The sequence below is a fragment of the Cygnus olor genome, chromosome 5 (assembly GCF_009769625.2).
Source record: "Cygnus olor isolate bCygOlo1 chromosome 5, bCygOlo1.pri.v2, whole genome shotgun sequence".
NCBI classification, from domain to species: domain Eukaryota; kingdom Metazoa; phylum Chordata; class Aves; order Anseriformes; family Anatidae; genus Cygnus; species Cygnus olor.
The window spans coordinates 20,027,865-20,099,953 of NC_049173.1; the positions used below are offsets into that span (position 1 = coordinate 20,027,865).

General features: G+C 35.7%; 1 long non-coding RNA gene across 2 annotated transcripts; it reads right to left on the reverse strand.

Moving 5' to 3' along the window:
- Positions 1–38,311: 38,311 nt before the first annotated feature.
- Positions 38,312–60,216, reverse strand: LOC121070892. Of its 2 annotated transcripts, XR_005820278.1 has the most exons (5): positions 60,136–60,216; positions 59,799–59,898; positions 56,484–56,524; positions 53,685–53,765; positions 38,312–41,221 (listed from the first exon to the last, which is right to left on the reverse strand). It is a non-coding gene; the product is annotated as an uncharacterized LOC121070892 (long non-coding RNA). The 2 variants fall into 2 exon arrangements; XR_005820279.1 differs by lacking the exon at positions 53,685–53,765 and having other exon boundaries at positions 39,064–41,221.
- Positions 60,217–72,089: the final 11,873 nt, after the last annotated feature.

Genomic DNA, 72,089 nt, shown 5'->3' on the forward strand with positions numbered 1-72,089 from the left:
GTAAGTCTGCTAAGCCTTTTCTTTTTCCTTCAAATAGCACAGTGAAAGGAAAATCTCTAGTGGTTCTCAGGCAAGTACAGTACTATGTGAAATCTTGTTTAGAAGAGGGTGATCAGGATAAGGAGTTACATATTTCTGAGTAGCTTATGATGACTGTACTTCATTGCTTTTAAGGGAATATTTCTTGAAATGCCAAAGCAGGTGCCTTAAAATGCCTTGTATTTTGGGCAGTAAACCTCACTCATAAAAACCCTGCTATGCACGTTAAAACTTAATAGCTGGAATATATCATATTAACGCACCGAGATCTATGTTGAAGAAACATTGTGAGACTGAAACTTACACACAGAAAAAGTCAGGAAATTTAGTGTCAGTGATTTCATTTGAGCCTTACATCTTTTTGCACTGTGTCTGGGTGACACGAAAGTGTGAAATCAATTTATGATGTTGAATATTTGAAACCTGAAACCACAATGTAAAACAAATGCAGGCAAAGAAAGCATATATATCACAAACTGATTTTTAACTAGAAGAAATGCAGAGCAATTAAAATACATTCTTCTGTCTGTTATGTTACATTTATGGATGAGTATAAACTGAATGTGTTAAAGGGTTAAGGCTGCCAGGAGCAGAGAACACACAGAATAATAGTCCTCCTGTTCTATACTTTTGATAGCTTCCTGTAAGCCAGAAAGTATAGTTGCCCAGAAGGAAAGGGTTTACTTATTTTGTTGGCATTAGCTTTGTTCAAAATGTTAATATCCTGGAAAAAAAATATTAAAAAGAACCCAGTCTTTAATTGTTGGGAATATGAGTGCTTCAGGGCACAAAGGGAAGCTTTATCACTGACTATAAGAACAATTAAGGCAAATACAGCTATAGTGATTTAATTCATTGTGTGAAATTAGTGAGACATAAGGCTTCAGATCATTTATTTATTTATTTATTTATTTTACCCCAGGACTTCCTCCTTACCTCATCCTTCTTAACTTTTTTACTTAGGCAGAGTAAATTTCAATATTATTCCATATACTTTATTGTTATGGTCCACTTGTGAGTTATTCGACAAAGACATATGCATCCAAAATGCACAGGTCTTAAGTAGGATCACAATAATCACTTACATATATTACAAAAGTTTGTAACAGTGAGATGCAGAAATTATATGTTCTGAACTTGGGCAGTAGCAGGGGGAGGCACAGACAAGAATAGGAAGATGCAGAGCAGCCAAATACATTGTAGTCTCAGTATCAGGCACCATTTCCTACTGGTGAGATTTAGGGAGTTTCAAGTAACCTCCATACAAAAACAGCAGAAACTCCACCTGCTGAGTAATATTTAAAGAGATTTGTCAAAGCTTTAGAGAATGATTAGTTGAGAACTTTGTAGTAATACGGGCAGTAATTTCCTGATTGGAAGATCTCATTGACTCTTATTTAGTATATCCTATATTTTAACAGAGCACAGCTACATGCTATTTTATCAGATTTATCAGATAACAACTTATCTTGGAAAGAAGGGAATAAAAAAAGATTGAGATCCTCAAGAGGAAAGGAAGACTGTACACCAGCTGAAGGTTACAAAGAGACTTAGATCCTATTTGAACTCAAGGGAAAGAAATGGGGAATACAAATACCAGCAAAAGACTCATCAGATGACATTAATAAAACTATGCAATGTGTTTGTATTAATGCAGGCAATATGTTATATTATGAACTACTTTTGTTGCTGTTGTTTTCCTTTCTCCAAAGTGTTTCCCAGTCTTCCTTTAAGGTGAGATTAGTTGAACTCATTAGCTGAATCAAGATCTGCTTCTTGGAGTGATCCCTGTTTCAACACCATATGATTATTTTTACAACAAAATTATTGCCCCTGTTGGAAATAGCGTAAGTTTTTACAATGAAAACAGTGACATGAAGACCATTAGCTACTGTAATATCAGTAGTGAGACTGTGCAAATGCAAAGACATTACTGGAGTTCCTGAGGGAATTGCAGTTATGTAATATATATACTATCCTGACGAAAACCTGCCATTGATGTTTTAATGAGGAAGCCCAGAAACAGATAAATCCTTTTGCCCACAGACCTATAAACAGTCTGGATTATTGGGACCAATTTTGCCGTTCACAACCAAAAAGGCTGCAGGTGTAAACATAAGTAGGGTCTTCAGAGTAATGTACTACTCATGATAAAAAAAAATAATAAAAAAATAAAAATAAAAAATAAAAAAATAAAAAAAAAATAAAAAAATAAATGGAATTCACTCTGTTCTGGGGCCACGAAAGGAAAGATATATAAAAGTTTAAAATCTATGGATTCAGTTTGTTGTCATTTAATTTCATTATCAACATGTCAGCAGCTCCTGAAAGAATCATCGAAATAGTGGGAAGAAATTTCTCTTTCTTTTCTTCTCTGTCAAAAAGGAGGCTTCCAAGAATCTCAAGAGAAAGTCTATTCCTGTCAGAAAAATACCAAACTAATGATGCAGAATAAAGAAGCTCAGAGAGTTTTTAATTAAAACATATATATATGTATATTACTTATTACCCACAATGACCCTGACTTCTGAAATATCCATGAGTTATTTGAATTCATGTCAATGGGTACTTTTCTGTACAAAGTCCCAGGAGGCTCAGAAATATTTCTTGTACGCAGAAGAAGCTACTTTTTTTTTTTTTTTTTTTTTCCCAAATCTGTATAAAACTTAAAGAGACAATAAAATGCAAACACTGGAACATTACATTAATCTTAGTTCATGTATGGGACAATTGGAAAAATTGTGTCACGTTATTTTCTGTGTATGACGGAGAAAGTCAAATGGCCTGGACACCCACAGGCGATATCTTAGGCAAACCCACGTCCAGCCCTGATTCCAGCTTGTCCAGCCTTGTGGATCAACCTCACTCTTGTTCTTTGCTGACAGCAATTTTCACTTTATTTCTTCCTCCCCTCTCCCTCTTCCTTTTCTTCATATTGGTATGGCTACTCCAGCTTGAAGCTGAGCACTTAATTCGTTCTTGTTTTTAATGATGTGAAGTCTTCAGACTACAGTTTAATTGGAGGCCAAAGAGATGCTAATAATACTTGAAGTTTGAAGTTCAGAAGTCAAGTGTTTTTAGAATGCCATCTGGGTTCCAGAGAGAAAGAAAATTCAAGGAATCCTTCCTACTTTCTCCCTTCACCTTTGCAGGTCAGCCTGCAATGTTATAATAATAGTACTACTTATGTTTAACCTCAGCTGCTTCAACTGACTTCATGTCTCTAGAGAGGTTCAGATTTGAAGGTGATTTGCTTAAAGTCATAGATCAACAGAACTGAAAATGCATCTGTTACGCTCAGTATAGCCCACGTTTTGTAACTCTCAGTTTGTGCGCAAGCTTCCAACACATCTTTGTGTTATATGCTCAGAGTTCAATGAAAATATCTAGCTTGAAATCCTTCCCAGCCTCCATCTGCACTTGGTGGAAAAAGGAAAGCTCACTCAGAGGGCAGTTCTGTAGGATCTGGTTTCTGTCTTTTGGCAAAATATAAAACACAGACTCTGATCCAGGACATAATAGAGGTTTAATTCTAGAACATAAGCAAGAATCTCAGACATGCGTTGCCCACTTTTTCATGTAGCAGGAAAGAAATTGCCTTTGTCATGAAGCTCTCCTCCTATAGAAGGGAATGCTTAGTGTTCAGAGGATGTACTTGAGCCCTTATCATTAATGCTTATGTTACCCTGGGAGGAAAAGCTGCAAAGGCAGAGATTACGAACTCTGTCTGACAAAGGGGTCATCTGAAGGGAAAAATTAGGTGGACCCAGGCAAGGAACAGGCAAAGTGAAATAACACTTCCTGCTTCTTCCTCATTCTACTGGGAGATCTCAATGGCAAGATGAAGACAATTCATTTCAGATTCTATTAAATATTAAAACCTTGAACTAATTTCAGTAAATTTTGAGATGCTTTTTTGCTCATCTCAAACAGTAGGTAATTTTAGTTAATTTCTGTGTGATTCACTGGTATCAAACATGGTGCTCAGCACTTAGCTCAAATACGGATTGATTGGTCTATTGATCCATCTAACTACCTGAAGTCTAGAATCAGGTGATATAAGAGGAATTAATAAGAAGATAGAGTAATCTATTATTAAGAGGAATCACACAGGGCTTGTGTTACTACTGCATCTTAATCTACCAAAAGTATAAGTTCAAATAAAGCATCAAAATAAAAACCAAGTATCCTGAAGTAAATTAATATCCAACATATGAATGTCAAAATTGGAAAGAGGGAAAGATAACATAGGGAAAGGTCTCTTTATTATTTTAATGTTAACAAGATGAGCTTGAAATATTCCTTTATAGCTTTAAGACCTGCTTTACATGTTATAAAAAAAAAAAGTAGCTGAAGAGATTGTTACCTAGGGAAATTTGCATATGTAAATTAACCTACAGTGGGCATGTCATTCCTGTCATTCCTGGATTTTTCTGTTTCATTGATAGGTATTCTGTGTAAGATTTATCTGTGTACAAATTAACACAATTTTCTGTACAGTTCTCATTTTGTCAAGGTTTATTAATTTAATAACTAATCATTCTTAGTCCCATGGTACTATAGTTATTTGGAGCTGGCCAGCTCCCATAAACTATTAGGCCTATAATTTTAATTTTAAGTAAAGTTTATATTCAACATAACTGCAGAATAAATTAAATGTCAAGTCGATATTTGCTGTTTGGGGAGGATTGCATAGCTATGATATATAAAGCAGAAAATGTTTCCAAAAATTTAGCACAGAAATTAGACTAATTGAAATTGGTTTGCATTTCATTTTATTACTTGTTTCACTAATACATAAATCAGTTTCACAGTAGTATTATGCACCTGTGTTTTATACTAGTGATCACATATATTTATATATATAACATATACATATATATATATAAATATATATTTTTTTCTTTTCACTGACTAATATAAGAATGGCAATTCCTGTGCAGTCTTACTGGAATTAAAACCAAAGACACTATAGACCATTGGAAAAACCAAATGGCTATTCTTCAGTAGAAAGCTGATCTAACTAGGGAATTCTTTCTTTTCTAAGGTATAAATAAATCCTGCCTTCCTATGTCTGTTTTTCTATTCCCGGGGAGTGTGAATCATTCTCAGTCAGGGGTTTTCTCATCCCTGTAAAACCACCTGAGGAGATATGAGAGAGGAACAACAATATTAGTAGTATATATATATAATAACTAGTTTTTGGGATAAGACCATGGAAAAAAGAATTGGTAACTGTGGTATAAATTTTAGAGTCTGAATTGAGCAAACTATAAAAGAAATTGCTCATTGGCCAAGTGGTGTCTGGATGGAAAGGAAAGCAACAGTGGGAGTGCAGTTTGCAGTAGGCAAACTTTAATTGTTTAATGCTTGGTTCAGGAACCAACCATGACTTGACCAAGCAATTCTAATTAATTTATCTCACTGGTCATTACAACAGCCTCTACAGTAAGCTCATTAGCAGAGTCAACATTCTCATACATGAACTTCATAGTTGGGAAAGAATCAGGAGGTATCCCACAGTGACCTTATATAAAGCAAATGTTTGTATGCTGAAGCAAGAGACATTCTCAAAGGGCTTGCGGTGTTGCTGTATGCCACATGCAATTCCCTCAAAAATTAACTTTCTTAGGGTGTAATTTCTTCCTGAGAACAATGAATTCAGTGTGCATGCAGGGCAGATTCAAATCATCACCCAATGAATTGCATGAAATTGCCAGCTGAATATATAGCATTTGTTACCATGTGCATATATATTGCTAAATGATTCTGTGGTCAAGGTCCTTCAGTTTCACAATGTTTTTGTATGGGAATGCTCTAGGAATGATACGAAAAATGTGATATAATTGAGTTAACTTCTGCCCTTTCACTGAAAGAAAAACAAAGTTTTGAAAATGAGATAACTGGTCTTAAAGAGCTAGGGAAGAGGATTGCAGGGAAGGAGAAGACTTCCTTCCAGATCCTGTGTCACTGAAAGGCTACATTAGTTTCACATTGAAGCCATTTGGGTCAATTGCTTTTCCAGATTTTAACATCCCATGGAATTGCCTTGTCAGTGTGACAACCAAGAGAAAATGGGATAGGAAAAGGGAGGAAATTGCAAAGTTGAGAGGAAATTAGATCAACTTAGCTTGTCAGAACTATAAATTGTTGCACCCTGGATCAATTACCAACATTAGCTGAGGTTGTTCCTCAACAGTATAAGCCAGATTTTTGTAGGTGAAGCAGGAGTTGGAAACCAGGGGTACAGTGATTGATCTAAACCCCAGAATTCCAGACCTTTCTTATTCCCTTTGTCTCTATCTTGTTTAGTTTAAACTGGGTACAAAATATAATATCTTTTAGGAGGGGAATAAAGAGAATTATGACTCAGGATAATAATCAGGGGATCAGCTCACAGCTCTCAGAGATGGGAGATACATTCAATAGAAATGCTAGTTTAATTTAGTTAAATGTTCTATCAACTTGACTACTAGTTATAAAAAAAACTTATTTCTGCCTGAGATGTTTGGGTCAATCAGTGAAAGCCTGTCGTATGTATCTTCAAAGCTAAGCTTCCTAGAAGTGCTTGTTAGAGGAAAACAACCCAGTAATCATAAATATGTCTTTATTGAAAAAGTCTTTTCCCAAATAACTTATTAAGTCTGGTGCGAAATTGTTTAGGCTTATGAAGACTTAGGTAATTAAAGCATAGTAATCACTGGAAATGTAGACTCCTAGGAAGGAATCTCAAAAGGTTATATGACAACTGAGTGGGAGACTGTAGGAATTATGTTTACCTAAATATGGACTTAGTTGCTTAAAAATGCAGTAGGACCGCTTTGTAAATCTAATCTTTCTAGTAGCTGCACTGACATCAATAAGACACAGAAGAGTTACCTAATAAAAGTATACATAATTGCAGCAGATGTGTAACCAAGGAATTTAGAAGCTTTATTATTTTTTTTTTTCTATTGGAAAAATATTCTCAGGTGTTATTATGAAATTTTCAAATGCTGTATCTATTACAAAATATTTTGTAAACAATTAAGGAGTTTTTTAGTTTAGTTTTTTTTTTTTTTTTTTTTTTGATTGAATTAAATTCTTTTGCTATTCAGCATGAACTGTTCTGTCAAGAAAGTCATATTTTGTGTTTTTTCTTTAATTTTTATGATTTTTTCAGACTTCATTGTGTATGTGATCTAACAAACACACTGGAAAAGTGATATTTTCAAAAAATTTGTGCATAATTTAAAATGGAATTTATTGCTGTCATGCTTCTTAACCTTTTATATTTTGTTTACACAGACTTTTGTGAAATCAAGTTGTAGTTATTTTAATGATGAGGAAAATGGATTCTAGTATTTCATGTACGAATATTGAAGAAAATGATTTTGTATTCAAATGTACAAATAGTCCTTTTGGAAGGGTATACCCTATTATTTAATCAGACATGAAAAATAATGACGTGATTTATACATGTCATGCAGATTAGCTAACAAAGATTGAATTTCAGATATTTCAATAATTAAACATAATGTAAGCAGACAAAATAGTTAAATAATCACAACTGTAAAAATGTCCAAGAACTTTCTATATGCTTCTCTTATTCTTTAATAAAACAAGCAAAACTCCTTAGGTAATTGATGCTTTTCTTATTATTTATGCTATCCTGCTACATATTTTTGTCTCTGAACAGACTTACCAAGCAAGCAGATGCAATTTTGATATTTCTGAAATAGGTGAAGTCATCTGTAATCTTAGTCTAAGCTTTCACTGGCTACCACAGAATTTAGGAAAAGCTCTTGTTGTTTTGCTTTATATCTCAGTTTCTATTTAGTGCTTTCCAAAGTTCTAGAAAAAGGTTTAGTCTAGTTCCTCTTAAACTATGTCAGCCCAAATTAAGAACAACAGAAAGATTAGATTTAGATATTTCCTTCTTTGTTGTCACCCTGTTGCTTTCTAGAGAGCAAGGTCAAAAGTTATTCTGTAGGAGTCTCTTTCAATCAGATATTTGTTCCATTACAGAAAAATAAAAAGTATAAAAATAAAGGAATGGCATTAGATGTCAGAGAAAAGGAATGACAGATTACAGTTGAGAATTTTTAATCTGATGAAATAGATGGGAAGAAAATTATGGACCTTCTGTTTATTTTAAATCAGGAAATAGTGTTCTACTGGCATCAGTCATATGCAAACTTGCTACTGTGAATCATTGAGTAGATTTCATTTGTGGCCACTGAAAATTTCAGATGGTTTGATTTAGGCAGGGTCTGGATAATACAGACAAAGAAAAAGAAAACACTATATACATAGTAGGTGTTAAAAGCAACAGTTGAAACAAAATTTCTTTTATTAGAAATAAGGAGCTGGAGTCTCTTAAATCCAGAGACAGGTAACTTCAGGACTTCTATTTGGTTTTGTTTGAGCCTTCAGCTGTATTCAGGTTTGCTTTCTTTGGATTCAAACCAAAATATTCTTTAAGTTGCTATATTCAATAACACTTGCTATTTTACCAGCAGGCTGTTGAGGCTCAGGTCCTCCCATTGACAAGGTAAGAGAACCCTTTATCTTAAAAATAACTTTTCCCTTAATTTCTGCTACACTCCTTTCTTTTTCTTCTTATTTTTAATTGTAACCCTCGCATTCACTGTGGAACTTCCTAAAGCAACCTACAAACAAAAAATGTAGAGAGATATTGCAAACACATAAAAATAAGAAAAAAGTAACAACAAAAATTACTAAAGTTTTATATATTTATAAAAAGGACAGATCTACTATTGAGGGAACAGAAGACCAAAATGTTTACCAATGAACATTTAAATTCCCTTTGGAGATTAAAAATTTTAAAATTAAAATTAAAAACAATAATAATAATAATAAATGGATAAGTAGGTAAAGAATATTAAACATGGCCCGAAAAGCTTAGCTATAAAAGATAAAAGCAGCTGTTACTCAAGCTGCCTGAGATAATTGCTTGCATATAGCAATAGCAACACTCCCCCAAATGTCTTAGACTTGAGACCTGGCACATTCTGATAAGGTTCATGACTGAGTTTTTCACATGTTTGGGTTTTCTTCCAAACTCTTTGACATTCCCCTTCCCTGACATTTACAGCTGTTTTGAAGAACTTTGTTATCAGCTGCTCAATTGGGAGACAAACTAGTTTGGATATTTAAATTCCTCTCAGCTCTAATCATTTCACCTTCTCAGGAAATAGGGCAGAACTAACAACAACAAAATAATAATAATAATAATAATAATAATAATAATAATAATAATAATAATAATAATAATAATAATAATAATAAATAATGTTGCTGCTTTAGACTGAGCCAGTTCAACTCTAAATTGCATCATCTACTTTTTTGTTTGTTTGTTTGTTTTTCTCCCTCTTCTTTTCCATATTGATTGCACTGAAGAAGAATTAAACTCATAACTTTAATGGTATTCTTCTGCCTCTGTCCAGGTGTTCACACACCCGTTATATACAGATCAGTACATGTTCTTCCTTGTTGTCTTAAAGTAATAGCAGTAATAATGACATTGAAACACTGAGGCATATGATATCAGTTTTTGATGGCTGATATATTCCATGTGATCATCCAGAGGCCTTACTCACTTATTTCAATTAGCACATCAAGCATAAATTTTAAATATTGCCAAGACAGAGACAGTGAAAATGCAAAACCAAAGTTTTCTTTCTTAGGTGAGATTATATTGAGACTGTAATGAAGCTGCCAAAGTAATCTGAATGTTGTAGTGAGAAGTGGTGATGTCCTTCCTGGATGACTGATTTTCTTGGTGGCCTGTCATAATTTATAAAACATAATCCATAGAACAGTGTGAACAAATGAATATCTGGAGGGGCCACTGTTTATCAGAGAACCCAAAGAAGACATCTGCTAAGTATAAATAATGCTGTAGGGTCATTGAACACCACTGGGTTTTAGATGTTCTGTCTCAAATTCCTTCATAATTTAACCACACCTGATCTCTTTGGGGAAGAAATGGGACTTAGTGGGGTTGCATTAGCAACAATAATGGTTTAGAATTGTTAATAATCCTGGGAATGTCATCTTCTATGCATCCATAAAAAAAACTAGAATTCTTTTTTGCAAAAATAAGAATGTACACAGGAGTCTGTTTCAGATTTTTCTTTGTATTAGTGCATTAGCACTATTTTGTTTGGGGGATTTTGTGACTCTAAGGAGAAGTGGCTGAAGTAGAGTGGGGTTGTCTCTTATTTTGTTTTTCAGTTGCACATATGATAGAGCTTAAAATAATTGCTGCGACAGAAGACTTTTTTTACATTAATGATTCATGTTTGTTTTTTTTTTTTAATGGGTAGTAAAAGTACTGTAGACAAAAAATAAATAGCTTATTGCTTAAATACACTTCAAATTTTCTCCAACATTAAAGTTTTTCTTTGTGCTATCAGCTGAATCAGTGAGGCTGAAAGCCAATCTCTGATGTGCTCAGCTACTCCTATGGTATTGTTAACCTGGCCAGCTGAAGTTACACATCTTGTCCTTCTCTGACTCATATTTTCTATGGGTATACATAACTTTTTTTTTTTTTTTAATCTGTTTGGTAGAGAAACACATTGCCTTTTAGATAACAATTAACTAATAACATGGCTGATTTTTCTCCCAAAATTCCTGTTTGGGAGAAATCAACTTGTGGAAAGAGAGGTGGTCAGGATTTGTTATCATCTTTTGGTTGTTAATTTTATATATTCTAACAACTTTCCTCTTCACAGGGGTTATTGAAAAAACCTGTAAAACTGATGTTTCTGCGATTTTTTTCTATGGTCTTAGATTCGTGTCTCATTGCCTGTGTATTTATGGTCAAATTCACATCATTTAAAACAGCAAGGTGTTGAAAGATGATATAATGTGCAATGGTCTTAAGGTTAGAACTATATTAAAAACATAACTTACAGGTACTGGCAAAAATCTGCTCAGTTAAAATTTTTAAGGTAAGACACTGGGACCTTTTACTTCAGATGATCTAACTTCATCTTTTTTATGTTTATATACATGAAGATCTCGACCTTTAGAAATATGTCAAATAATTCTCAGTCTGAGAATTATTACAAATGCTAGTAACATATATATGTGTATTATATATTTATATTATTATATAAATAATATATAATTATATTATTATATAAATTATATAAAATTATATATTATAATATTATATATATGTATTATATACTTATCTGAGAAATTGTCATTTATCACCTACTGAATTCAGAATAAAATATTGGTTTTCTTTCTCTGATATTAACCGACTATGGCATCTTATACAAATCACTTCACTTTTTGTGCCTTGTTTCCATAGCAAACCTTTGTCTATGGTCTCTAATTAGAGAAGCTTTCTGGGGCCAGTAATGGTCAAATACAACTTTTGTACAGGACCTGTATGAAAAAACAGAAGCTATAACAAAAAATAATTAAGACTCAGTTTACTTTTGAAAGCATATCAGTAGAGCTCAGAAGAGGTAACTTCAGGTCATATTTAGGCTACGGTATACTTTTTATCTTGATAGTTCTAAAAAGTTTTTTTTATTTTCAGTTTTACAGAGAAGTAAATAGCTAAATCTAGTGTTTTGAACATTGCTAGACAATACGGGAGTACTTGTGTATTACTGAAGGGTTCAAACATTTTCTTAGCTGATTGTTTACTAGGACTTTCATCTAGTTATTAAAAAACTTTTAGGGCAAACGCCTGATATCTGGAGATGGAAAGAACCAGCTTCATGTTCTATAGAAGCATATGGGGAAAAAAAAAAATCACTGTAGGCTTATATAAGGTTAGTACCTCCATTACCTTTCAATTCAATATCTTTTACAGCTTTGAGGAGTTCCAGGATGTTTGTGTGATCACATGGAAATTTCTAACAGGAATCTTTCAGCTGTGGAAAAACTATGAAATATCCACAGAGGTCAGCTTTAGTTTTCAGTACCAAACAAAATAAAAGCTAAGCTTTCCTGTCCAATGGATAGAGAAATTTTCTTCTGCCTTTCTTAGAAATTCAAGCTCACAGTTAACCTTAAAAACAGCAGAAGGAAAAGCAACCCAACTAGTTTACTGAAGAAGTAAAACTTAAATATATATTCAGAAAACAAGTGAGGACTAGGCCACAGATTTTCTTCTGTGATGAAGAGCTCAAAGGAAAGATGCTAACAGTGAGACTACTTTTGCTCATTGATTTGTGACTGTGTTCTAGAAAATAATGGGGGAATATAACAGATTTAATTTTGGGGATGCGTATGCTCTTTTTCCATAGCATTTTAGAAATCTTTTCATGAGAGGAACTGTTGACTCATTATCTTTCCATGGCACACATGATTCTTCTTTGCATACCAACACATATTGTGGATAATCCTGTTTGCATCCTTTCTCTTTATCTTATCTGTTCAGTTCAACCACAAGAAACAAAAAGGGTTTCAGAATTCTCTGTCATAAGGAAATGCTTAACTTTTTGTTTTTTTCCACAACTTTCTTTGTAAGACTGGTACTATGAGCAGAGATGTTGGTCTTACCAGAGCAACAGCCAATTCAGTCATAATGTTCTTTTTCTATATTAAAATCATTTCTTGTGTTGTCAAGGTAAGATTTTATGAGAGGTTTTTTACTCCATCATTTATCTTTTCTATGGAGCAAAACAGTTGAGTGACAGCACTATTAAGACGTGACAAGATGGCATGTGGTATTATTACCAGTGTCTTACTAACAGAAGTCCATGGTGTCTTGTAATTTCTTGAAGAAAAAGGAAAACGAAGTTTAATTTTGCTCCAAAGGGACAATTCACGGGGGAAAATAAGTAAATAAATAAATAAAATGAGAGAGAAGTACTCGCAACAAGAGCACAGCCAAAGTTGTGATAGTAGATACAGGTTCATGTTTTTTTTTTACTGGCAGTATAAACTAATCAATCTGCTTATGCCCTCACAAATGTATATAACATGTACATATTGTTGTATGAGCAAGAATACACTTTTTGTCTTTTTATTTCTATGTGTATACCACCTTCCTACCTTCCTTTCAGGGTGGACTGGCATTGCAGAAATTTTCTCTATGAAATGTTAATGATGGTAGAAATCATCCCTATAAGCTAGTTCCAAGATCATTACAATATTTGCAGATTTTAATTGCACTGTTTTCTTTTTCATTATATTGAGCTGTTACTCAATACTTATCCTTCAAGTTTCACCTGTGTTCCAATTAAAGGTATGCATGTCAGCACATTTCAGTTTCTGAAATTTTTTTTCAGCTGAAATTTTCCTTCTTTGCATTTTAAATTTTTAAGTTACTATTTGGTTAACTCATATGTACTTTGGTTAATTTTCTACAAATCCTACTGTGTGATAGTCCATTCCTTTTTTGCCATGTGGGGTGTTTCTAAGTCTGAATTACAAGATATTTTCCTTCTGTAAGCTTTGATTAGCAGGCCTGTTAAGTTCTCACTGTTTATCTTAAAAGCTCAGGAAGGAACATATGCATCTCATTTGCAATAGCATACAGGTCTAAGAGGATGCTCATTTCTGCAATGGAAAAAAAAGAAAAAGAAAAAAAAGAGTAATTCAAAATTGTGACACTAAGAATTCAGATAAATTTAAGAGGTTTTCTGAATCAGAGAGGGGAAAAGATGCAACAGGAGATTTAGAATTGATTCTATTGATTAGAAATAAGACAATCATGATTCTGCTACTTAAGAAATGTTGACTTGTTAATCTCTCTTGCTATCAGAATGCTGAGGAGACTGAGGAAAGCCTAGGTGTTCTTTAATTCCCAGCCTCTTCAGGGAAATGCTTTCAATGTGTTTATTAAGCTGTGTTGGTGATAAACTATTTTCAAACACTAAGATGTTTGCTCAGCTGATAGTGAAAAAGGGAGAGACAAGTAGAAACTGCTCCGCTTTTGACGGCGTTATGAAGGAAATTGCTTGTGAGAGGGGCTGGAATTGTGAATTGTGCCACTGCTCACCAAACTGGGGTGTGCCAGATGCAGTTACTGCCTTCTCACAGTCCTGAAGGGCTGTTGGAATAGTCAGAAACAAATTTTATTTCACAGGGAGCACAGGAAGGGGTAACCTGGCTATGCTTTTTTTGCTCCAAACACATGTCCCTGTGGTAGGGGGTTCCAATAAGGTGCTACTTATGCTGTTTTTGTTGTGCATTTTTTGTATGATATATGCACTGGCCTGGAAGTTGAGATCAGCAACTGAGACATCCATTTATTTCATATAAACAAAGAACTACGTGTTAATAACAACTTCTAGTTGACACTGTCTGGGCTGGCTTTAGATCAGTGCCATGAAGAAGGTAACTTATTCTATAGTGACTTTTTCAACTGTTTCAGGATAAGAAAAGACCAGGACAGGAAAGTAAAAATACAGTAAAATAAAATTAAAATAAAATTAATAAAATAAAAAAATCCAGATGTTTTGCAATAAGAAGATAGTAACAACACCATTCATTTGTGATAATGACATTAATATGAGGATTCTATGCTTGAAATGAGTCTTAGTCTTATGTGTGAACAAAATTTGCCACTGGAATAGCTGGTCACATCTGCACTGACACCAATGGAGCTTTAGAAGTTGGCAGCAAAAGCAAATCCACTTCTCTCCTTTGGTGATTTTGGTCTTAAGTCATGACATTTGCTTTGTAACACCAGTAATATGTGTCATACTAAGCATACTAATGCCCACAGTTTTGGTGCAGTTTCTGCGCATACAATTGGCTAATTAGTCACCCAGCTGCTACATAGAGATATGGAAACACAACAGGCACATCAGGACTAACCAAGGTTTGCAGAACCGCATGACCTAATATTTGCATAAGGTCCCAAAATGTTCACTTGCACATAATGTTCTGAGATAGGAGATGTGGTGGAAGAGACAAGCTTATGTGCACAGCTGATTTTACATACATTACTTGAAGAAACAAGTATCCTGTTTCCTCCCTGAGCTGTAGAGAAAAGTTTTCTAAACAGTTTAAAATAGTTTCAGGAGAAGAATCAGATTTTGTAATTATTATTTTTTCTTTAATACCCTTTCATTTGACAGATTGTATCAGACTATTTGATAAAGGCAAGTGGCATACCTATTTCTTTCACAATTAATTTATATTTTGCAAGTGCCATCTCAAACGCATTTCCCTGCTGGACAGATAGTGTTTGACATGAATATGATCTGCCAGTTTGAAATAATTACAGAAAAGTTTGTAAGCCCAAGTTGGCCATATGTTATATGTTAGATACTGTACTGCAAACCCAGACCTTATACTGGAGTGTGCCATGGGCACTGGTGCTGCCACTGCACTGGTGAGGATGGCTCCAGGGAAATGTGTGAAAGTAGAATCACAGAATCATCTAGGTTGGAAGAGACCTCCAAGATCACCTAGTCCAACCTCTGACCTACCACTAACAAGTCCTTCACTAAACCATACCACTAAGCTCTACATCTAAACATCTTTTAAAGACCTCCAGGGATGGTGACTCAACCACTTCCCTGGGCAGCCTATTCCAATGCCTAACAACCCTTTCAGTAATGAAGTTCTTCCTAATATCCAACCTAAACCTCCCCTGGTGCAACTTTAGCCCATTCCCCCTCATCCTGTCACCAAGCACGTGGGAGAATAGACCAACCCCTACCTCGCTACAGCCTCCTTTAAGGTACCTATAGAGTACGATAAGGTTGCCCCTGAGCCTCCTCTTTTCCAGACTGAACAATCCCCGCTCCCTCAGCCGCTCCTCGTAAGACTTGTTCTCCAAACCCCTCACCAGCTTCGTTGCCCTTCTCTGGACTCGCTCCAGCACCTCCATGTCCTTCTTGTAGCAAGGGGTCCAAAAATGAACACAGTACTCGAGGTGCAGCCTTACCAGAGCCGAGTACAGGGGGACAATCACTTCCCTATTTGTGCTGGCCACACTGTTTCTTATGCAAGCCAGGATGCTGTTGGCCTTCTTGGCCACCTGAGCACACTGCTGGCTCATATTCAGCTGACTATCAACCAGTATTCCCAGGTCCTTCTCTGCCAGGCAGCTTTCCAACCTCTCATCTCCCAGCTTGTAGCGCTGCTTGGGGTTGTTGTGCCCCAAGTGCAGGACCCAGCACTTGGCCTTGTAGAACCTCATACAGTTGGCCTCAGCCCATTGGTCCAGCATAAACTGTGCTTGACACAGACACAGGGAGAAGATTCATGCTCTTGGGAATGGCTAGTGAGATTTTGTAATGTGAAAAGTCAGAGCAGGGTTTTCATGAATGCAAGAACAGCCTGGGCTTCTTTTCACCTGTATTACGGTGATATTATATTAGTATTATATTATGTATTATGGACATTTTATGAGTTTTGCCAGTCCCAGTTAGAACTTTTTATGGAGTCCTATGCTTATTACCGCTCAGCTGTCAGTACCAGCTTTATGGATATTTAAGAAATCTCTAATCATTTTAAAATTCTTAAAACTTATTGTAACTGGACATGGGACAGAAAATGTTTTAGTTCTGGTATATCTCTAGTTTATTGATAGGAACCAGTATGTCATAATTATATTAAGTAGTTGCATTGTAATATTAAACTGAATAGTTGTCTAAATATCTTTCTGCATATGGATAGATGTATAATCAGATTTAACAATTCTCCTTAGTTTTTCCTTTTTTTTCCCTCTTTCAATTTTTGTCCTGAGTTTGGAAAATATTTTTTTTCCTCCTTGACAATAGCTAGAACATAAGGAAGAGTAGTTGGAAAAGGTAGTCATAAATACTAAAGAACAGGAAGCTCAAAATAGAATGGAGAAATAAGATACAAAGTGGAAATTATGGATAATAAGTTTTGAAAGTGATTGCTTTCTAAAATAAACAGTTCTGATTCTCATGAATGAGAACTGTCAACATTTTTTTTTCCAAATAATTATTTCTCTTCTGAAGTGCAAAGCTCTTTTTTTTTTTTTTTTTTTTTTGAGTTTTTATGAAGACTTTCAATTTCATGGTCTATTTTGGAAGGTCAAGTCTTGAAAAGCAGACTGGCAGTTCATTATACAGTGAGTCAGTTCAGTGGACTGATGCTTATATTGCGACTTAGCAGAGGTGGCAGCGTTCAGGTTGAAGTCTTGTGTTGAACCTGAGATCTCTGAGGAATTCATCCAGATACAGGGCTACTTACCTGGGCTAATGGAGAAAGAAGATACTTGACAGAGGTGTCTCTTGGCAACAACTAGATCAAGAACTTGAAAGTATGAATCTGTAAAATTTTAAAATAACAAAACAATGTGATATATTAATAATGTTATAAATTAATTATAAAGTAAGGTTGGATGAGGCCCTGGGCAACTTGATCCAGTGGCTGGCATCCCTGCCCATGGAGGGTGTTGGAACTAGGTGATCTTTAATGTTGCTTCCAACCCAAGCGGTTCTGTCATTCTATGATTCTATGAAAACTGATGATCTATCACTTCAAGGACTTCAAGTAACCTCACGTGAAGTACAATCCGTAAGGGCAAAAAAGAGAGTTTTTCCTTTCGCCTTTTTTTTTTTTCCCCCATTCCTTTCTAGTCCCTCCACTGGAAAATATTAAATTTACAAAGCTCAATGTTTATTTGATACTGCAACATGCACTATTGTATCAATAAATATTTAATGGTGCTGGAGTTCAGTGGATATAACCTCATATGTTTCCTTTAAAAGCGTGCTTTATTACCTGGTGAGTGCACTGTGGCCAATCAAGCAAGAAAAAAAATAAACCCAACACAAAAACTTTCCACCAAAAGATGACACAGTGTTCAGTTTCAGTTTAAACAGAGTATGGAGGAAACAAGTAACCATATATTTTTCTAAGGCTCTCAGTCTTGGCACTACACAGACAGTTCCATTTGGGATATACAACAGGGGCATTACATAGATTATAAAAGCATTTGAGATGACAAAGACAAGTGCTAGAAAAGATAAAGTACTAAAAAGAAGCTCTCAAAAACAGTCCACAAAAATAAAACAAAACAAAACAGAGGCAAATTTAATTTTTGTTGAACCTATGCACCTTCTGTGATAGTTTTGCTGTGAGACAATTATGCTCAGACTATAACACTTGTTTAAATGCTCAAAGTGATTTCAAGACTTTCTAGACCTACATCAGTTGAAATGCAATTTTAGATATGATGCTAAAGTATTTAAGCAAATTTTAAAAATTGTTAACATGCCTTTTACCTAATGTTGTACTTGAAACTACCTAGAACAGCTTTGACAAATGAAGATCAAACTGTGACAAAAGAAGAAATCCTACCAACACACAACAGAAAATACAAGGTTCTTCATATTGTCTTTCTAACATTTTAATCTTACTTAAAACATCTCCACATCCACTAACTAAGTAAACAGGTTTGGAAGCCTCAATTTCACCTCATCTAATTTTGTGTTCACTTAGAATATCTGAATAAATAATTTCTAGCTAGGATGTTAATGATTTCTTAACTAGTTATGTAGTCTAGAATTCAGCTGTAAGCCATACTCACATGCAATTTGAGAAATCTGAAAGTCATTCATGTTTCTTAAGAAATCTCATATGAGTTAGTAAGCCAACACCATTCTAACAGGTGACAAGGACAAAAGGACAAAACTCAAGAACTTGTAATTTAGAAGTCTCCAGAAAATGTGATGATCAAGATTAGTCAATGATACCTTACAGGCAATTGTTTTTTATTGCCTTACAGCCAATACTGATAGATTGTTTTCACTTCTACAAGTCTATGAAAAGCTAGAAAGGAACATAATTATTTACCACATGACTAAATAAAGAAAGCCTTTAGCCATTAGGGCAGTTCAGATTCATAATAGTGGGAATTTGATTAATTTGAATTCTCAACTCCATTCAAAAAGTACATTTAGGACCATTACTTTCATGCATGTCACCTATTGACTTCAAAGGAAAAGGAACAAAGAGACCTAGATGTGCAATAGTATTTAAATTTTGTTCATTTCTACTCTGTTCACAGATATTTTAATACATGGTTCTATCTACTTTTAAGTTTTTATCCGACAGTCCATTTATTCATCTATAATATGACTTAGTAAATGTCTTGTATCCAACATGTCATTTTACATGTACAAGCACTAAAGTTTGAAAACACATCCTATACAGAATATAGTTGCATATTTTGAGTTTTTTTTTTTTTTTTTTCAGGTGTTTGGGACATTCTGAAAGGTTATAAAAGCCTTACAATAGCATTTACCAATGGAGTGCCTCAAATAACACGCCACTAAGCCAGGCAGATGTCCAGAGTTTGAGAGACTAATTATCATTGAAAACTTTGAGGTAGTTCAGACAAAAAAACTACTCTACAGGAGTTATTTAGGTACTGCCTGTCTTACATGTGCTCAACACCTTCAAGGAGAGGGGAGTTCCCCCCAGTTGAAAGCCACTGAATTATACAGACGATGAGCTAACACGGGACTTTTAGGGAAGTTCAACAGCTGAGTCTAGTTATGCCTAGAGCCGCTGAAACCAGATTCATTTAAAACTAAAATGAACAAAGGTCTGTTGAGTAGGAGCCAAAATGAGGAACAAGGAACAGAGATGAGAGCACAAAATGAAAATAAAATTTTGTTTCCTGTTGCTTGTTGTTTACAGATTTAAAAGCTTTATAAATGGGAACATAGCCAGAAATAACAGTGATTTGGATTGTTTTAGTTGAACCAGAAAACTAACAAATAGCTCCTGAAATGTTGATCCTGCAAAGGGATTTATATTCTTCTATATTCTATACTTACATCCAGAGGCATGTTTAGTCTAGCCTCGAAAAGGGCAATATCATAAATCTAAATTGGGCATAAGAATCTATGTAGGGTTGTAAAAATCCAAAGCATTTGGATAGGTACATGCAAATAAAAACACACAAAATACTCAAGCAAGACCAAGAAAAATGTAAACCAGTAAATAAGACTGAAAAGAGAAGTAAATTGGAAATATTGTGGTGCCTTTCATCCAGAGAAGCTGATGAATAAGATATCCAGAGTAGTTCAGCAGGAAGAATATTCAATTTCAAGAATATTTGCAAGGAGGTGTGTTTAATTATAAAGTGGCTGTTTAAAGGAAGAAACATAGAAGATTTCAGTTTGCTTAAAGATTATTTTTTGAAAACATGTTTCTGTTTCTATTTTCAGCCCCTCCCATATTCCTCCCCTTCCTACACTTCTGACAACTAGCAGGTGTGTGTAAGTTTTTACTATTATTATTATTAACACTATTTGTATTACTATAATTATTACTGAAATGTTTGTTTATACACAATGACTCTGCCTGGGCCTGTTTTTTTTTTTTCTGTTAATGATAGCACACTATTTTTAGTAATAGTTTTGAAAGAGTTGAGACATTGCTCTTATTAAGTTCACACACTAAGATCTTTGCATCCCAAAGAAACTCTTTTCATAGCGTAGTAACTACTTATAGTAACTACTTAGCCAATCTATACACGCCTTTCAAGAAGTGTTCAGGTAACTGCTTAATTCCTCATAGCAGCGCTTTGTGCTATGTACTATGCACTATAAAAAGATTTTCCCATTCAAGAACTTTGATCAACACTAAGGTTAACCAACTTTACCTCACCAGTTGCAAAGGTGTTTTTTGACAGAGATGGTATACATACCTGTACCTGAAATATATATATATAATTTTTTTCCATAGAAGACTGTATCTTTGAAAAGCAGGAAAAAAAAAAACAGAACTTATGTATGAATTTCCTTTTTTTTTTTTTTTAACCAATTCCTTTGAAATAAGCTATTATTAATAGTCTGTACAGATGGCCACAGCTTTTAAAATATTGCTTCCCTGAAAGATCAGTGAATATCAAACATAGGCTGGAAGCAAACAAAAACATGATATACCAGCTTCAGTGGAATCAGAGAAGTAGTTTAAACTCAAAGTATAAAGGAAGAAAAGAGATAATAAGAACTATATTATTATCATCATCATCGTCATTATTGTTATTAATATGATCACCAGACTGCTAATCTTGACTCTCACAGACTTTAAAGCACTCAGCCTTTCACTGAATGATAGACAGAATTTAACAGAATAAATTAAAATGTAGTTGATACTGTATTACTGCAGGACTTAATAAGGTTATACCTTAATAAAAAATTTAAAAAACTCAGCAGATGGTGAGATTCTGGAACAAATTTGTTTTCTCTTACAGAAGTTTTTAGTTTCTTTATTCAGGGAAGGTGTACTTTACTGATATTTCTATTAATTGATCAATATAAACTAGTTTGCTGTACTAGTTCATTGCTCCCAGAGCTACAGGCTTGGTGGGGGGAAGTAGATGTCATAACTTACTCTTTTCAGAAAATGGAATAAAAAAAAAAAAAAAAACTTAATAATTGCTACTTTTCTTTGACATATTTATGCAATTACCTAAGCATTGAAATATCATTTAAATAAGAATATTTGCTAATTTAACATGCCTATAGTTTTAAAATGTGAGCAATTTCTATGGAACTGGATGCCAGAACTGGAAATAGAAAAGTCTAAGTCTTGATAATTTTTTTCCTCACAGTTAAGTTAGTGTCATTAGTTCATATCCATCTGCCCCCCTCTCTTTATTTCTTTTTGTTTCATATTCTTCCAGATTTAGCAGTTACCTGAAAGCAGCCACAAGCACTTTGCTTACAGAGTTGGATTTACCAGAGAGGATCCAGACGGCTTTCCATCTCTTTGCCCTCTAGATCCCATTAAGGAGGAGTTGCTCAGCATATGTCCTTCAACCACATCAAAATGTACCTGGAGCTATATTACCAACCACCTCCCCTTTTTGTTGTGGATTTTATTGTAAGAAATTCTGAGTCTGAGATTGTTGTCCTTTAGCAAAACTTTTCACTTCTCTGGTGCTTTATATTTTGGGAGGGGGGGGAAACAAAAGGAAATCAAAACCATATGATGTCTAACCAGTTATACTAAACACAGGTGGGTGAGGGGGAGAATCTTTTGCTTCCACGCATAGGCAATTAGCTTACAATAAAGAGCCATGCAATGTCATTAGTTGCTGTCCTCTAGATAATATTGCTGCCTTCTCAACAAGCCCACACACCATGTGCTCTAATCAGCTAATTACTGGTATGTTTCTATCTTATGCTATTGCACAAATGGAATTAGTAAGTAGATAGATAATGCCACAAACCTTCAAACCAACTTTCACAATGAAATGATAAATTCTTCTTTGGGCTACAAAGGCCCCTTTGCTTTGTCCATACATATGTATTACATAAGAGAAGCACCTCATTATACTCAGACATTTCCATAGATAAGTTTAACCAAAGGACTTTTCAGAAGACAAAACTGAAATTCTTTAATCTCTGGGGCAATGTGGATTGGGGTGGTAGTAAATGGTGCTCAGCCTCTGTTTTCTAACTATTTTCATTCATCAGGAGTTTAGACAACTCTGCTCTCTAGGATCTGTTCTGAACATCATTGTGCAAAAACTTCATGTATTCTCTCTTTACCCAATTTCTCAGTTTTATATTATGTCATGTTATTTAGTTTCAGCTACAGGATGCTAGGGCTTTTGGTGTTTGTTCAGATGGGATATTTTGACATGTTACAGCCAACATAAAATTCTGTATTTTATGTCATTTGTTTATGTAGAAATATTATAGCAAATGTATCATTGTCATTATTTTGTCATTTAAGTACCTCTAGCCACATTTTTTTGTGTCCAGATCTATCTTTATATGTTGAAACAGGTCTTCTTTCCCAATTTCAGATAAATATGTATTGACACATAACTCCTTTTTACACCCCAGGTAGTACTCTGATTAAGATCAGTTCATGTTAGTGAAATTTTCAAAGCTTTTTTTTTTTTTTTTTTTTTCCTTACCCAATTATCGGCTATTCAAAACCAAAAACTAGTCTGGTAGTTTGTCAGTGTCAGAAGAAAAATGCTTTCTCCTGAGATTTTTGGTATTTCTGAATCTATTCCTAGCCAAAAAATGTTGTAAAGTCTTACTTTACTTTTTATTCACTTTTACTTCCATTAAAAAAAAAAAAAGTTTGTTTTTGTCTTTTTTTTCCAGGAAACATTTTGATTCAAATGCTGTTTTATTTATTTCCTAGGCCATTGATTCAAAAATCAGTTTGGGGTACTGAACACACTTGTTTTTTTATTAAATTAGAATAAATTAGAATTTTTTATTAGAATAAATTATTACTTTTTAAAAAAGTAATGTGGCAGTAAGTATTCATAATGATTACATATATTAATAATATATGAAGTTGAGAAAATCCAAAAGATATTTCTTAAAATTTGGAATCTATAATTTAGTTGTTAAAAGTATATATTTACACAAATACTTTCTAATAATAATAATTAAATACTTTCTAATAATAATAATTAAAAATGGCTACAACTAACACAAAATATTTAAATTCTCTCTCTATATATATATATATGCCTCAGAAATTGAAGTCTTATGTGATCTCATAATGTGAATGTATTTCTGCTGTAAAATTCTAAGAAATTCTATGCTCTAGACATAAAGATGGGTTTCATATCGTATCAGAATGTGTTTGAAAGACTCGTGTAGCCTGTTTAATTACTTTCTTTCACCATTGGCCATGATTTTAATCATTTGCAGTAGCTTACATTTCACAGGTGTGCTTGTATGTTTGTTTGTTTTTCACTCAACATAAAACAGTAAAACACACTCTTTCTGTCTTATTAGCATTCTGCCATCTCAGCAGATTACTTTCCTTTTGTGGAGGAAAGGCTGAGGAGTTGTTTGAGAAGCACAGGGCATGGAGAAGGAATACTGCCACCTACTGAAAATAGCTCTTTCCAGCCCACCACCAAGCTCAATCTTAGAAGTGTCCAAGTTGAAGTTGTTTGCTTTGAGAGCTGCAATATCACCACTGACCCAGCAGTGTAATTGAATATGTTGATGTTGAAAGTCCCAAAGAACTTGCTACATATGTAATAAAGAGCCACGAACACCAGCTACTCCTCACTTTCCTTTTCTTTGTGCTTCTTTGCTGGTTGGGAAATTCATCTTAATACATATGGCAAAGATAAAAGGAAAAAACATATGCAGTGGTAAAGTCTCCGTGCTACTTCCTTTAGAAGATACTGCATGCAAGTGTTAGAAATTTTCTTGGCACTCACACTCAAAGACGTGTCTGACCAATATGTTAGCAGGCATTTGGCAGATGGATATAAGCATACTTAGCCAACAAATATGTTCATCAACTGTATATGTTGAAGGCATAATATTCACCTGGGGAATTGAAAATGGAGCTCTTTCCATATTTATTTCAACACCCATGGTAAAGCTAGCAGATAAAAAGCTCAAAGTCCAATGATTTAAGTTATAAAAATTAGAATTTATTTCAAGTCAGTCATATTTATACTGCCTAATTTGACTTAAAGACTGTCCCTTTAGAATGGGGCCTTTGAGGTATGTATTGCTATTTCTAGCATCATTCTGACTGTCACCTGTTCACAGATAATTTGTATAAACTTATCTAAATATGTAATAAATAAATAAATAAATAAAATCATATTGACAAACTCTCCAAAAATTGGATAGAACTGTCTCTTCTCTAAAGACTTGTTTAGCTCATTTTTGCTTAGGAAGACCAAAAGTCATCAAAGTAAATTATAATTTTAATTGACTATAAAGTGTTTCAGCTCAAACTCAATCTGGTTACCCCATCAATATTTTGCTTCCCATACTAATTTGATCCATTTAAGAAATTATGCAAAAATAAATAATAATATTATTATTTGCTCCTAAACTGAAAATTAAGCTCAATCCATCGAGTGCTGTAAGCAGCTTCCAATTCTTTCAGTCACCCATTGGAAACTGGAGTAAATATAATCATTCCATCTGACTGTCCATTCTTGAGCTATCTGATTTGTTACATATTCCCTCTCATCATTACACCTAACTACAAAGATGAAATATGTCCTCTGAAAAAAAATGAGGTCCCGGTTACGAAGGGGACTGTTTCTAAAACTAAATATCATGAAGATAATGTATTTTCTGATTAAGAAATCATGTTCTGAATACTGTCTAACTTTCCTCAGCTGTATGTGTAAAGGAACAGATTTACTCCCAGTGAAGGTTAATGAAAAGTCTTTAAGGCTTCCACTGCTTCTCTGTATCCTCTAGATCTGTGTTGGAATAAATCAATGTGAAAAAAAGGAAATGCATTTTTATCTCTTTTCTGTGTACACGGTTACTATTAAGTCTGACACAAGTTACTATTAAGGCTGACACAAGACACAAGCATAAGGACAGAATGCACACCTCTTTTTAGGTGATTCCTTCCATTGTTTGCAATCACATTTTGAATTCCTTTCATTAAAACAACATTTGAATAGTAGTTGAAAAGATCTTTCATATTTCCATGTAAATCCTTGAAAACTGTTTTTGACTAAAATTAATTGTTTTATTTGATCTTAAATTGTACTGTCTCTGAGAGTTCTTACAAATTTGGTTAGTGTTGTTTCTTGTAAGCAGATGTGTTCTCTTTCTTTACCACTCATTATGTTGTTATTGTGTGTCTAACTATTTAATTTCAATAACCTCAATTATTGTTTATGATACTGCTTTCTTTGTGGAAGTTGTGGAAGTATGAATTCCATATTTCAATTTGTGTGTTTTTTTTTTTTATAGATCAGTCTTTTGATATTATCTGTTATTTACATTCAACTATTTAATTTTGCTTGCATATACTTTTTAAACATTGTGTTCAGTGAAGGCTGTAAGAAAAAAAAAAATCATTCAATTCAGATCCAGTCCTGCTCAAAGGCATTAATTAAATAAATTCACTCAATAAATTAATTAAATAAGTATTTTCCATGAGAGGCCATAATTAAATGTGCTAGAAATAACACTTCATCCTTATGTAATAATTTCTATTTGGACAACTTAACATTACCTATAAAATTCTATAGCACAAGTCTAAAGCACTGGATTAGATAAATGTTACTGAATTCATTTTTGTTGGTGAAGAAAATGAATATAAAATGTAAGGACTAGATTATTAAATATATTATGTTTCCATCTCTAGCTCATTAAATGAGCAAAACATTATCCATATACACAGAGAATTTAGATGCCAATTTTCCACTGATTTGAAGTTGTCCCTTTGGATCACTGTACATGTGTGTACATTCCTTAGGAATGATTTCTTCCCTACAGGCTGACTTACTAACTTTTATTCTGGTGAGTGTTTCACATTGAACAAAGAAAGGGGATCATTTGATGTTTGTTGCCTACCAATAATATACTATCTAAGTTTAGCTGAATTGAAAGTTTGTTCACTGTAATTGACAAAACTGTGATTTACTGCTTACATTCCCTTTTTTCCTAGGGCATTTATATAAACATGTATATACCTTTGGAAATATTGTGGTATCTTAAATGAAAATGACAAATTGAACAGCTGAGCAGATGTATTTATATATGTATTGAAAGGCATATGTCTTCATTGAGAAGGTGATCCATATCTATTCCATTACAGGAATATTGGTTGGAAAATAATTGAAGAAAACAATGGCAAGAGGCCAAAAGCCCCCAGTATCAGAAATACTTATAATATTTTGCTATGCATTGAGAAGCTGCAATTAATTATTCAAAACGAAACATGTTTGAATCTGACAGCCCATGGTTTCATGTATTACAGTCACAGGGTGAATTCACCTAAATCAAATTTAAAATTGAGAGAGATAATGATTTAATATTTAAGTATGCTAATGCATTATTTACCATCTTAAAGCAATTCAGCAGTAAATGTAAATATGCAAATATTTTATCATTCCCTTTGTCTTCTGAAAACAGCAGCCCTAGTAGTCCCAAGGGTGATTTCTAACTTAGATACACAACGACATCAAATCCTTGTAGGCTTCCTTTTCAAGTGCCAGATCTTGTGAAACTGGAATATGAACTGGTGGTAGCAAGTAAGGGATCCTACCTCTTCTGCACCATGTATATGGGAAAAGCGAGTCACAAAAGCCAGCGGAGCAAGAGAGGCACTGCAGAAAGCAGTGGTGTGGCAAGGCATGCTGGCTTACTTCCTGCCTGTCTCAGGGACATGAGACGTCTCTGCAGTGCAATGCAGGGTTTTGCTAGGGATCACTGAATGTGCCCTGAGTGAGCCAGTTTGTTTTACACAGTAAAGTGATGTGCCACTGAAAGATAATCATTTGGATCTGGGAAGCAGTACAAACATGTCAGTTAATTAGCCCTGCTCCTCAGTTTACACAGCTGCAGTGCTCCAGGTTGTGAATGATGCCATAATGTATGGTGTAGGCATGCCCCTGGGACTCTCTGAAGATACCTAATCCTGATTTCCTTTTTTCAACTTAGCCACCAAAATGATTCTTTAGAAACCATACAGCTATTAGTCTTTCCAAAACCCAGCTTGAGCTAGTGGAGTTTGAACACCTTCACTTCTATGCATAGATCAATAGTTAACATCATATTGAAATGAAAACTGGGAGAATTTCATTTCAGTACCTACCCTGCCTACATTAAGATATTTTAAATGGAGCAACTTCAATAATAGGAACTAATTCAGACTAGCTTCAAACTAATTATCCATAGTGGTCTCTTGGTTCCCACCAACGAAAATCTTTCATTTTGTACGAAATATCCGATTTCCACTGGTGCAGGCTTTCCCCTTCTTCCAGGTGAGTTCCCTAAATGTTCAGGCAGAAGGAGGGAATAGGAGAAACCACAATCACTCTATTTCCATCCTTTTTCAGGGATGTTAAACAAAATAAATCTTTATCAAAACTTTATTAAGTATAAACTGTATCAAAACGTATAAAGTAATATTCAATTCAATCAGCCTTGCAAATTCCCAAACAAGTTCTGTTGTTACTCAGGTGAGAGCCAGGAGCCACTGTGAGGTCCTGCAATGGCCAGACCTGCATTAAACACTTAAGCCAAGTCATCAGAAAAAAAATTAAGATATACCCACTTTAAGTATCTGACATTTGCATTGAAGCTCTGCAGAAATTTTGGTGCAGAATACTGGGGAGGTTTCTCAATTTTAATCATCTTCATCTATGAAATCGTGCTCCTGCTTTCTTATGTGCTCCCCAGTGCATGTGATTGCTGAAAAGCACAAGGCTTTGCAAATACTTCATACAGCAATGTCAGGAAATTAGGCTACTTGAGCAGGATAGATCTCATTGTCTCCCTTGTATTAGTGCAACAAGTTCAACATTCATTTGGAAGGAAGGAAGGAAGGAAGGAAGGAAGGAAGGAAGGAAGGAAGGAAAGAGAGAGAGAAAGAGAGAGAAAGAGAGAAAGAGAGAGAGAGAGAGAGAGAGAGAGAGAGAGAGAGAGAGAGAGAAAGAGAGAAAGAAAGAAAAAGAAAGAAAGAAAGAGAAAGAAAGAAAGAAAGAAAGAAAGAGAAGGAAGGGAGGGAGGGAGGGAGGGAGGAAGGAAGGAAGGAAGGAAGGAAGGAAGGAAGGAAGGAAGGAAGGAAGGAAGGAAGGAAGAAAGGAAGGAAGAAATCTAAACATTCTTAGCAGGAAGGGAGGAGGAAGGGCTCTGGAAAAGTAAACAAGCAAAAGCCAATATAAACCAAGCCTAAATCAAGCAGCTGAACTCTTCAGCAGCTGGAAGCTGTGGGGAACCTTAAGTCCTCACACTTCTCATACACAAACACTCCATGAGAATGAGTCAGTTCTGTACAAGTGCGACAGAAAAATGAACAGGAAAAGACCTCAGCAGGTCATGTAGGTTTTGTCCCGTCTCCAGTCTTTATTGTTCTGAATAATTAAGTTCTTTCTTTTTTTCTTCTACAGTAGCTTATGAATCATAGAGTCATAGAATCGTTAAGGTTGGAAAAGACCTCCAAGATCATCTGGTCCAACCATACCCCTACCATAAATATCACCAACCAAACCATGTCCCTATGCACCACATCCAACCTTTCCTTAAACACCCCCAGGGACGGTGACTCCACCACCTACCTGGGCAACCCGTTCCAATGCCTGACTACTCTTTCTGAGAAGAAATGTCCCCTAATTTCCAACCTGAATCTCCCCTGTCACAACTTGAGGCCATTCCCTCTAGTCCTATCACTAGTTATCTGTGAGAAGAGGCTGACCCCCAGCTCCCCACCTCTTCATTTCAGGTAGTTGTAGAGAGCAATATGGTCTCCCCTGAGCCTCCTCTTCTCCAGACTAAACAGCCCCAGTTCCCTCAGTCACTCCTCATAGGACTTGTGTGCCAGGCCCTTCACCAGCTTCATAGCCCTTCTCTGGACATGCCCCAGGGCCTCAAAGTACTGAGGGGCCCAAAACTGAACACAGAACTCAAGGTGCAGCCTCACCAGAGCAGAGTACAGGGGGATGATTACCTCCCTGATCCTGCTGGCTTCCTGATACAAGCCAGTTGGCCTTCTTGGCCACCTGGGTACGCTGCTGGCTCATGTTCAGGTGACCATTGACCAACACCCCCAGATCCTTTTCCTCTGCACAGCTTTCAAGCCACTCTGTCCCAAGCCTTATGATAAAATGAAGGCCTCCTATTTTATATTCAAAAATAACTACAATAAGTTGTGAACTCTGGGATTTATTTCTAAAATATGGCATTTATTACAGTGGAGGAATGGAAAAAATGTTTATCAAAGGATTTCCAGTTTTGTTTCTAATTTGGGTTGAATAATTTCAGAGTTCCTTTTCATATTATTAGCAGCACATCACAAACACACAGTTGTTTTGCAAATATCATTTTTCATTTTTATTATTATTATTATATTTCCTGAGGATTTCTTTGTATTGCTTCATATCAGTACACATACAAAATGGAATGTAAAAACAGAGAATATTTGAAAACGGTGCCAGACTGGTTTTGTCCAGTGAAATACACATAATTTTCCTTGTGCTGAGACAAAACTAAATGATGTCAAAGCAAAGAAATTAGCACAATAATAAACTTCATACATGCTAGGATGTTTATTTATTTAGGTGGGAGAAAAAAAAAAAAAAAAGAGAAAGAGGAAAGAGGTCAAGAAAATCACGTTGCAATGGAGAATAAAGAACACATTTTTTTTCCTCAAACTTTTAAGAAACATTCCACTACATATATTAGTCTTGATTAAATAAGCTCCAGCTGTTTTTCTCAGAACAACATCACTCCCCTTCTATACATTTTTAAAGGATTTTATTTAAAAAAAAAAAGAAAATAAAATCTCATCCATAAAGAAATTCATAGGGCTTTGTCAAGCAGAACAGCTATTTCTACATTGCATAATTCTGTTTTCCATTCTCAAGAATTATATGATGAAAATGTTTATTTTCCCAGTTTAATTATCATTATTTTTATGTATATTATTATTTATAAAGATCTTCAGTAAACAATTTTGAAACATTGAAAGGAGTTATAGGGTCATATGTTCTTTCGGGCCTCTGTATGTTTATTTCCTGAGGTGTGTCTTTGCTTCAATAATGTTTCCAGAGATGAAGTAGTACTCTCCTTTAATAATAACATTGTAAGAAAGTTTTAATATTAATTTCACAATTTTTTTTTTTCCTTTAATACTACACAGGAAGAGATGGATGTAATACTTTAGTAATGCCAGGAGTGTTCATATTATCTTTTTGTTTTGTCTCTCCTGTGCAAAAGGTCCCACTCAGATGAACTAAATTAGCTTTGCAATGTAAACAGATGAAAGACATGAAATGTTAATACTCTGTGTGAATACCCATTTTGTCTTTGTCAAGTCATCTACATGCAAGACATAAATAGGATGTGAATGGAAAAAAAAAGATCCTTTAAATAGTTACCAAGCGTCTGGTTTGAGTTTTTGAGTTTTTGTTGTTGTTGTTGTGGATTGTTAGTTTTAAGTTTTTCTTGGTTTTGCTTTTTTGTCTCCTTTTCTTTTTTTTTTTTTTTTTTTTTTTTTTTTTTTTTTTATATATCAGGTGAAATAACTTATTTTATTCTGCCTTGAAATGATTCCAGAGCATTTTTTCTTTCTTGACCACACACTGATTTCAGTATGATCTCAGCGAAACTGATTTACCAGCTCATATTTCCTGTTTCAAAGATGGAGATTTCTCTCAGCTAGAAGTTTATTCTCTGAAAAGACTTTATTTACTTATATACTACTAATATTAAAGTTATTCATCTTGATACTGTGTCATCTTGTTTAATTTGGTAGATGGAAAAAATTATTTTCAACAGTTAAATATTTGCCAATCATTTGGGATAGACAAGTTTACATTTAAGATTTGGGGAGAACTGAACCTGAATATCTGATGGAATTTAAAATATTGTTTTCTAATCAAATCACTATTTATTCATCTGGAAGATGTGTGTTTCCTGATTATAAATGAAAGTGTCGTATGGTTTGTCCAAGGATATAATACAGTACCAAAATTAATGTAGTGGAAAAGCTGTTAACACAATGAACTGGTCTAGATTTGCAGACCCAAGAGGATCACTTCTCAACACCAAGGAGCAGAATATAAGTTAAGTTAAATGGAGTAGTAATTAGACAAGAACATGGAATTCCTCTAATGTAAAACATATTGGAATCTGAGCCTATAAATATGGCAACAGTTTCTCAAATGTTTTGCTAAGGATTAATATTGATAGTGGGATTTTCTTGCCCCTTTTTCTTGCCGTGTAAACATGTTTATCTATGGCAACATTCAGAATTGTACAGTGCTTGCTAATTTTGTACATACAAGTATTTTCATTTTAAAGAAGGTTCCAATACTGAAGCTGTATAAATCTACACAATTCCATTCTTTCTGTGGTTTCATTGGAAACTGGTAGGTTGACTTTGGCTGGCTGCCAGCCACCCACCCAGGCGCTTTCTCACTCCCCCTTCTCAGTGGGACAGGGGGAGAAAAATAAGATGGAAAAGCTTGAGGGTCAAGATAAAGACTGGGAGATCTCATACCAATTGCCATCATAGGCAGAACAGACTCAACTTGGGGAAAATTAATTTAATTTATTGCCAATTTAAAATAAAGTTGGATGGTGAGAAACAAAGACAAAACAAAACACATGCATGCCCCAGCTCTTCTGAGGCTCACTTCCCGTGCTACAGCATAGGTCCTTCCTATGGAGTATGGTCCTTCATGAATTAACTGGTTCACCATTGGTCCTCCAGAAGCCACAGTTCCTGCCACAAAACCTGATCCTGCATAGGCTCCTCTCCATGTTCCTGCTGGTAGCCTACTCTGGCTTCTCCACAGGCTGGATCTTCTCCACAGGCTGTAGAGGAATTCTGCTCTGGTGCCTATAGCACCTCCTCCTCCTCCTTCATCATTGACCTTGGTGTCTGCAGCATTGTTTCTCTCACATTTTTTTGTCAACCGCTGCAGAGTTTTCTACCCTTTCTTAAATATGTTTTCACAGAGACATCACCAGCTCAGCTGTGTCCTGTGGTGTGTTCATTGGTGGGCTGACTGTGACCTGTTATGTCTGACATGGTATGATGCTTGGTCTCTTCACACAGAAACCACCTCTGCAGCCTCCACCCCATTTCCCTATCCCCACAAAAACCTTGTTATGTAAGCACAATACAGAATCATCCCAGAGAAGGTCAGGTGATAGTTTTGATCAAAACGTGCTTTCCTCAAAGAAGATCTGTATTATAATTCCATTGATTTAAGTAGGTAGTCTTAATTTTTACTGGCACTAATGAAAAAATAAGAATCCAGCTTCAAACTGCCACTTTTTTCCCTGGGCTTCCTTTAATTTCTTTCTATTATTTGTTATTATTATTATTATTTATTTATTTATTTATTTATTTTTATTTAATCGTAATTGGCAGGTTGCAAATACAGAACATTTCATAAAATGGGTTGGGTCATTCACTCCATCCGAGCATCTAAAACTTTTAAGTAGTTGTTCCAAGGCAAGGTACCTAAATCAGTAAACTTCTGTTAGTGTCTAAAATAAAGTAAGCTCTTCTGCATCTAACTTTGTCCTTGGGATGTGTTTAGAGACAGAGTTGTTAAGGTTGGAGAAAAAATTTCTCACAGAGAGGAGAGAAAACTTGAACAGAAAATTCCTCTTACTGGTCAACCTTGTTGGTGAAAACTTCACTGTTGTTGCCACAGAAATTATTCTACGAATATATCATCATCTAATTAATACTAAAATTACCTATTATGTATATTATATTATACACATAAATAATTTTAAGTATTAAAATTAATTATTATGCTGCTTATTCTAAAAGCAAGATCTTTTAGAAAAAGGTTTGAATTTTAATCACCTATATAATATCTGCACTTAATTTGCAGAGCCTATCATAATATTTGTACTTTACTTTTACTGAAGTTCATTTAATGGGCCTAAACTTTAGCATGTATTTAAGTACTTTGACAAATGGCAAAGAAGGAGAATGCTTATCTAAGCATTAATTGCATTTTCGGGTAGATACAAGTGATCACAGTTTGGGGTTTCTTTTTTCTTTCAGTTGCATACAAATAGCAACTGTGAGATTTTCAGAGGAAACTCTGTTCTCATTTATTTTGATGTTCTTTGCACTTAATTTTCTGTCTTTTCATTGTAACCCAAGATTTCTCCCAGTGTAGCAGAAAGCAGCACTGGTTTCTACCAATTAAGACAGAAATAAAAGAAAACACAACTAAATTGCTGGTTTGAAAAACCCTTTCCAAACATTCATTCATTGAAAAGAAAAATTAATTTTCTAATCTTTCTTGCTTTTTCTAAACAAGGGAGGAGGTGATAGTGGGGAATATGATATCAGTGTTTATAATGCCAAACATATCTGCAATAGGGGATTAACATTCTTTTTCCTCCCTGAAGCAGACCAACATGTAATCTCTTAGAGCTCTGTAGGTGCTCTTAGATAATGTAAAAGCCTTGAAGAAAGATAAATGAAACTAGCCTTTTAGTGAGAAGGTCTTAAGATTTTGGCAGAATTTTTAAAAATATATTTGAAGCCTCCAATTCCTCTTCACTGGTACAGATAAAGAAGTTAAACCCTTAACAGGAGAAGGCACACTAACAAAGGTGAGTAACTTAAATTAAATCAGCCGATATTAATACACTTAGGTGACAATAAGGCAGGAAGAACAGTAGGGGTAATTATTTTTCAATTTTTAATGGATTTTTATTTGTGTTTTTGTGCTGATGTTTGCTAATGATAATTGCCTTTCCCTGTACTGTTTATTTTTAATGAGCCCCTCAAAATGGAGCATAAATACTGAAAAATCACAACAGTAATTATTCAGATATAAAAGAGTATAAAGAATAAACAGGACACTGGTGAATTTAGGGCTTAAATGAAGTTTGAAAAATGATGTAAAACACTGTTTAATATCACAAAACTGGAGAACACGCTCAGGTTTAACTTCCATAAAAGTGATCCAAAGCATTATCTTGAGACAATGCCCCTGCTTTCTCTGTTTCAGGTTCCATTCCAGTTTGTGTTTGAAAGTCATTATCTATATTGAGTAATGTAGAACTGAGAACCTATTAAAACAACCTTGGAGCAAACTTTTACTTTTCTATTATGGCACAAGTTTAAGTCCCTTAAAAAAGGACCGGCTGAACCATATCTGATGCAACTATATTGCTTCTGTAAGAAATCCTTTTATTACTGATTCAAAGATCCTCTGATTTTAACTGTGGGATTGAGGATGCCCAGAAAGGTGCTTGAGCACCTCTACCAATACTGAGGGTCCAGGAGTGTCCCTTCTGTATAGAGGGAGCCAGAGACAGGGAAATAATAGGGAAGCCCTTGACTGCGTCATTGTATGTTTAGCCTATTCAATTAATTGTTAGGAAGGAATGTTTTCAGATCATCATGTATTATCAGGACAGTTATAAGGATGTCTTGCAAACAGCACTCCCAAACAATATATCTGCATTAAGTAAATATACAGGTAGATATGTCTCTGTATATGTTTGTAAACACCATCAGATATAAGAATGATTTATAAATATATAAATATGTAATTTCACAAGTATGTGCAATTAATATTAAGAAGGTAAATATTAGTTCTTAGATCTCTTCACAAATCCAGTTTAAAACTACTGTACCATGTAAGTCAGAGTGGAAAGTATTCATCCCATTAATTCTGAAAACATGCTGGTAACCACAGCACTTTCATTCTTCCCTGAAGGGTTTTCAATTGTTCTGTGCTAAAGACCCACCAAAGACCCACCAACCACATCTCTCAGACCTGTTACCTTCAGTGTAACTTTCCATGATATGGTGAAGGATGGTAGAGAAATCTCTCTCATCATAACTGTATGCTTTTGGGAAAGATCTGGTCCAAGATCTGAAGTTTAGATAATTACATTTCATGCTCAAGAATCAGAGGATTCATGAAAGCCCGTTTGCTTTGTAACCATCCCTATGTGGTCTTGTACTCGTACTGTATAACTCAGCCCTACCTCCTGTGATTTTCTTTCCTCTAAGGAATGGTAGAGTTCAAAGAGTGCTAATTCTTCAAAACTTCTAAAGTATGTGTGTGCTAGGCTGTCAATATTCTCCAGACAGATTGCATGGTGTAACTCCTTCATGACTTTCCATTTCCCTGTGTTGGCACATTGTCCCGGGGTTGCAGTGCCCAGCTGCAGTTTCCTGAAGCATGCTTTGTTAATGCAGTCAGTGCTCCACATTGCTTCCTCTGACAGCTCTGCCTACAGGGGTGGATTTTTCATTGCTCTCCTCATTTTTGTGCAACACAGTGGAGAGAATGCACAGCTTTCTAAAGGTACATACATTGTACAGACCTTTTTGTTTAGCTTGGGATATTAAGAGGAAACTCATTAAATCTTACAGGGAAAGCATGTCTGTAGTGACAGACCATATCCTCTGATACAGAGTTCATTTGAGCTTGTAAGACTCACTTGCCAAGGCTACTGTATTTCCATACAGTCGTGATATTTCCTTTGTTTTCTCTGTAGTGTGTTTTAAAGCAGCTAAGAATGACAGCTCTCAAAAACATTCTCTTCTTGGAACTGAAGCAAAGGACATACTCATACAGCAGGATACTTGTTCATATCAGATCAATTAATTCATGAACATATCACAAGCTATTTTACATCCTAGTGAGTGCTAAGGTGCTTTGATTTTGTCAAAAGTTCTGAGGCCTGAGTATGACTTCTCAGAAAGGTAAGCAAATATAGCCACACCATTTACATCACCCTCATGAGCTTCCTCTTTGATCCTCAGCCCTCTGTGACATGTGCAGGGAAGACCTTTTTTGCATGTTGGAAAAAATAATACCTTGCATTCAGGCTTCAGTTAGGCTTCATTTTCATAGGCATGTATGCAGATATAAGAATTAATTACTGCTTCAAGAGGGACATCTCATACTTTTCTCTTTCCCTGTAACTGCACCTCCAACTTTTTTACAATACTGAACTACTTTCTAGTCTCATCACATCCCATAAGACTGTCCTAGTAGCATCTTTCCTAGTAGCATATGCAATAGTTATGACATATATAAATGACAAAGCAAGAATCAGAGGCCCAGATATGTCAAGTGATTTATTTAAAACCACCTAGAAGAGGGTCAATCACAGAGCTAGAGCTAGACACAGTACTGTACCTAATGCAAGGCAAAAGGAATGGTCTCTGCTATGGTGACTTTCTCTCTCACTATTTCTCTCTCACTCTTCTGTGATGCAGATTTTATTTTATCTCAGAACAATATAAGTGTAAAGCCAGAAGTTTCTCTCATCTATCTGAGCACAGTTTCTTTGGGGGAGGAATTATGAGTATTATTTTTTAAAACTTTAACCTAGCACACTTATGTCTGTCATAACATGCACAAATTATAATAACAATAAACAGCAGTAAGAATGACTTTATTTACATTGCCACTAGCATGGAAAGAAGCAGTAATTTCCTATCTCTTTATAAGCATAAATAATAATTGCACACAACCTTTAGTGAAAGCTACTGTAACCAACTGAAACAGCAGAGCGAATCATGAATAAGCTGAAGCAAATTGGGTAGAAACCAGAATCCTCTATAGGTGGACTTGCTTAGTTTTTAATATGAAGTTACATGAATGTTACAGTAACAAAAGAGAATTAAATCATTCAGTCTAGCAACTCAAAGGGCAATGTGGGCAGCTGATGCTACTGCTATTCTATCTTTGTGTAGAAAAGTGTAATCACTCTGTGATTATGATGCAGTGGACAACCAACTTCTGCCAGCTATTGTTGCTGTCAGTGATTTTTTATTTTTATTTTTTTTTTAATTTACTGTTACAGCATCCCAGTCAGTACTTGAGCATTGGGATATGAGTGCTACAGATATACAGAAATATTTTATTCTTAATCTTAGGTCGTTAGAATCTGACTTGGGTCTTCTAATTTATTTCATACTGCCAGGGCAGCCATTTGTATCTATTCCAGACCTGCACTGACTTATATATGACATGATCCAGGTCTCATGTTTGATCTCCTGCATCAATCAGCCTCCTGATTAAAAAGTAAGCAAAACAAAATCACCTTCTACCATGCTTCATAATAGCAAAGAATTAATAGACCTTATAGCAGAAAGGCAGATGTTGGGGGATAAATAAACTGTAGCACAGCAGAGTAGCGCAGTCTCTGAAGACAGCACTGTACATCTAAGCCTGCCAAGTCATTTTCTAAACTTCGTTATTGAAAAGATTGTTACGAGTCCATAAATACAAACTGTCAGTGTGGAAATGCATGCCTCTAAACTGGAAAAAGTTTATATGCAGCATTCTCACACAGTCAGAAAAGAGGTAGAAAAGACAGGAATGTGAAAAGCTAGGAGACCAAAGCTAAGAGAGTAAGCCTCTTCCACTATAAATTTGTTACCAACTTTTCAGCGAAGACTTGGGAAAACCTTACACCTACTTTCATATTCTTCTCTTTTAATATTCAGTAGGTGTGAATATTACATATATGCATGTGCACGCATGAAAATAGTGCTCACAAATAATTTTTATTTATTCATATATTTATTTAGTTATGATGGAGCACAAAATATTAAATTTATTTTGGACCCAGAATGTTCACACACATATGAAAAAGTTGAAGTTCTTCATATGTTGCCTTTGTGAGATGCTCCAATCTACCATCATCTCTGGGATTGAATATCTACAGTTGTTACACCTTTCCTGTCCACTGCTACTAAACAGCATTTTTAAAGAAGCTACTATAATCAGCCACAGAAATTTTTATGGGGCTGGAAGTGTAGCATTCTTAGATCATCTGGGATCTATAAAAAGAAGAAATTTTGTTTTGTTTTGTTTTGTTTTGTTTGCTTTTGGCTTTTTAAATAATTATCTACAAGTATGCATTGTCTCATAATATATCTATAACTATCATGTTTTTCTACTTCTCTAGCTACCTAGCTCTTTCTCATTTTGTCTGTAATATACCTAACAACAATTAGTGAGGCCTTCAGTTTGTCATGGTTCCTGCAAACAGGACTATTAACAGTGATGATACAAGCTTTTACCTTCTTGACAGAAACTTTTACCACATTTCATGTGTTTGTCTCTTCCTTTTTTTCAGACTGGTGCTGAAGAAATGTTTGCAATTAATAATGAATAAGTTGCCAATACCAGAGCTCACTGTGATTAATCCTTAATGAACTGATTATCTTGAATTTGTGTACCAAGACAGCAAAGTCCAACACAGATAGGTGCTGTCACCAAACGAGAGTACTGTAAGTAATAAAATTCTAAAGAGAAAGAAGAATCAGATTACTTTATCTTTTTTTTTTTTTTTCCCTGAATATATTTTTTTTTCTTTTCTCGAACTGATTTTAGACCTGATATTTATACATAAGTTAACTGGGAAATGAAATGAAGGTGAATCCAAGTAACACTTCCATGCAAGCCTGGGTACAAAGAATAATATCCTTATTATTGTGCTTACGTAACACCAAAGAATAGTCATAAGTGACCTTAACCATCTGCTCCATATCAGCCAATGAAGTGAATATTACATAAATATATCTGGCAAATTAGATTCAGAATTAAAGGAAGAAAACACATAAAAGGATAATGGTTATTTGGACTAATTAAACACCAATTTATTAATATTTAAGACAACATTTTGTGGCCTTAGAATACTGGGATTTTTGCTGTTGTTAATTATTTTTTTTTTTCATTTTATGATCATCAAATTACATAAGGTTTCACAAGTTTTTGAAAACTGGGTTTAGTCAAACAGCACATGAAAGAAAGGGAAAAAAGTATACACCATTTTACAGGGATGGTAATCTGAGGCGCTATGTGTCTTAGATGAACTCATTTCTGTAGTATTTAAACAAATTAATGTAGCTGCAGTACAAAGAGGATAAATATTTAAGTTCATATAAGAACTTGAAGGACTGGCAAGGAACTGAAACCCATATGGGTGTCTCTTGTTAACATCCTAACCCTGAAGTATTTTACTTCTGTAAGAGAAAAGTACCACTGACAGATTGTCTGTAATTGCACAGTAAAAATTGAAAGCAGATGATCTGACTTCTAATTGACTGGTCTAACTCTTATCCAAGGAATATTCAACTGCAGTAGAAATGAATACTCAATAATTTGGTTTAGCAAAATTCTAGTTCAATAAAACAAAACAAAACAAAACAAAAATCTGCATAGGGAGTACTCTGGAATAAAAATGTATCTTAGTTAATGTGATAAACGTTTTAGAGGTATTCATCAGAAAAAAAAAAAAAAAAAAAAAAAAAGTTCAATCAACCTAATTAAATTACATTCTTTTCTGTAGGAGAGTCAGTAAAGTGGGAAAAACTCAGTTAAGCATCAAAGCATTTATAAGTTAAAAAAGCCCCCACACATGAAGACATTGATCTAGAAATGGCCTGAAGAGCACTGAAATACTGTTTATCATGAAATTATCAAAATATGGATCAAAACAGATGTATTCTCTGTAGTCACTAATGCTAGCAATTACATCTAGTTGCTTATGAATAGTTCTTGCACAATCTGCAATTACTGTACAAACTAGAAAACCCTCAAGGGACTTTCTATTGTGTGCAGGAAGCTCAGCAATACTGTTTTCTAAAAGCAGTATAAAAGCAGTAGCTGATTTAGCTTTCATGTATCCCACTTCTGTAAAACAAAATATAAATTATGTTTCCTTTTATTTTCTATCTCAATGCAATTTAATATTCATTTCTTTTTGTGAAAGTAACAAGAAGATACTCTTCTGAGACAGAAAATAAGGATATTATTTCAGTATGGATGAGAGTAACTCCGTTCGATGACAGCTGTTCCTTAATTTCTTCCATTTCATCACAAGCTCAGAGCTTGACCACCTATAGCAGGCTCAGACCTTCCCCAGAGATGCGGATGTTTGGTTACTTTTATGTTTTATTATTATAGTGATTTTCATTTTCTTCTTTTTAATATTGTAAAGTAACAGAAGGTATTACACTACTTGACGATTTTTACCTCATTTTCTACCACGACGTGTCATTCCATTATTATGGCGATACAGACAAGCTAGATATATCTAAAATTCCCATAGCTGGCAGGAGAATCCCTTCCCATCTAATATCTGACTGAATACATCTAAGTGTACTGTTTAAATTCGCCTAGTTTATCAGCCAGAAATATCAATAGAATTGAACCTTTCTTTATCTTCAGTGATTCTTGACTTCCTAAACTTTAATGGGGAAGAAAAAAGAGATGATTTTAATATAAATCAATGTTTCTTATAATGTTTCTTAAAGAGGGTAGAACACAGGTTCTTCTTCATCGAGTACAGAAAAATTGAAAACCTAAAATCCAAACACTGGAAATGTCTTATCTCTTTTTTTCTTCCCTTTTCTTTTCTTTTCTTTTCTTTTCTTTTCTTTTCTTTTCTTTTCTTTTCTTTTCTTTTCTTTTCTTTTCTTTTCTTTTCTTTTCTTTTTTATTTCTTTTTTTTTCTTTCTTTTTTCTTTTTCCCTTTGTGTCTTGCTTACCATTATTTCTGACAGTGTTGCTAAACACTAGTTTCAAAAAACATGAATGCAGGCAGCTGTAGACTTGACAGTTCCTTGAGGTCTTTGGAGACAGATTTTACGGATGTCTTTCTCTTTAGTGTCTATTTAGATCTTGTCTGCAAGATACAGATATTACTCTCAACACTGTTCTCATTCTTCCCATCTTTCATTTAAGTGCCACTGAAGTGAAGTTATCTTTTGCTTGCCTTTGTGATCTGTTGCTGATTTCAACATCTCTGTTCACCTACAAAGAGTTTCAAACTGGTTACGTGTGAAATACACTTTAGCTGAAAATTCTTGCAAGTTATTTCAGTTGAGGCTGATTATGTTTGTACGAGAAAAAGAAAAAATAAAAAAGTGATTTTAATAACAGGCACATATTTCATCAGAAGAAAAGTTGCCTTTCATGTTGATTGACAAACTCACATCTTGGCTTTTCAACAGTCTTCTATGTTCTGAATATGCTACTGAGTATAAATATATATATATATTGTTACAGGAGACACTGTGATTGATAATGAACTTTAAAACATTATTTATTGTATTACCCATACAAAACCATTGCCTTTTGTTGAACAGCAACAGTTTATTTTACAACAAGTAACGATTTTAATAAAAGACTACAGGAAACATTGATACTCCTAGAAAGCCTAACAGTGCACACTGTTTGATGCCCTTCCCACCCAGACCAGTTTGTTATACACAAATGCCTAATTCTGTCCTTTCTCTGAAAAGGTCTAATTATTTCCTCCTGTAAGTTGTAAAATAAGTGTTGTATGACCCGTGAATATCTACACAAGCAGTCAGTCACAGATAAAAATAAAACAAACTGAACCACAACAAGCCCTTTCCCATATTCAAATGTCAAAATCAGACTAACAGACTCTATAGAGATCATTAGTGTCTCCATCGGATGGACTGGAGAACAAGTCTTATGAGGAGCGGCTGAGGGAGCTGGGATTGTTCAGCCTGGAAAAGAGGAGGCTCAGGGGCAACCTTATCGCTCTCTATAGGTACCTTAAAGGAGGCTGTAGCGAGGTAGGGGTTGGTCTATTCTCCCATGTGCCTGGAGACAGGATGAGGGGGAATGGGCTAAAGTTGCACCAGGGGAGGTTTAGGTTGGATATTAGGAAGAACTTCATTACTGAAAGGGTTGTTAGGCATTGGAATAGGCTGCCCAGGGAAGTGGTTGAGTCACCATCCCTGGAGGTCTTTAAAAGATGTTTAGATGTAGAGCTTAGTGGTATGGTTTAGTGAAGGACTTGTTAGTGGTAGGTCAGAGGTTGGACTAGGTGATCTTGGAGGTCTCTTCCAACCTAGACAATTCTGTGATTCTGTGACTGTGAGTCTGCATATGACAAACATAGCCCTCAAAACTTCATACAGGATTAATAAATGTACTTCTTAACATGGGACCACTTCTTAAGCTTGTCCAGGTCCCTTTGGATGGCATCTCTTCCTTCTGTTGTATCAACTGCACCACTCAGCTTGATGACATCTGCAAACTTGCTGAGGGTGCACTTGATCCCACTGTCTATGTCATTGATAAAGATATTAAACAGTACTGGTCCCAGGACAGACCCCTGAGGGACACAACTCATCACTGGCCTCTACCTGGACATAGATCCATCAACCACCATTCTCTGGGTGTGACCTTCAAGCCAATTCCTTATCCACTGAATGGTCCACCCATCAAGTCCGTCTCTCTCCATTTTGGAGATCAGGATGTCATGTGGAACTGTGTCAAAGGCCTTACAGAATTCCGGGTAGATGACATCAATCAGTCTTCCCCTGAAAACTGATGCAGTCACTCCATCATAGAAGGCCACCAGATTGGTCAGGCATTATTTGCACTTGGTGAAGCCATTCGGCTGTCTCGGGTCACTTCTTTGTCTTACATGTGCCTTGGCATTGCTTCCTGGAAGATCTTTTCCATGATCTTCCCAGTCACAGAGGTGAGACTCACTGGTCTGTAGTTCACTGGGTACTCCTTTCTACCCTCTTTAAAAATGGGAGTGATGTTTCCATTTTACAGTCACCAGGGACTTCACCTGACTGCTGGGGCTTTTCAAATAGGATGGAGAGAGGCTTGGCAACTACTACAGCCAATTCCTTCAAGACCCTGGGATGCAAGTTAACAGGCCCCATCGACTTGTATTTGTTCAGTTTCATCAGGTAGTCTTGAATCTGCTTTTCACTTACAGTGGGAGGGCCTGCTTTTCACTTACAGTGGGAGGGACTTTGCTCCCCCAGACTTCATCTACTGGTTCAGGGAAACTTGTTAGGCGTCTCTCCTGAGACATGGTAAGCCCAACTGTCATTGAAGACTGAAGCAAAGCCTCAGCCTTTTCCATGCCTGTTGTTACCAGTTCACTCTTCTCATCCAGCAGAGGGGGTAGACTTTCCTTGGCCTTTCTTTTCAGACCAACGTACCTATAGAATCCCTTCTTGTTATTCTTTACATCCCTTGCCAGGCTCAGTTCCATTCATTCCTTGGCTTTCCTGATCCCATCCCTACATATCTGAAAAGCATCCCTGCACTATTCTCAGGCCACATGTCCTTGTTTCCACTGCCTGTGCATTTCCTTCTTGTGCCTCAGTTTGACCAACAGGTCCTTGCTCAGCCATCCCAGTTTTCTGCCCTGCCCACTTTCTTACGCAGGGGGATGGAGAGTTTTTGTGCTCTAAGGAAAACATCCTTAAAGAGTTGCCAGCTCTGTTCAGCTCCTTTGTCCCTGAGGACAGTGTTCCAGGGGATCTCATCCACTTGGTCTTTTAATAGCTTGAAGTTTGCTCTTTGGAAATTCAGGGTCCTGACTTTGCTCTTCTTCAGACCCATATTTCTCAAGATCACCAACTCAACCAGGGCGTGGTCACTGCAGCCCAGACTGCCTCCAATCTTGATCTCTTTAATGAATTTATCTGCATTGGTGAGCACCAGGTCCAGTAACGCTTCTCCTCTGGTTGATTTGTCTAATACCTGAGCCAGGATGTTATCCTCAATGCACTCTAGGAATCTTCTGGTTTGCTTACAGCCTGCTGTGTAGCTTTTTCAGCAGACATCTGTGTGGTTGAAGTCCCCCATCAAGATGAGGGTGTGTGAGTGTGACACTTCTTGTAACTGAACTAGGAAGGCGTCATCCACAGGCTCCCCTTGATCAGGTGGTCTGTAGTAGACTCCAACCACAAGATGTCCTTTATTTGTGTGGTCCTTAACTTTCACCCACAAGCTCTCAACCTGCCCATGGCTGTTTCTCAGACATCTCTTCACAATCAGTCCCTTCCCTAACATAGAGGGCAACACACCCTCCCCTCCATTCCTGCCTATCTCTTCTGAAGAACTTGTAGCCCTCTATTTCAGTATTTCAGTTGCGTGATCCATCCCATCACATTTCTGTGATAGTAATCAGATCATGTTTGTCTAATTGCACCATGGTTTCCAACTCCTCCTGCTTCTTTCCCATTCTGCATGCATAGAGAACCTCAGCTGATTGAACAAAGCTGGGTCGGTATATCCAGGAAACTATTGCTGTGTTCCTTCAGTGTTATATGGAAAGAAAAATGTCATATGTCACCTGAAAATCTAACATGAATTATTTCCATTGATATAAATACAGAGGTTTTCCTTTCCTAATTGCAGTGTTCCTTGAACCTATTCCAATGTGTATAAAGAACTTCTTCTCTCTGGAAAGAAAATAAGTTGGTGAAGCTATTTATCCCTTGTACGTGATTGAACTCCAGGTTAAGACACATAGGCATCCAAATGCAAACTAAAATCTGTGCTGTCATTCTAGTTTACCAATATCTAATGAATAATGCCAAAGCAGCTTAGTTGGCCTTTCAGCTTATCCTAAACCTGACAACTATGGTATGGTCAGCAGAATAAATCTGTGTGTCTAGACCAATGATACTGACTAACTCTCTGTTAAACATAGTGGCAGGTCTGTCAGCTCACTCTCACTCACATGTTGGCCTGTAGGTACTTGGAGACACCTAATCTATTTTTTTTTATATTTTTTTTTTTTGTACAGAATTACAGAATCACAGAATCACAGAATTTTCTAGGTTGGAAGAGACCTCCAAGATCACCTAGTCCAACCTCTGACCTACCACTAACAAGTCCTTCACTAAACCATACCACTAAGCTCTACATCTAAACATCTTTTAAAGACCTCCAGGGATGGTGACTCAACCACTTCCCTGGGCAGCCTATTCCAATGCCTAACAACCCTTTCAGTAATGAAGTTCTTCCTAATATCCAACCTAAACCTCCCCTGGTGCAACTTTAGCCCATTCCCCCTCATCCTGTCTCCAGGCACATGGGAGAATAGACCAACCCCTACCTCGCTACAGCCTCCTTTAAGGTACCTATAGAGAGCGATAAGGTTGCCCCTGAGCCTCCTCTTTTCCAGGCTGAACAATCCCAGCTCCCTCAGCCGCTCCTCATAAGACTTGTTCTCCAGTCCATCCGATGGAGACACTAAATGATCTCTATAGAGTCTGTTAGTCTGATTTTGACATTTGAATATGGGAAAGGGCTTGTTGTGGTTCAGTTTGTTTTATTTTTATCTGTGACTGACTGCTTGTGTAGATATTCACGGGTCATACAACACTTATTTTACAACTTACAGGAGGAAATAATTAGACCTTTTCAGAGAAAGGACAGAATTAGGCATTTGTGTATAACAAACTGGTCTGGGTGGGAAGGGCATCAAACAGTGTGTACTGTTAGGCTTTCTTTGTCTCCAGGCACGTGGGAGAATAGACCAACCCCTACCTCGCTACAGCCTCCTTTAAGGTACCTATAGAGTACGATAAGGTTGCCCCTGAGCCTCCTCTTTTCCAGACTGAACAATCCCCGCTCCCTCAGCCGCTCCTCGTAAGACTTGTTCTCCAAACCCCTCACCAGCTTCGTTGCCCTTCTCTGGACTCGCTCCAGCACCTCCATGTCCTTCTTGTAGCAAGGGGTCCAAAAATGAACACAGTACTCGAGGTGCAGCCTTACCAGAGCCGAGTACAGGGGGACAATCACTTCCCTATTTGTGCTGGCCACACTGTTTCTTATGCAAGCCAGGATGCTGTTGGCCTTCTTGGCCACCTGAGCACACTGCTGGCTCATATTCAGCTGACTATCAACCAATACTCCCAGGTCCTTCTCTGCCAGGCAGCTTTCCAACCTCTCATCTCCCAGCTTGTAGCGCTGCTTGGGGTTGTTGTGCCGCACGTACAGGACCCAGCACTTGGCTTTGTAGAACCTCATACAGTTGGCCTCAGCCCATTGGTCCAGCCTATCCAGATGCTCCTGCAGAGCCTTCCTACCCTCGAGCAGATCGACACACGCACCTAACTTGATGTCGTCTGCAAACTTACTGAGGATGCACTCAATCCCCTCATCCAGATCATTGATAAAGGTATTAAAGAGATCTAAGAAATAAGAAGAATCACTGACAACATACTGTAATCAAGACAGCTAATAATGAAAGTACATATGAAAACACTATCCATCAGAGATATGTATGTCCTTAAATGAAAAGTAAGTCACCACAGTCATGGAGAAAGTTGTCTTTAAGAAAATGCCTTTCCCTCATTGTTATCTTAGCAGATAAAATACATAGGAAACATAGATAAGTATACATTTCTACAGTATAGATACTCTTTTATTACCCATTTTCTGGTTTCTGTTCTGAATTATGTACAAAGACATAGTACGTAAAAGTGAATCCCATAGTGCAGTATCAGACAATTTTTAAGAATTCAGCAATAAACATAATTTTAATGTGGATTTAGGCTGTGATGCCTTCCTTTGCTTTTAAAAGTCTTAAAGTAAGGCCATGTATAAAGCATATCCAAGATGAGCGCATTTTTCTTCCTGAATATTCCATAAAATTGAGGAAAAGTATTCCAAGCTAACATGGTGTTTTAATTTCAAATTTATAAGCTAATTTTCTAAAGCAAAAATAAAGCAAACTCAAGTATTTTAGACAAGCATGCTTTATGTATGAATTTTTAGTACTCAAGTGAAATGGATAAACATCTTTGTGAATAAATACCTACTGACTGCACCATATATTATCAGTCATTTAAAATATTAAAAGCCATATAGGTTATTATTACTCTAGGCTTCCAAAAAATATTCTTTAAACAAAAGTCAAGTTTGAGTTTAGCAATACAAAAAAAGTATGTCGGCAGATCTGCATGCTTACATTTTAATAATTCTAGATGTTGTTTAAGTATCTTTAAGCCTTTCCCAGATTTTAGCCAGAAATTTCTCACATATACCAAAAATGGAAACAATTCAGTGTTATCAACTCAGCCATCAAAGTGTGTCTTTTATTTTTGTATTGTAAGGCCTTCAATATCTGCCACATAATGAGCATAATTCCTCATTAAATTATGTTGTTGGACCTAAGAGGAGAGGGAAAAAAAAAAAAAAAAAAAACTGCAATAAACTTAGGTCTCAAAACAGTTTTGAAAACTTAAATAAGAATTAGCAATAAGGTTCATATATTGAACATTTAGAGTAGGTTTTAAAAGAAAGGCTGAACATTGTCAGGTAAAACAATTACTACTCTGTGATTTTGATCTAAATTAAAACCAGACTGAACCCAAATAGTTCCTGTTACTGAAACAATACCAATGAAATGAGTAGGACCCTTTTTAACTGTCACAAACTTCACCTCTCCACTTTTTAAGCTGTTCTTGCCACTCACTTCAGGAGAGATCAACTTGACATTTGTAGTGTAGACCTCTGTGTTAGGCATTTGGTCCAATTGCTTCCATGTAACTAGTGATGGGCATTTGAGATATCTGTCAGGGCAACTACATTATGTCAATGAAAAAGGTATTTGTAGGACACAGATTGTTTAAAAAAGATCCTATATAAAATATAATGGCTGTTTTAAGGTAAAATGGAATATTCTGTTGAAGCACCTGGGGTTCTTTTTTGAACATCTAAAATTTGATGAGGTAAATCCCATCTGAATTCCTAATGAAAAAGTTCCTGATTTCCATCAACTATAAGGTTATAGAAAGGTTATAGAGGCATATGAGGTTATAGGCATATAAGGTTAAAAGCATATAAGGTTATAGAAACCTCTGCTAGCATTCTTGTAGTAATGCGGATGAAAAACAAGGGGTCAAGACAGCCATCTAAGATGAACAGAGAAGACATTTAGATGCTAGTCTGACACGTTGGCACTAGAATAAGATAAATAAGTAAACAGACACTTATAAATAATGTCATATCAGGAGTACCTATATACCCTGTTCATTTTAAGGTGACTTTATTATTATTATTATTATTATTATTATTATTATTATTATTATTATTGTTATTATTTTATCTCCCAGAAGTTGAAGGTAAATTAATTAATTTCCCAGCAGGTTATTTAGGCCTTATACATTACTTGGAACCAGAAACTACTGTACAATATTTTCTGGTAATTTGGTTTTCTTACAAATTCCAGATTGAATTAGCTGGTAAATAATTTTGAGAGTTTGAAATAGTCATCAAGAAATTTGGAATTATAGTCTGTAAAACTTCTTTCTTAATGATGTAACATATCAGAATGTGAAATTTTACTGTTTGGTAATACCATACATGATTATGTGGCTAGTTAAAGAGAGAAATAAATTGAAGGAAAAATAATAAGAAAATAAAATGAACAAAACCCCACAGCCTTATACGCATGTGTAAAGTCATGTACTACTCAGACAGTGAAGAGAATAATCAGTTGTTCCCTGCAGTAGTAAGAAAAGCCTTGACAGCTGTGAACCAGTTATGGCCCCTGAAACCTTCACCAAGCCCTAATCAAGAAAAGTGTTTGTTATTGTCTTCCAGACTTTACAAAGTAAACAAATGACTGAATGCCTTGGAGGCAAGGAGGAAATTTCATTTGCATAAATTCTCAGAACTGTTTTTGGGTGTGTTTCTATTCCTCTCAGAAGATGGAAAACTTTCTGAAATAATAAATTAAGTACATTCCCCAAAGATATACCCTTAAGAAGTAATTCTGACATACAGTTTTCAGCTCCCTATCTTTCTGTTACTGAACCTTTAATTCTTTTCTCTATTGAAACCATTCATCACGCCCCACTTTGCCCATCTGAGCCTACCCCACCCCTCCCAAATTCCTGAGTGAAACCATACCCGGAGCCAGAAATATTCGTAGTACTTGTCCAGAATACTTAAAATTATGCAGGAAAAGGCTCTCATTGATCAAACCTGATGAGTTTACTGCTGCAAATATTTGCAGTGAGCTTCATTTAAAACTTGGATTAACCAGCTGCTGTATTTGGCTCCAAACATCCTACCCAAGGAGGGTGAGGTCAGGGAGTCTGTGTGAGCATGGGAAGCTACAAAGGGCTGGGAGTTTTGAATCTAATGTACTTACGAAATAAAAGAGCCTTAACTCATTGAGTACTTTCTGTTGGTAAAACATCTATGAGAAATTTCGTAACTAAGATACGATATTGAGACCAACTACCTGACTGAAAGCTCATGTAAGGTATAGTTCACAAGAAGTCTTTATACTGTTTTCTCTTTGTGGATACAGGATGTCTCTTTGATACTTGTACAATCTAAGTTTATCACCTGAGGGCATTAAACAAAGAGCATCTTAGCTTTAAGGGTTAAATAATTTTTAGCATGATTAGGCAAAGCAAAGCTGGAATGAGAGAATATAAACAAAATTCACATGCAATAAACCAAAGTGAACCATCAGAGATACCCAGCTGTTAGTGGGAAAGTTTGGATAATTTTTTTAAAAGATTGTACCCTTTCTTGATTTAAGCAGAAAGTTGGAGAAGCCTATGGGGTTGGGCCAGCTTTCTTAAAAACATTTCACAAGGATGTGTTCCTTCATCTGTCCAGCTCCCTTTTTAAAGTCTCATGATCTGTCAAACACAAAAATTAAAAAGAAAAATCTAGACAGAACAGTTGAGTCTGACCTGATTTTGACACAGAACCACAAATTCTCCCTAGATTCATTCCAGTCTGGATGTGGCTTTCATTCAAAGGTTAGAAAAACCTCATGATGAATCTGGGCAGAAGATCCAATAATAAAACTCTAGGCCAAATTATGGTGGTTTCTGAATTTGTAATGGAAGATTTATGAATTCTAGAGGTCAAATACTTCAACAAAGATGCTTACAAATTTCCACATTTGGCCTTGAATACTGTTTATGTTACTTGTTGTTTGTGTTGGGTAGGTATATAAGTTTTCAAAATTTTAACAGAATTGATCTGGGTTTATCAGGCTCAAGATAGTCTGAAGTGCTCTGATATTATAAAAGTTTGGCAGATACATGGGACAACTGTCTCAAAATTCATATTCTCCTGCACAGCCATAAGGAAGCTGGTCTGACAATGAACACTACTAGAGAAATGGAACTAAACTTGGAAAGCCAGAACTAGAGCCAAAATAATCCAGAGGATCTGAGACTTTATGTGAGTGGAGACTTTCTGTGGTGATGGAGCACTGGAACAGGCTGCCCAGGGAGGTTGTGGAGTCTCCTTCTCTGGAGATATTTAAGGCCTGTCTGGATGCCTACCTGGGAAACCTGCTCTAGGGAACCTGCTTTGGCAGGGGGGGTGGACACGATGATCTCTTGAGGTCCCTTCCAACCCCTACAATTCTGTGATTCTGTGATTCTGTATTTGTGGCATACCCTGAGGCATAGTTCCCCTAGTCTTAGAGACTAGGAGTTTTTCAGGACACATGACAGCAGTCACCCAAACAGTGCCTGATTTTCATGAGAGAAGGAGAAATGAAGGGAACAGTGAAAAGAGTGTGAAATAATGTGATATCTAGATTTCTGGATGGATGTGTCCAGAGAAAACTTGAATCTGGAAATCAAGCCCCCTAAAATTTGGTAGAAGTTGGGTTCATATGTCGCTCCTTTTTTAAGTATCAATGTACCAATTTAACATGTGATATTAATCGTTGGTATTTATTAAAGAAAAATGTGATTTGCATCAGTTTGCAAACATGCATTTGAAAAGGATGCAGATTATGAGTCAATATTTGGTCCCAAAGAGACTGACAATACGAATTCTATGAAATCTCTCAGTTTGTGGATATCATAGCATCTGTCTTGTTTTCTTGTCCCATAGCACCCATAGGAGCAATTTTTTGATCCTTTCTAGAAAGCGTATAGCTGCCAGAATATTTCACTAGACATTTCTAGCCATAATTCAATATGAGGCAATATTTCATTTTAACTGCAGTAGAGGAAAACACATATGGACATGCAAGTCTAGAAAAATATGAAGTATGGCTGCAGTTATACTCTTTGGATTCTGAATATAGATTATTGGAGGGGGGAAGTGGTTTTTTGAACCTGTGTTTGTATATGTCTTAGTCTTAAAATGTCACCTAATTTCAGGCTCAGTGAAGTGATGCTTGGTGCCTTCACAAGTGCACAATGAATAGGAGAATCTATTCTTTGTACCCCTCTAACACCTTGAATCAGTTATAACCTACTTCATATTTGCTCTGAAAATATATTTTCATAGGAGGTTTCATTTTTCCCCCTGCTAGACCTTATCAGATATGTTCTTCTCATCAGTTCTGACTTGAAGCTCCAAGGATCCCAGATCAGCAAGGAAAATAATCATTTAATTAAACTTACAAATGAGTGAGAGTTGTAGACCTTTCAGCTTTTCATTTTCTCTCTTAAGACATGTATGTAAAATTTTCTTGGTTTTGAGTATATCAGTGTGAATAGGAGACAATTTCATTTGGTATGAAGGATGGCTCGGAAGGTCTCTGTTTCATTCAGAGTAATGCATTTCAAAAATAAAATAGTCCATATGTATAAAACGTATACCTATTGCACAAAGGGAAAACAGTAAGCAACTAAATGCTAACCAATCTGAGCAATGCATGTATGATTGTTTTTTTTTTGTTTGTTTGTTTGTTTTTCCTAATTATTATCCATGACTACATAATGGTTTCTGTTTTACTATCCCTTTAAAATGTATCTCTGAAGTCCTGATGTCAAGAGGCACTGATGGATTGTTCAGCAGAAATTTCTGCTGTTATGCAATTTAAAACACACCCTATTAAAAAAACAAACAAACAAACAAACAAAAAAACACTTCACACTTCAGCATGAAGTATAGTTCTTTTCAAATATACATTATCTGGATCTTTTGCTTTTGGTTAAAGCAACAATGCCAACTTTTTCATTTGTGCTTAACCATTTTTACCCTAAGATTCAGTTACAAGTCTGAAGAAGTTTTTTCTTTCCTGATGTTTTTTTTCTTTTTTTTTTTTCATTTGGCAAACATTGATATTTTTCTTTCCTAATACAGACGAAACCTGACATGATGACTATTTTCTTGTAACTGTTATAAGGATTTCAATTCTCTAACGTCTTATCAAATCAATGTTATTTGTTCAAACTAAATCATCCATTGCTTATTGTTATTTATTTATGATTTGCAGTCATAGCAAGAACACTCACTGCTCAGAGTTTGGTTAATACAATATAATACAAAACAAAAAGGTAGGGCCTTACCAACAGACTGATGAAACCGACAAACCTTTAGCTTAAGGCTAAAGGCCAAAAGCTAATCGTTTTGTTAAATGCTTTGATAGGGTTGATGTTTTCATTTTCTTGACTTTATCTTGCTTCAAAACAGTGGAGGGGAAAAGCTCATTTAGAAATAAAATGATTCATTTACCATTCACAATATCTTCTATGATCTTTTTTTGTGTGTGTGTGTGTGCATGTGTGTAAAAAATCTTGACATATTCTTGTTGATCTAAGAATTTTCACTTTTATTTAATCTTGATTCTTTGCTCTAGAATAGGGCTGAACACACATTTAAATGAATGTCCTATGAACCACTGAGGCACACATAAAAAGTACACTTTGAGATTGAAAAAAAAATAATAGAGTTATTATCTTGTGATAAACACTTTTTTTAAATGCTGTTTTTTAAATCTGACCATCCTTTTTAGCAACTAAATAAGCATGTGTGTTACTATGAGTGGCCTGGATAGACTTGTTAATTAATATTGGCCAACGTGATCTAGTGGGTGGCATCCCTGCCTATGGCAGAGGGTTTGGAGTCAGATGGTCTTTAAGTTCCCTTCCATCCCAAGCCATTTTATGATTCTATATTTTACTTTATTTGCATTGTCTGTATCAATCATAAGATTTAAAAATATTTTTACTATTTTGTTCTCATGAACTTTTTCTTGAGTGGCTTTGAGTGGCTGCCACATTTCAGATATAGACAAAATGGGGTAAAAAAGAAAAAAGAAAACAAAAATGACAACTAATTTTGTGTTAAAAATACACTCATATTACATGACAGTAGCTAGGGATGAAGATGTAAGAGGTTAACCTCTAAATACAATTCCACATGCATTCACATATGCATTTCCACACAATCATCAATATAAATAAAAATGTCTCAAATTCCCAACAAATAAAAGAACAATTCATGGAGTACTTGATTTTCCCATACTGTGTTACTTAATATGGGGTAATAGTTGTTTCACATCACAAAGCCATCAGGTGTTTCAAGACAAATGAAATATAAAAGCCATGTTTGGAGGGGGAGGAAGGTTGTCAAAGTTTGAATGTACCCATTGAATCTCAGTAATTGCCACTTAGTGTTTGATTTAATAAAAGCCACTGAATAAAGGCAGCCATTTATTTTGTCATGGTTTGTGTTCCCATTTGTACTATACCTTTTCGGTCTTCCAAAGTCAAAGCCACACTCCTTCGTTTCAGAGTACCACTTCCTTCCCTTCTCCTGCATTCATCCTCATCTGCATGTATTTACAACATGTTAAACAGCTCTGTTAAAAATGACTGTTTCCAGCTCTGAAGCTAATGAGCTTGCTTTGATTCAACCTTAGACTAAAAAGGCATAACCACAAATCCACCCAAACTATGTGCCTTTCTGCATGTCCTAGCAGAAATATTTGGCCTTCACTTTTTTGTCACTGAAGCTCCTTGCAGACAGACCACTTGCTCATGACACAGGGTTTACAACTTCTTTATTTTGCTTTCTCGTAAGCTAAAGGTGAGTCTGACAAACCTAATAAACTTGCTGTGTTAGTACAGTGATGGCAGGGTGCTATTTCATCAGCTCAGCTCTTCTGATTGTTTAAGTTCTGTTTGAATGATGGTATTTATGAAGAAATAAGGAGAATAAACATAGTAAGAAAGCTATTTGTTCAAATGTAGATTTATTTTACTGTTAACTGCTACTAAAAAAGTCTCTCTTAGTTTATGTTTCTTGAGGGACAAGGGGATTCTTTAATTGTTTCAATGAGCATTTTTTTCAATTTTTGATCCTTTTGACTCTCTTTATGCTTGTCATAAATGCTATATCAAATTTCAAAGCAAAAATTTCATTAAAAAAATGTAGATTTGAATGGGGATTGCAAGCAGATTTGCTGAAACACCATGAGAAAGACATTTTTATCTTTAACTTTTAAGGACTGAAAGTGAAAATTAATAAGAAACTTAACTACAGATCCCGTACAGTTGAAAATTTCTCAGCTGAATTTAGGGTTTAAGTCAGGGTTGATTATAAAGGTAGGATTCACAAAAGTAGAGGACACAAAATTCTCCATTGTTATTATTCTTCTTGAAAAAATAAAGAAAAATACTAAATGAATTTTAGAGGTAGTGTAATGGGCAAGTAGGTGATAATTTAACAAATGTTTATATATATATATATATATATATATATACACAAACAGTGGATTGCATAGTAATTTCATTATTAAGGCCTCATCATGAGCAGAACAATTGTTCTGGAATAGAGTTATTTCTGTTTTAAAATAAAGTGTCTGCAGAAGAGCTGTTCTAGGCAAGTCTTCAGGTTCCTAGATTAACAGTTACTTCTAAAAAAAAGTTTCAATGCTCCAAATTCAGACAGGTGCTTTTGTAAGGGGGAAATAAAACACACCACAAGAAAAATAAGAAAAGCAAGAATATTTTGACTGAATAGGATTGCTACATGTCAGAAAGCTTGCATCAAACTTTTGGATTCTTATGACACAAAAATTAGTTAACTCTATAAAATTAATTTTGTACTTACATAGTTGCAAAATCTTTATAGGCATAATAAAACTTATTTTCTTCTTGCTCTATGTCCAAAATTAAATTAAAAAAAAAAAAAAAAAAAAAAAAAGCAATTTTCAGTCAAATTGGAATGGATTTTTATAATTTCTCCTGAATCTCCCTAGTTTGCTTTTTTCTCTGTCCGGCTTCAATTTTCCTGAAAACTAGTATCTGGTCTAGCCTGGCTCTGACAGTCTATTTATTTTAAAATAGAAGAACAAGTTGGAAAGAAACTTTTCAGAAGAAGTAGGTATTTCTAGACTTATTTAGACTTGATCTTAATTAGACTTGGTTGCTTCTGAACGCTCTATGCAGCTTCAGGTAGAGTGCTCCGGCTGTGCTGCTGAGCAAACACCATCTGTCTTACAGAGCATGCCAAAAGTATCCATGTAGAATATGTCTGCTGGCAAGTATTTCCAGCATTGCATATCCTGGTAAACTACATCTGCTGCAAAGCTGATTTTTTGTTTGTTTGTTTGTTTGTTTGTTTGTTTTTGCTTGGTTTGTTTATGTCTTTGTTTAGTTTAGTTTTGTTTTGCTTTATTTTGTTTTGTTTTGCTTTGCTTTGTTTTTAAAGGCAAAATGAGAAATTTCCAAACAAAATGAGATTGTTTTGCTGAAAAAAACCTCAGGTATCAAAATATCAAAATACAGGAAGTTTCAGCTGCTCTTCCCAGCTGATGCAGAACTGTCTTTATAGTGTTCCAAGATATCCAGCAGCAACAATGTGCTATGTACAACTCAGTAATTCATATCCATAATTCATAAAATGGCCATGAAATACAGTCGAAGTCCCAATGCACTTTCCATACCTTCTATTCAAATGGGTAAATAGTGGCCCAAATCTGATTAGGCACCTGATATCAACTAGAATAAAATAAGAAACAAGAGTTCTGCTGATTGAATTTCACAGCAATATGCAGTTCATCCCAGTCTTAGCATTACAGGCATAAAATTGTGCTTTTATTAATTGTTCAATAAACACACTAAAACTCACCAGCTTGTTTTTCATTCACCTTTACTGTTTCTGTTTATAATTAAACTGGAAGTCAGGGCAGGATTTTTTATGACACTTGAAGCAAACTTTTTTTTTTTTTTTTTTTTTTAATATATTACAATGGATTCTGATAATAATAGGATGGAGACATAGGATATGGAAGGATGTGCAGTATACTGCAGTCATATAAACTTTTTCCTGTTCTGTAACCATCATGAAGAATCATAAATTCTGGGGCAACAACTCTGAATTGTGTGTGTACTTACTAGACTGTTATTATTTTTTTCTATGTATATGGACTGTATGCATGTATATGTATACCTGACTTTCTGGGAAACTTATTAGTAGATGCAACATATCATTTAGCAGACTTTTAAAATGTTTGGATAAAAGAGGAAAAGGCTGATATTCTTACCTGAAACTTTTATTCTTGTTCCTTCTTCTTTTTTTCATAATCTAAAATTTGAATCATTTTAAATTAAAAGTCAGAGCTGGAAATTTACGTAAAGATAGAAAGTCAGAGTTGGAAATTTGTATGAAGAAAAACAAACAACTTTACAGATTTATATTTTTTAAAACAGGAAAATTATTATTTTTTGATTTTTTTTCCCTGGAGATAATTAAGTAACTCAGCACATTTCTCTCTCTGTGCCAATGTGACATGACAACCTCACTGAGTTGGTTGGAAGGTTAATGAAGGTTGGGTGGGAGGGAAATCCCGGTGAGCAATTCAAAAGAACAGCTCATTTCAGTAGTAGGTTGCTAGAAAACAAAGCAAATAGACATTCAGAAGAGGAAGCAGGAGGTGTACGATAAAAACTTAAAAATCTTAAAGAATAAGAAGAGATGAACACTGGGTTTTAGTAGAGCTTGTAGACTTAATGTTAAGCCTTTTAAATGTTAATGTTCATTAGCGTCTGAAAAGGGTTACCAGAAGATGAAGAGTAGATCAAGAATATTATTTAAGTAGGTAGAACAGGGGAATAGCCATTTTCATATGTACACATGAAATAGAAGAGTTTCCTAGTGTATGCAAGTAAGCAAAGCTCTGGCAGATTGGGCAGAATCCTTGATTTGAAGATCACAGCTTCGATCCAACTGAAATATTCTATAGTCATCTATCTCTTTTTTTTTCTTTTTCTTTTTCCCTCCTAGTAAGAGATATTTGAACTTTACTGTTGTAAAATAGATGTTTTATTAAATTCACAAAAGCAGATGGATTAGAAAAGCATGTGTGTAGGTGTTTAGAGCATAAGACCGTTCAGAAAAGAAACTTTATGTAGTTATTCTTTCTGTTGCTTATCCTGGTATCATTAACTTTCCATATACTTCATGAAAAATACCATGCAAACCTAAATCTTTAACTTTTTTTTTAATAATGTGCTGACAGACCTGATAGTGCCCCATAACATTATGAAGTCTATTTCTGTACCAGTGATATGGAGAGGAGATTGCAGAAACCTGTTATAAACTAAGCTGTTTAAAGCTTTATTATCCTTTATGTAACACTCATCACTGCACAACAGGCAGAAGATACTGTTCCACAAAAAATTAATGCTAAAAAGAAAATGAGTAGAAAGGTATTTCTGGATGTTGCATTATCTTATGAATCTTAAAGTTCTTTTTCCTCATTATAGGTGAAATAATAGTGGAAAAAAATTCTGCTTATGCCTTACCAAAACCATTATGAAAATTTCCTTTCAAATTAACATTCTCAAATGTGGAATTCTGATGTATATTAAGATAAGTTTAAGATACATAGATAAGTTTACATGTAAGTTTACATACATGTAAGTTTATATATATATATAAAATATATATTTGCATATACACAATTCTGCAAGGGCTCTTTCCACTCTACTCTCTGTATAGCTTGTGTTAAAAATAAAAGGAATGAGTGAATGAGACAAAACATGTAACTTTATTAGTAAATAAACTTACTAGTAAAATGAACTTTTGTTACTTACACGCAAAGTTCTACTGAAAACACCATTTTAATTTTCTCACTTTAAAGAAAGAGAAATGTTATGGTATTTGGGTACCATGACAAAATACCACAGTATTTTGTATACAAGTAAATTTCTTATTTTCTATAATTATACCTGTTCAATCATTTTTTTGCTTTGCCACCAGCTTTGAACATCTAATATTTTATGTTAGCTCAACATTCACTACCAGTGGTAACAATTCTTCAATGAATGAAATGCTTTTTTCTAAACTGCAAATGATTGCCCTTTTAATATGGCAAAATAAAATATAAACATGTTGTATGGTTGTACCACCCATAAATACTTCTTTGTGGGTGTTCTGCGATGAAAGAAGTGAAAATGTAAAGTGGAGCATTGAAGTCATTTCCAGAAGGGGAAATGGAACTTAATGTGACAGTGCAGTTGTCTGGAACTTGGTTAAAATATTATCCAGCTTCATCTCCAACTGCTGATTTTATGTGTTCCAGCAGTTGGGCAATGTATGCAACGTTTTTTAAGCCAATTTAGCCTTGATTCAAAATTGTTATGGTCACATAAACAAAAAGAAACATCTTGGGCCTAACGGACCAAAGCCATAAAAAGCCACCTGTGCTTCTCTGTATCCCCTCTGCTCCAGGGGTGGGAACTGGAACCGGTGAGATGTTTGTGCTGAAGATGTTAGAATGATCACACAGGCATTTCCACCGAGTTTCCATCCAAAACTGAGAGCCAACAATTATTAATAAAGATTTATGCTTTAAAAGATTTTCTTTCTTCCTCCAGTTACCCATTTTATCTCATTACTGGGAGAATATCTACCTCATTTGGGCCCAGGTTCTAGCTGTCTTTAAAATTATTCTAATTTTTTCTAGAATATGTCACAGTTCCTTTTCCACCTTATATCTTGCAGGTAATTGCTTATTTTTCCACAAGAAATTTCCACAGAAATTGTTTGGACTGCCTAATGCAGATTCTGATGTGATAGGTGTTCCAGCAGTCCCTGCCTCCCCACAGCATGCTGCTGTTCATTTTTCTTTTTGAGCCAAAGATCTAACAAAGTCGTACTTTAGAGTGCAGCCTGAGCCCTAATGGTTTCATTAACATCGACACAAAATTGTTTCCACATATTTCATGCTCACAGCTCTTTGAGATGAAATTATTTCCACATACCAGGCACCTCACTAACAAATAGATTAAAAAGCCTATTTATCTGTAGACTTCAAGATGTTTTATATAGGATGGTTCCATTTAAACACAGGAAAGCAGAGGCGTGGAGAAGCAAAGTGAAACACATAGTTGTAAGGTTAGATGTGAATGCCAGGGCTTCTATGTCCCAACCAAAACTCTGATAAACTGACTCAACGTCTTATCACCCCTAAAAATAATGATTAAGCTTGGGAAACTTGCTTATCTTGATTTCCAACATTGTCTTCTTTTCACAGAAAGCTTTGGAAGATACAAACTTGTTAGTACTTTCCTTTTTCCAATGTAAAATAAGGGCCCAGGAGCACCAGGTAATGATAAGTTCGATGCTGTTTTTGTACATGTAGTCTCTTCCATAAACTCATCATGTCATTTGCCATAGTCTTGCAACTAGGCAGTGGTAGTATTCTCCACTGGGGGGCTAGATAGACATCTCACAGACACAGAGAGATGAAGTTTTTCAGAAGACATTAGAGAAAGAGTTTAATTTCAGCTCTAAAGAAGTGACTGACCCTTAGCATGCAACATTGCTTCCTGTCCTCCTCTTGCATAGTTCTCACCTTACATCATTTTGCTTTGAGAAATCCTCCTAAGTCCATCATGGAATTTCAGTGGTTCTGTTAAGCTTTGTTACACTGGTAGCTGTCCTCAATTATTGATCTGTCAGGCAGGCAGAAACATAAAAATGTGCCATATCTGCTGAAATTAATAGTCTCTTCACTATTCTGCTTTTTCCCAGCCTCAGCATATGTTCATTGATTTGCAGGTGCCCAAATAATTTCATAGAATTTCATAGAATCATTAAGGTTGGAAAAGACCTTCAAGATCATCCGGTCCAACCATCCCCCCACCACCAATATTACCCACTAAACCATGTCCCTAAGTACCACAACCAACTTTTCCTTAAACACTCCCACGGATGGTGACTCCATCAGTGCAGCAAAAGTTTCCAAAATGTCTCCAATGCAGCAAATTTTCTACGATAACGCACCATAAAATGATAATAGAAAATTTGGTGAGGAGTTATTGTTCAGCACAAGAATAAGGTTAATTATCACGTCTCTGTTTGGGAGGCACCCTTTCCAATCTAAATAGCTTGCAGTAATAAAATAAAAATTGTGAAGAGCAGGTATTGATACAGCTCTAAAGTAAGGAATGCGTTTAATGGATATCTTGGTAATTTTTCTGTGTACACGACAGAGAGAGAAAGAGTGAGACACCAGAAATGCCCAATCCAAATCAAACAAAATTTCTTCTCAGTCATAATAATAAAGTCAACCACATACATTGTTGATTCACTTGATGTTTTTTTAAGCTACAGTTCAACCTTTGAAACATAAAATTTCCAAGATTCTCATTTTTCTGTTAAAGCCAGTGCTAAATTGAACTGAACTGAACATTTTAGGGTGTCATAACTTAACAATGTAGCTGCCAGTTGCACTGGACAGCTTTTAAAAAATCATTTTCTCTCTACATATTTTTTGGAATTATAGAATCATTTAGATTGGAAAAGACCTCTAAGGCCATCAAGTCCAGTTGTTAAACTATCACTGCCAAGTCTATCACTGAAGTATGTCCTTAAGCACATCTACACAACTTTTGAATACCTCCATGGATGGTGACTCAGTTACTTCCCTGGGAAGCCTGTTCCAAAACTTCACAACTCTTTCAGTGAATAATTTTTTTCCTAATATCCAACCTAAACCTCCCCTGGCGCAACCTGAGGCCCTTTCCTCTTTTCTTATCTCTTAGTACTTGGGAGAAGAGACCATTCCCCACCTCACTACAACCTCCTTTCAGGTAGTTGTAGAGAGCAATAAGGTCTCTCCTGAGCCTCCTTTTCTCCAGGCTAAACAACCCCAGCTCCCACAGCTGCTCCTCTTAAGACTTGTTCTCTAGACTCTTCACCAACTTTATTGTCCTTCTTTGGACACACTCCAACACCTCAATGTCCTTCTGTAGTGAGGGGCAAAGAACTGAACGCAGTATTTGAGATGGGGCCCCACCAGAGCCAAGTACAGGGGGACAATCACTTCTCTAGTACTGCTTGCCAGACTATTTCTGATACAAGCCAGTACGCTGTTGGCCTTCTTGGCCACCTGAGCACACTGCCAGCTCACGTTCAGCTGACTGTCAGACAATACTCGAAGGTCCTTTTCCAACAGGCAGCTTTCCAGCCACTCTTCTCCAAGCCTGTAGCACTTCACGGGGTTTGTCCTGGTTATCTCTGTCCCCACTCCTTTTGTTACATCTCTGTGTGTTTTCTTACAATGCTATTGTCTGTTCAGCCTAGGAACCTGGACAAGAAGTGAAACAAAACTTGGCCCTTTAGCTAGAAATAGGAGTATGTTCATGCTTGTACTATGATGCAGTTTGCAGCTGTTGGTGTCATCTGTAAATATATAAATGAATCATAGGAAAGACACTGAGTTGTGAGAAGAGTTTTCTAAATATGCATTTGAGATCACTGCATTACTCCTAAATGGCAAAACCATGAGTGAATTATACAGGTTGTCCCAGCAGGGCATTAACACAGTTATATTACCACCCCATACTACAAGCAATCTGAACGTGCCACATATATTACAGTAAAAAAAGGGAGATATTTTATAAATGTGTTTTAAATGAGTTTTTTGAAAAAATAAATTATAGAAACCATGTCTTTATCCTACACCTGTGAAGCCAGGTGCTTTATTTATTACAAGAACCTGAAAGAGGTATATATTATACTAATAACACTTTAAAATGTCTAAAAAAGCTCTTTCTGTGAATTTGAAGCCCAAGCTTGTGAAATACCAGAATTATATGCAGGGACTATGTCCTCATCAGGAAAAAAAAAATTACAATTTCCCACAGCAAAGAAATTGTTCTTAAGCTTAATGATTAATACTGGTTTGAACGATAAAAATCTAAAAGTGATTCAGGATTGGTTCTGTCTTTTCTGTTCTTTCAGAGACATGTTAAAGTGCAACATTTTCTAAATAAAAGGAAGACCTTTTCTGAATGATGTAGTTTAACCCAGAAAGCAGCTAAGCACCACACAGCCATTCACTCACAACCCCCCCCACCCCCCAACACCATGACAAAACAAAAGGAAACAAAAAAAAAAGTAAAAGCTCGTGGGCACAGATACAGACAGTTTAATAGGACAGAAAAGGAAGAGAAATAATAATGATGATGATGATGGTAATAATAATAGAATATACAAAGCAAGTGATGCACAATGCAATTGCTCACCACCCACTGACCGATGCCCATCCCATCCCCAAGCAGTGGTTCCCCCCACCCCAGCCAGTCGCCCCATATTAATTGTTCAGCTTGATGCCATATGACATGGAATATCCCTTTGGCCAGTTTGGGTCAGCTGTCCTGGTTCTGTCCCCTCCCATCTTCTTGTGCACTCCCAGCCTCCTTGCAGGCAGGGCGGTGTGAGAAGATAAAAAATCCTTGGCTTATTGTATGAACGGCTCTGCAACAATAAAACATCAGTGTGTTATCAACATTATTCTCATTCTCAATCTAAAACACAGCACCATACCAGCTACTAGAAGGAAAATTTACTCTCGCCCAGCTGAAACCATGACACTGAATCACCAATAGTCTGTACATGTTGTAATATGTACCAATAAATTGTAATGAAGCTTTTCTGCATTTCTGTGTGAGAATTCAACATGTGACTTTTATCATATAAGCAGTCCATTTTTTTGCTACACTCCTGTTGTTATTTCCTGTGGTCTTTATACTCACATATACTTCTTTCATATCTTTGAGTTGCATACCACTATTCTGACTTTTTTTTTTTTTTTCCTCAGGAATTTAAACACAAAAAGTATATACTCCCCAATGCAGCAGATGATCCTTATTCATACCCGTCCAGCTCTGTAGTAATGATGTCACTGAACTGATGTTCAAGATTTGTTCTGAACATGTCTTTGTCAAGGGTAATTAGCCTCCTTCTCATCCATTCTTTGTATTTTAAATGGTTATACTAAATGGCTTTTGGGTAATGTGGTTTCTGATGCACCATCAAGCAAAGAATAAAGCTACATTGCCTCAGTGAGAGTGTTTGACAAGTCTATGACTTAACCATTTCATATTGAACCTTGTCATTTTATTCCAGAAAATGCATAAAGACAGTATAGTTCACTGACTTAATCCCTTGAAACAATAACAGTAATATGTTTCAGTTTTGCAGCCACATGGCAGAGTAAAAACAACCATTATGTGGTAGGTCACATTTGTTTGTAGGCTATCTCCTTTAGTTTAGAATTGGTTTTTGTCTTCCAGAGACTGCTTCAGTTCTTGTTGCCCTCAGTGTGACAAGGTCCTTCAAGAAGCAAGCTGCAGATGTAGCAGATTTTTTTTTCCTGTTATTTTAGTGTTCTTAAAGGTCTCAACACCTCTTTCAGCAGGGAGAAGGCTGGAACAGACCGCTGGCTTTCTTATGCTAATTGTCAAACAAAAATGTGCTGAATATATACAAGAGTGTTCACCAGCAAGTTGCCATTATTAATAGTGCCCAGAATACTGACTAGCAGCATTGGAGTAGCACAAAGCTTCTGCCTTCTAGAGAAAGTTGAATAAAGATTTTATCCTTGTCCCTAAAAGCATTATAGAAAAGTACTTATATACAAGCAGAGAGAGACAGCACAGCTTTGCTTAGTGCCATTTTTTATGATAAGAGAATCTATCAGTCTTTCTAGACTAAGGATCCTCTTCACCTCACCATGATATCAAAAGATAAGCAAACAATATTCCCAGGCTTTTGTGTATAGCCAAAGTCTCACAGAAGCCTCAAGAGATCTTTATGGATGACAGGATGAGAAGCTCTGGTCAAGTCATCTGTGTTTACATAAAGATTTTTACTCCATTCTTCTATACCTTCTTACATCTATTCAGCTGCAGAGATCATATTAAGCTAAATTTAATTTATAATTTAAGCTGCATTGACCGGTAGAAGATTTTTTCAGTAACTCCACTAGCAACTCTAATGCCTATTTTTCTGGAAAGATTTTTCCAGGAAGCAGAAAGAAGCAAGCTAGTCCAGCATTTATCACAGCATGAGAGGTGACCTTTTTGTTTGGAGAGTTCAATAATGCCAGCAAACTTGAACTCCCAAACTGTTATCTCCTTATTTAATCTCCTCTTGGGTTGCTGGCTGCTATAGGTTGGTAAGAATAACAACAGACCTCATAGCCTTGATCAGCAACAACTGTGTAACCTTCTAACTATACTGCAAGTAGATACTGGTTTGCTAGCTGACTCCTAAGGGGAGCAGTGGAATTTTATCAAAAGTTTCTGTAAAGTTAACATAGAAATAGCAGGACAAAGAATAGAAATGCATCAGTGTTGTCCTATTTCATATCTGTTCTTAATAGAACCTCGACATCTTCACTAAAGAGAAGAAAATGCCACTGATTTTAGGACAACAGACTGTTTGAATGCTGTTGAAATGTGTGAAGTTTTCCTGGATCTACAGCTTGATGAAATATTTCCCAACTCTTCTACACACCGTTTATCATTCTTGACATGAAACTTTTCTTGTTTCCTGTTTGGCTGTAAGATAAGCTGCTTTCTTCTTTACAGGTTTTTGTTTGTTTGTTTTTGTTTTTATTTCTTTTTTGTTTGTTTTTGTTTAAGATATTTCTAATACATGCACACCAGCTAATACAGATTTGACAGACATCTCTTTCTATCAAAGTAATTTTAATGATGTCATCTGACAAAGGTAAAGTCTCTTGTGAGACATCTCATGAACACCTATCAATCTTTCCTACTCTTATATATCACCTTTTGATTTGGTTTTGTAACTGAACTATGAGAGAAGTGAACTTGGTCTCCAGTCACTTCTATTTCTCAGGCATTTTTAAGTAATTTGAAATTTAGTCTTTTAGCGAGCTTGATTTGCTGTAAGATATGACAGTGACGGTTTCTTACAAAAGACATTTCATTAGGCTCTGACTATACTGCTTATTTAGATGGCTTGGCTATTTCTGATGTTGTCAATATCAACTTTTATATGTTGATGCAGTCAAAAAGGCGGCAGTGCTTGGAATGTGGATGTATACACATGCTGTCAGTTTGCGCAGTGTGTATTTGTGGTTTTCACCATAAATATTAGTTATAGTATGACAGGTGAATATTCTTTAAGAACATATTGCTCTGTCCTGAAATTTTGAAGTTTTTCCAATACATTTATTATTGTCTCCCAGTGTGATGAGACTTCGTCACTTCAAGAATTCAAGGTAAATATAGTTGTACAAACTGAAGCACTCTTTGATCATTATATTGTCATGGACTGTTCATCAGTACTAATAATGGAGTGACAACTACATAAGCCTGTTCATCATACCTCCAAGTCAGCTTTGGTGTCCTTTGGGAGGCAAATCCAACCTATAGCAAACACCTATCACAAGGTCTGCTCAAGATAACAGGTTTTCATATTTTCTCACTTTCTAATCTGGTTAAAATAGAGTTGACTCCAAATTCTTCCAAGATGAGCTTTTGAGCTTTACCAAGGAGGCAAGCTTTGTCAGAATCTGCTGTCAGTATTGGAGCAGACAATATGAGAATATGAGAATCCAGAAATGTTCTGAGTTACTCAGGTCCAACATCACTAAAAGAAGCGCTCAGAATTTTCCCTGTCTGTGTTTGAAGAAGGATGCAAATTCCCGCGTGCACAGAGTTTGGAGTTATCACTGCTCTGTGTCCATTGCCATTCAGTCAATGACGTGACTGGCAATTGGTGAGGGTGTTATAAATATAATATGACATAAAACTGCTGAAAAGTATGCACAGTAAAAACTGAGTACTAGTTCTAGTCCCCCATATCACCTATTCAGTTGCTGTAATTTAGTAGAAAATGATGACAAGAAGTCCACTTGAGTGTGGGCCACAGTATATATGGATCTTATACCAATAATTATTTCCTCTCCAACTATATACATACTGGCTTTTCCCAATGAGCAAGTCACTAGAGAGCTGGGAACAAAATCAAATATAATAAACTGTAATGCTCTGGTTTTTAGGCATCTTGTCTGTAGCTTCATTGGCTTGTGTAAAACTATGGCTACTTCTGCAGCTTGCTGTGCTTCACATCACGTCTGACAGTATTACAATGAAATACACACAAACCACTATCTAAAACTTCTGATTGTGGCTTTACTTCTTGGATGACAGTGATGAATACATGGGATATATTGAGTACTGTGTCTTAAAAGGGTCTCAAGCAAACACATTTGGTTTTCTCTATTAAAGACTGCTTCCACCGACAGAAGGAACTGCTGACAGAACTGATTATCTGCAGGCTTGGAGGTTGAAGATAGAGAAGGAAAAGTGCCCAGCATACAACATGTTAAGTAAATGCATTAAATGTTTGTGTACATGCAATACCTTGATTACTGAAACTGTAGGAAATAAATTATACAAGCAATCAGATCAAAAATACAATAATTCTGTAAGGAATATATCCAAAGTGTAGATTGGGTACCCAACAGGTAAGTCTCAGTTAACACTATTAAAACATCATTTCCTTTACAGTAATACAAATTGTAGAATCACAGAATGGTTTGAGTTGGAAGGGACCTTAAAGATCATCTAGTTCTAACCCCCTGCCATGGGCAGGAACACTTTTCTCTAGACCAGGTTGCTCAACGGCCCATCCAACCTGGCCTGGAACACTTCCAGGGATAGGCCACAGCTTCTCTGGACAACCTGATCCAGTGCCTCATCACCCTCAGAGTAAAGAACTTTCTAATGTCTAATTTAAATCTACCCTTTCTTAGTTTAAAGCCATTCCCCCTTGTCCTATCACTACACTCCTTGACAAAGTGTTCCTCTTCAGCTTTTCTGTAAGCCTCCTTTAGGTATTGGAAAGTCACTATAAGGTCTCCCCGGAGGCTTCTCTCCTCCAGGCTGAACAACTCCAACTCCCTCAGACTGTCTTCGTAGGAGAAGTGCTCCAGTCCCTTGGTCATCTTCATTGATGAAGGCCTTGCACTGCAGGTATAAAGGTTCCCAGCAAACATGACCAATGTGGAATGTTCCACAAATAAGGGTAAATACAATGCACAAAATCAGATATTTCCTGGGAAGTAAGGAATTTGGAAATCAAGTGTGGGAGCAGCAGACAAGAACAACAGGAGGAGTTGGAACAAACCATAAAAAAGTAAGATTTGATTCTATGCATATTCTTTTGTCTTCTTCTCAAGAGATGCATGAGAGGAGCAGGACAGAAATACAAATATGTCTTTGTTACACCCCTCTCCAGTTCCAACCAAGCATTTAATAATGGCCCTAGCGAGGCTGGGTAGGTGCAAAGCAGTGGATTTTGGCTTGGAGTTAGCATCTGAGCCAAAGCTGAGGAGACTAAATCACATCAAGAACTTTAAATTCACATTTGAAAATGATTCATTTGCAATAAAAAGCTTTACCTGCCAAAATGAAAACCAGCTCTGTACTTGATTTAATACTCTTTCTCTCTCCCTCCGTACAGGATGGAGAGGGAGCAAGACACAAACACACATGGTATAGAGGAAGAAAGCAATTATAATGCCTAATGTAGAAGGAAGAAAATTATGGGGAAATTATCTATAGTACTTCACTGATAATTACATTGCATAGATTATGAAAGAATCACTGAAAATATATATATGTAAATTACCTAAATTTTAAGTTTTCCTCTGTTCTCTTTATTGTGAAACTTCAGTGAAATTTTGTGAATATAGGACTAAAATTAAAATAAAAGTCAATTTATTTTATTTTAAATGATTCATGATGCGTGGCAGATGTATAAATAGTTGGTTTGTGTATGTACAATTCTTTTGCAAAATATGCACGTGATGATGAGTTTATATACTTGTGAGAGGGAATACAGTTTGGGAATAGTCTACAATTTGTAGCAATGAAGATAAAGCTCAATAATTGCAACTGGATTTTCACTTTTATTTCTTTGAGAGCCTATTCTATAAAATTTTTATATAAGTGGAAAGATAATTAAGCTATTCATATAGTTACTGGCAATGGCTTGGAAAATGTGTAATTTCACAATGTTTTGTATACATGCATAATTATTTCCTATTGTCTGCTTAGACACTTAGATAGTTTTGAAAAGTTCCAATAAAGCTATTTATTTAATCTATTTTTCAAGTCAAATACGCAGAAGAATAGTATTTTCCCCTTTCCTATATTCATTTTATTTTATTGTTGCACAGCAATATTAGTGTAGTTATCTCACAGGAAGCATGTCACTTATGGAAAATCATTTGGGGTACCTGGCAGAAACAAAAGAAGAATGAATTAAAGTTCAGGTTTTCCAGTATAATCTGAGAAGAAGATGGTTATAAAGGATGTCCAGGTAAAAACCTTTTGAATTCCGAGTTTGATTCAGATACACCGATATAAATCAGGAACAACTCACTCTAAAACAAAGACAATTACTTAAGAAGAAAACTCATGAGATTTGACTAGAAGTTTGAAATTTTGTTCTTGCTTTTTAAGCAAACTGCCTGACCAGCTAGCTTTTCCACACTTTATTTTTTCCTGTTCTACATTTTTTTTATTTTTTTTAGCCCTATATTGCTACTTCATTATATATATGCAATTGTTATGTTATTTGGGTTAAATATTTTCTTTAAGTTTAGTCAGACCTTGATTCCTGACCAACACCTCTATACGTAACTGTTGACAGACGAGTATTTCTTGCTAAACACTACAGTAATATATATGCTCCAAGTTAATTTCCCCACTGGTATGAAAAATTATATTAGAGTCAAACTTCTACCTGTCATAAGGATACAGTTGGTAATTGATTAATTCTTTTTATTGGCTGGGTATCTCCATGTTTTTGAACAGAAGTTTTCATCTGTTCATGGAGACAGGAGACAGGGTGGACACCAGTCCACATACAGATGAAGCTATTTCACGGTAGTTCCCTGTCTCATTCTTTCCTTCCCATATTTCTTCCCTGTTCCTCATCTGGGGATTACAGTTTGACTGCAAAGGTAGAAACAAAGGTAGAAACAGATCTTGCAAGCTTTCAGACTCTTGAAGGAAGGTATTTCATTCACTACATAATTTTACCTTTTTCAAGGTAGTCTCTATTCATTTTGACAGAATTTCAACAGCCTTGGTACAGCCATTGCAGAATGGAAAAGCAGGTTCTTACCAGATACTGTTACACAAAACCAAACAATGAAGATTCCCCAGGTTCCCTCTGATCTTGTTTTTGGTAGGCTGGAGCAGTGGACTGGCACTATTACCCTTGCACGATAAAGCACCCTGGAAGGTAATTGTGTAGATGATATAATATAGATGATATAATATAGATGAAATAATACGCTCTTGCATGATTTCTTCTGTTTCTGTTCCCTCACTATACAGAAGTTGTCTGGGACCAAGTCAGGATACTCATTTTATTTAAAGCTTCTCCCTAGCACTTTCTGATTTATTTCTTAGAACACTAAGTTTTACAACCCAGAGAATATTCCTGACATGCTTTGAGTCTGGTTCCTGCCCTTTTGGAAGGAAAAGAAAAATATTTTCTTTTAAATTATCATGTTACCTTTAAATGGTCAAATGATTAAAATCCCTTATTAAGCAATTTACTGTTTAGTTATCACCCCAGAGAGTCAGATTTTATCAATAGCTTGTTTTGGATGACAGCCATCTTTCAATTCAAGGATTTTGATTTAGCAGAAGAGAATTTAAACTACCACAGTGTTATATGCAAGAATTTCCCTAGTCATTTCCTTGAGGTTTTATCTCAGCATGGAGACAAATGTAGCAAGGATGGCAATTGCATGCCATCTACAAAATTCATTTTGCTGACAGGACATAGGTACTGGCACAGAATCCTTAACACTGAACATAATGAACAAACTGTAACACAGACGCAATCTATAAATGTGTGTGTTAATAAATCATCAAAGGTATACTTCTCCCCATTTTAAAGGGAAACTTTTGAAGACTCATCTAACATTTGGTTTTGCATTGAATTTGCGTGGTGACATGGGATACAGATAAACTCAGAGAAGAGGAATGAAGTTGATCTAAAAACTGTGCTAGACTTGTTAAATGGGAGAAGTAGCAACAACTGTTACAAAAATGTAATGAAAATCCAAGTCATGTTTTCTGTCAGATGACGGAGCTCTATACATATATATACAGAACTACATATATATATATATATATATATATATAACAGAAATTCTACCAGTATTCAACAAAAATGTATATGTCACACGTCATGGAGACAGACCTTTTATCTTTTATCCAGGACAAGTTAAACTGCTTTCTATAGATATAATGAAGTTTTTGTGATCTGATACCTCATGGCATAGACTCGAACCATTCATACATAGTGTAAGCAATATGCTACTACTATACGGTAAGGGACAGCATGATGTACGTATTTCAGGTAATAAGATGTAGGGATATTGCAGAGCCTTTAGAAAGGGACAACTAGGAATGGGATGTCAAAAGCATACAGATAACATAAGGACAGCCTCATGTTCTGAGGACAACATGAATAAAAACACAGCACAGAGCTAGAAAGCATTTTCCAGCATCTAATATGGAAGAGATATAGATTCAGAGATTATTAGGTTGAAGAGATGACCTGCTCATCATTCAAGTCACTCGAGAGACTAAGCACCTTTAAGTATTAGCATAACCATATCATTATTTTGATCTATACAAAGGCCGAAAATACTCTATCAAAATGATCAGACAGAATTTGCAGTATTGAGAGGTGAATAAGAGTTAAAAGCCATAAAACTGTAACTGCTGAAGTATCAGTAGAAAAATAGAAGGCTTGGAAATCATGCTCCAATCAGCATCTAGCAGTATGAAATGATCTAATGTCGTTCTCTCTATCAGGAAATAAGTGTAGCAGAGAAACACTTTTAAAACCACAAACTGACAAAAGATTTTCTTAATCAACCTGGTATCTCCTGAACGTGGGTCTGTAAACATATCTTGAACCACAGACCACCTCCAGTATTTATGTTTGAAAAGCAAGTGCAAAGTCATGGTATAGACAGATTTTAGGGCTGTGAACTGCCAGTGTCATTTGTTGTTCCTGACAAAATTACTCATAACTGAAGTGGTTGAGTCTGAGCACCCTTTATTCTCTTTTCATATGCAAGATTGCATTGCTTTCATGAGACAATTATGTGCTATAATTTTCTGAAGACATGTGGAGTATTCATACTCTTTGTGAAATGATGAGCTTATATCCTGCTTATATCATAACAGAAAAGAGAAGGTGAGGACAAAATGCCACCTTGAAGCTCTGTCTCCATGCTGTACTGTACTCAATACTCCTCCAGGCTAGCAATGACATTGTGCTTAGTCTGTCTCAGAATTGCACTCCTGTTTTGGAATGATGGTACTAATAGTTCAAGATTCAAATTCTGAGGTGGTGTAAATTGCCTGAGATAATTTTCTTCGCATTTACTTTAGAACTAAGTGTCTTTATTCTGACTTAGAATCTGTTCCCAAATTTTCTAGCTCTTGATGCATGATCCAAACTAATGTTCTGCCATTCTTATCATATCTGCTATGAAAGTACATTAAGACACCCGCGTTTAATGAAGTTTCTTAACTACATAACATTATGTCTACCTAAATCTGTAGGATACATTGGCTTCCGTATTTTCAAAAATACTATGTTTGTAGAGTCACATTATACGAGTTCAGACACTCTAAACGTTCTATCTACAGTTTAATCTGAAGATGAAAGAAGGAAGTACTGTCTTCTGCTCCAGAATGTGATTTCCATCTTGACTCCTGAGACCAAATTCATTGAATTTAAGACTGTTGGTTAAGTCAGCAATGAAGTAGCAGTTTCT